General features: G+C 41.8%; 1 protein-coding gene and 1 long non-coding RNA gene across 2 annotated transcripts; both read right to left on the minus strand.

Annotated features, from left to right (window-relative positions):
* Positions 1-20246: 20246 nt before the first annotated feature.
* On the minus strand, positions 20247-22696 carry LOC124266855. Its single transcript, XR_006895874.1, has 3 exons — positions 22622-22696; positions 21209-21333; positions 20247-20619 (listed from the first exon to the last, which is right to left on the minus strand). It is a non-coding gene; the product is annotated as an uncharacterized LOC124266855 (long non-coding RNA).
* A 4-nt stretch (positions 22697-22700) lies between these two features.
* On the minus strand, positions 22701-57235 carry LOC124266858 (sodium-coupled monocarboxylate transporter 1-like; the record flags this gene model as incomplete). The annotated part of the gene is made up of 14 exons (XM_046701668.1): positions 56881-57235; positions 55916-55984; positions 39896-39947; positions 37473-37540; positions 36969-37049; positions 36085-36158; positions 31261-31401; positions 29404-29539; positions 28124-28209; positions 26792-26907; positions 25331-25401; positions 24627-24713; positions 23299-23498; positions 22701-22722 (listed from the first exon to the last, which is right to left on the minus strand). Coding segments are annotated over exons 1-14 (1548 nt in total), but the record flags the coding sequence as incomplete, so codon positions are not given.
* Between the last annotated feature and the right edge of the window lie 14854 nt (positions 57236-72089).

The raw sequence follows: 72089 nt of genomic DNA on the forward strand, positions 1-72089 counted from the left end.
TTACACAGCAGAGGCTACCAGTGGAAAGCGGCGAAGTCAGGTTGACCCTTGGAGGTAGATGGGATGGACTGGTTGGTCAGTACTCGGACCCCCTTGTCCCTGGCTTGCTGATCTGTCCGCGCTCTTCCCGCTGTCTGCCGGTTACCCCACTGTATCTCGTCTTCCCCTGTCCTGCCTGCTTTAAGGACTAACGACGTGTTTAGGTAAGGAATTCTCATTGGCATATTCTGGTTATTTTCAGACAAGTGTACACAACCCAACATCATTCACTTCTGTGTGCATTTTATTTAAGTTCTTTTTCAAACAAGTTGATAGTTATTCTAGGCACCTAACATATTTTCCCAGTTCTATATGGCACAACAATGTTTGAACAAATTCCAAAACAATGTCTAAATACACTTTGGTTACTTTAAGCAAACAGATCAATAAACGAATATTCGGTGATTTCTCTGACTGAAAGAAGCGATACAATTCCAAAACAATTCTCAGTGCAACATGAGGTGCTTGTTGAACGTTTTAAGGATCTGTTTCCGTTGTTGAGGCAGAACTTAATGAATAATTGAGTTTTCGGGAAATCTGTCATTTTAACGCCGATAAACAGTCACACAGTCTCCATAAATAACACTTGATGCCAAACGTTTCCGCCTAAAACCCGAACCACATCCGGCACTGACTCTATAGTTGTGATCTGGGTTGAGCACAGTTCAGTTGAGTGTCTTGCAATATGGCCACAGCTACAATGAAACTAATATTTTGGTGGATCACACTGCGTATGTGTCTGTGTCATCAGCCCCCAAACCCTTTCCTGCGTCATGAAAGAATCTCATTTCAACTGGACAGCCGAACGTCCATTGCCGAGCTGTCAGGTCCTGTCTTCAGCCACGTCAGCAGAGTAAAGTGTACCCTGATATGCTTTGAAAACACCTCCTGCACATCTGTGTTCTACTGGAAGAGTGAGGGGAAGTATAGAACTACTACTCCACCACAAGCACCTGCTGCACAGGGTGGGCATGGCAACGCCACCATACAAGATCCAAAGGTAAACAGACATGATTCAAAGAGCAACGCCACCATACAAGATCCGAAGGTAAACAGACATGATTCAAAGGTCAACAGACCAAATCTTAAGGTCAACAGACAAGATCTCAAAAACAAGGTCACCAAACAGGATCCAAAGAGCAAGGTCTACTATGGCGTTCTAAGAAACGTGAGTAGCATCATTGTCGTTATTCAGAACTAAATGTGGTCAAGGGCGGTGGAATGTTGTTTGTTGTTGTTTGGTGTTCAACACAATATTCCAGCTATTTGGCGGCTGTCTGTAAATAATCCAGTCTGAACCAGACATGCCAGTGTTCAACGGCATGAGAATGGGTCTACGCAATTGGGATACATATGCTAACCAATTCACCCTGACCACCCAATCCCGTCGCTTCTTGCAACAACCATGGGTTACTGAAGACCAATTCTAACCCGGATAAGGGAGAGAGAAACATACAAAACCTTGCATACAAAAGAATAGATGTGAGGTGAGGTGAGGTGAAATTGGCTTTAACGTCGTGCTTGAGACTATTTCGCTCATATGACGACGTGCATGCCTGTGTATGTGTATGTGCGGCTGCTTGTACTAGCCCAGACTGAGGCTGGTTTTATAGCGCTAGCCCACTGAGATACCATGCCGCAGTGAAGCATGAATACCCCACTCAGACACATTATACTAACTCCGAGCCGACCAGTTCTTGTTGTACCCATTAATGCCGAGCGCCAGGCAGTGACCAGCAAGTACCATATTTTAACGTCTTTGGTATGACACGAAAGAATAGACTTGAGCACTGTTGTGTGAGTATTGCGACAAAATGAAGGTCTCATTTGGTCCCTGTTTCTGAATTGTAATCACTTATAAGCGATGCATCCTGACGAGCCGAAGGCAACGAGTATATGATGTTTGCATGTTTTATTTATGTCGCGAGTTGTCCTTGATGCGTGTGGTACCTGCTACAGGCCCGGCCTAGTTCCGCTTGATCGCAGTGAAATTCTAGTTTTAAACTGACTCACAACACATCCTGCTCATACACGTCTATGCAAAACCCGCTCTAGAGTTGATCTTAACAATGGCACAACGTCTATATGGTGTCCTGACTATTGTTTCTGCCAACCACTGACGTTCACTAACAAATTAACATTTCGGTGAGTAATACCTGCGTGAGGTAAACCTGTGTGAGTGAGTGATTAAGAAAGTGAATAAGTGAGTAGGCTTTTACACCGCCTTTAGCAAAAATTCCAGCAATGTCACGGCGCTGGACACCAGTAAAGGTCTTCCAAAACTGTACCCAAGTTGAGAATCGAACCCAGATCTTAGGCATGACGAGCGAACGCTTTATCCACTAGGCATCTCCGCCGCCCGAGATTATGTAATATGCCCTCTGAACCAGTAAACGTACAAGTAGTGATCTAAATATGTTTTGTCAATTTATTTGTTTGTTTAACGCCACACTCAGCAACTGTCGAGTTGAATGACGGCGGTCCGTAAAAAATCCAATTTTCACAGGTAATCCAGTGGCTGACACGTCGATCCACTTACATGAACTATATTTAAATCGATGGTTTTAAAGAATATTTTAAGTGCAAAGGATGTATTCGCATGAGACTAGCTGCATACGAACGAATAGACTTCGCGATGCTGGCCAATGTTTGGAGGAAAGAGCGGCTGGTTGAAAGACGACAAAGTCCTGCCGGGCACTTGGCCTTAAAGGCACAATGTCACACTTTCCGACAATATGTTGGCCTCTATTTTATATATTGGGGTACTCACTTTAGCTTCCTGTTGATGCAGTAAAAAGACTTATTATCCCTTACGACTTGCCTGAAATCGATAACTGAAACTTCGAGGCGAACAGCTTCCAAACAGATAATACTTGCCATATATGGAATGTAAAACGATTACTCCATACATCGATAACTGCCGCAGGCGGTGCTGAGGGTGTTTGCCGAACTGCTTTCAATCCCAAGTTGCGTTATAGTGTTCCAAGAGACATAACTCTATAGGGTTCGCTTGAAATAATGGTCGGCCGGTAGGGGGCGCGAGTGTCGATTTAATGCAACGTTGCATTAATTCATCTCGAACTTTTAAATTTAATATTGTAATCCCTATACGTAATTATGTTTTGAATAAATTATATGGTAGCTTCCCTGAGGGCTAATAGTTAGTATTATTGAGAGAAATGCATAATGTATTTTTTGAGAAATGTGGTGTGACATTGTGCCTCTAAAGGTCTGAACAATCGGAGTCAACTGAGTGTGTCGGGTATCTTTGTTATACTACGGATTGGTATCTCAATGAAATAGCACTACATGACCAGCATTAGTTGGGACTATTTCAAACAAGAAAGCGCACACACACGTGCGCGCACACAAAACATGTAACTGTTGATAAACGCACCAAATATTTGTACTCAGAGGCAAAAGTTATTATGACATGGAATTCTTTCTTCGGTTATTTTGTGAAAGAATTTTTCGATTTGAGTGAAAGTCTGTTTATGGTTGCTTTAAACTCAGTCACTCACTCAACCACAAAGAGTGTTAAAATGGTCAAAGAAACACAACCAAGCATTTTTGTGTTCGAATTGCACGAATAAAAATATATGTTGTTGACAATGCTTCAAACCGGTACCTCTGTCATTGTTCGTCGATTCAACGTGTTAGAAAACACTAGTTGGCACTTATGGCGACATTATTAGCCAAGCAATGAAGGTATCAACCGTCCCCATGGCCGCCTTCCAGTTTCGACACTCTAGGACTCGAACCTCCGGCACAGGTTTCAGCCAGCAACCCTTACAACGCATATCGTACCTGGCAACAGAGGTGTATCTGCGAGAAAAGTTCGACTATATCTACATCTCTACGGCACAAGTGCAAGACGCCCAGTCTGACGCCAGAACTGAATTCTGACGCGAGAACATCAACGTCGAAGTCTCCATTGACGATGGGGAAGGCGTGAGTGGAAAAGAGTTCTCTTTCATCGGGGAATCACGTCTCCTTCTTTACCGAGCCAACGGTAGGACTCAACGTGTTTCAACGTGGTGCCGTGAGAACACAAGCTTCTCAAAGTTTCGAGGATACAGAATCTCACTATACTTTATGTGTCCCATGAATACCGTATCTGTCTCGGGGCATTTTCAGTTCACGATCGTGTGTAGATTTACAAACCATTCTTTTCCATATTATCCAGCCTATGGTGTGGATTTACTTCAAGGAAACTGACTTATACCTGATCTACTACAATGACAAAGAAGCGGTTTCAGGAGGCAGAAGAACCTACCAGGAGACACCTCCCTCTTTCAAGTAGACAGCCAGAAGAAACAAGACATCGCCGTCAGACTAGTGGAACACTCTGGTATTTACCTACAGCACTGAGTGAGTGAGTGGATGAGTGGATGATTGAGTGCGTGATTGGATGGTTCGGTAATTGAATGCGTGATTGGATGGTTCGATAATTGAGTCTGATTGGATGGTTCAGTGATTGAGTGATTGGATGGTTCGGTAATTGAGTGCCTCATTGGATGGTTCGGTAATTGAGTGCGTGATTGGATGGTTCGGTAAATTGAGTGCGTGATTGGATGGTTCAGTGATTGAGTGCGTGATTGGATGGTTCGGTAATTGTGTTCTGGAGAGAAATTTAGTTTCTTTGGTTTTTAGTTATCTGATAGCCAAAACACATCTTTACAAGAACCATGAACGTTGCATCAAAACGCAACCGTAACGCCTCGTGCAGTCACTTTCTGCACGTGCAGAGTCGAGCAGATAGGTTTCTGACGGCTAGGTGAATGGTCGACAATTGTGATCAGTGAGACTCTGGTCGTTAGATTACACAAATAGTTTGCCATATTCGGGCATAGTATAGATACCACAATTTAGAATTATAGTTGTGTATCTTATCAGATAGCTTATTTAGTTCATGTAGTTTAGAAAAAGTATCATATTTAGTTTGGTGGTCGGAGTGGCAAGAAGGTTGTTTATTTACCATTTAGTTAAGCACGTTTTTCACGTCTCACGTTCACAAATTAATTTAGTAATTCCACTGCGTAAACATTTGGTAGCAGAGCGTGGTTACTGCTCTTTATTTCTGAACTGAGTTTATTTATTCAGGTAAGTGTTAGGTGATCTTTCTTTCTCCCAGTGTAGATAGTGTTATTTTTTCAATATTTTTACTTTCATCATGGCCAAACCAGAAGCCGATAGCAAGAGTACCATGCTCAATTTACAAATAATAAAACTTAAACGTGCAAAGACCAGTTCGAAAACGGCACTCACAAAAGCTAAAACCAGTTGTTAGCTTTACTTGATCAAGAACTACCTTCAAGACAGTCAATCAGAGATTATATTAACAAGGTTGCCTCACTACAAAGCAAGCAAGACTGTGGGTGTTATAGTAAGCTTTATTGAAGCTTATCAAGAAATTGATGATCTAGAAAAGTTTCATAAAACTATTCAAGAGATTGAGCCACTTGAAGAAGACAGTGAAACTGCCGTAAACATGGCTTTGGTATACTTGAACAATACTGCTAGTACTTCAGCAGGTAGTCTGAGAGAGGGTATTGACAGGTTGTATGACAATAGGGATCACGATTCTGTTCAAGATGACAAAAGTCGGTTAGAAGTGATCAAGTTTCAAAGCATGGTGATGATGTAAAGCCAATAGAACCGCAGCTACAACAACCAGTTCATGGTAGACAAAAGGTTGTGACAGATAACTCTGAAAATGCTGAAATTGGACGAGACATGTGGAAACAACTGAAAAGAGTTTCAATTCCTGTATTCTCAGGTAAAAGTTCAAAGAATATGAAAGCTGGAGAGCAGCATTTATGGCATGTGTGGACAAAGCCCCGCAACAGGCGAATATAAGTTGCTGCAACTAAAACAATATTTGTCAGGTGAAGCTCTAACATTAGTCAATAGATTGGGCCACAGTGCTTACGCTTACGACATTGGGTTAGAAAAACTTGATATAGGAGATATGGAGGTAAGCGGAGAGATAGCTCTGAAAATAGAGGAAGTTTCAAAATTCAAACCTGTTAGAAACGGAAATGCAAAGGGATTTTGAACAATTCGCCGATTTGTTGGATGTCTTGGTTGTAAGTCTAAGAGACAATGATAAGGTAGAAGAGTTGGGAGACGGCTGTCTTCTCTCTATAAAAAAAACAAAACTGACTGAATCAATGTTAGTTCACTTTCAGAGATGGATGTTCGAATCACAAAGGCAAGAGTCAGTAGAAACTCTGCGTGAATGGGTAGTCAGGAGAATCTGAATTTCAGATGATAGCATCAGAGGTTAAACATGGTGTTTCAGAAAAATATAAGATAAGATCAATCATGTTCACATTACACAGAAAGGTGTTTACTCTTGGTGCAAAGAACAATGAGAAAGAAAACACTCAAGTGTCATGTATGTCAAATGCAAAACCATACAACCTCAAAGTGTATTAATAAACTGAAAGAAACTTGATTGTTTCCAACAGATGGGAAACTGTAATAAAACGCATACAACTTTGTTTTTCGATGGCTTAGACAAAGGCCATATAGGAAACATTGTCAACGAAGTCGGAAAGAGTACAACATTGATGGATGCCAAGGCAACACATAATCATTTTACTTCCTTAGCAGCAAAACACGGTGCAAGTTGATGTTGAGACAAACCTCCAGATAGTACCAGAGCAATTTTCATCTGTTACAATGTCAACTGCTAAACAACAAGCTAAGACCTATGCACTCAGGACTGTACCAGTTGTCTTAAAGAATGGCACTTCTGAAATAAAGGTCAATGCTCATTGGATGACGCCAGTACTCAAACTTACATTAATGAGGACATTGCTAATCAATTAGGTCTTCAAGGTAGATCTCAACAGATCTCTGTTAACGTTTGAATAGCGAAAACTGAGACGTTTAATAGTCGGTGTATTCACTTTGACCTTGAAAGTGTTGATGGTTCAGTACAAATGTCAGTGAAGGCGTTGACGACTACAAAGTGACAGGATCATTGCCTGCTGTGAACTGGCAAAAGATCAGAAAACTGAAACATTTGGAACGTGTAGATTTTTCCTAAGAAACCAGTTTCTCCGCCAATAATAGACATCCCTCATAGGGATGGATTATATCGAAGTTACACAGTTCACAAAAAGAACTGTATGGACTACCCTGGAGAAGCCAGAGTGCAAGACTCACACCGTTAGAGTGTGGACATGTGTGGGATACGATTCAAAAGGTTGTGCATCCCAGAACCAGATGTCACATGTATGCTTTGTTCAGCATGCTGTTTCTGGGTGTGCAGATGAGTTATCTTGATGAACTAGTTCAGAAGTTTTGGGAAACTGAAGAGGTTGCTGTTGCAACACAAGTTGAGTCCTGAAGAGGAAGATGCACTTCAAGCTGTTAAAACGTCCCTTAGCTACACAAATGAGCGATATAAAGTAGGCATTCCTTGGAATTGGATCCTGAAATATTGCCAGACAATTATGAGAGATGGCATTGCTGAAACGTTTGAAAGATACAGAGAAGAAATTGTCAAAAAATGATACCATCTTAGCAGCATATGAAGATGTCATAGCTAAAGATACCCTTGAGAAAAGAATTACATCAGAAAAGTTCCAGGAAGAAATCAGTAAATCAAAGATGGTAGCACCTCATTTCCAGTGGTGAATATGGACAGGTCAACAACAAAAGTCTTGGGTTGGTATTTGACGCATCTGCAAAATGTAGTTAGCATTTCCTTAATGATGTGTTATACACCAGAGTCCCAAGATGCAAAATGATCTGTTTGAGATACTTTTGAGATTTAGAAGGTATCCAGTTGGACTCATCTGTGACGTCGCGGAATGTGTTTGCAAATAGAGATTGCAGGTGTGGCCGTCCATACTTCAGGTTTCTCTGGCGATCAAATGATCAGAGTCAAACCTCCCGTTGTTTATGAATTCTCTCAGTAGTGTTTGGGATAAACTGCTCACCTTTTCTGGCTCAGTACATCACACAGGAGCACACTAAAATTACATGAAACAAGACTTGACTATGGCGTCAACGACAGTTGTTAAAATCAACACATGGACGATAGCATAGATTCAGTTCAAACTGACATTGATGCATTACAACTTTACAACAAGCTGATGAACCTTTGGGGAACAGCAGGTATGCTACGCTCCAGAAAATGGCTATCAAATTCAAAAGAATGTTCTGAATGGGAAATTCCAGCAGAAGACGGGCTGCAGAAATTAGCATATTGACAGATGAGTTGCCATCCAGTCAAAGGAAACAGGACTGAAGTCATGGTGTGCTGAAGCTGACTGGAATTAACTTTGGTTGTAGTTCAAAAACAAATTGCTCACAGTGACAAAGAGATCCTTTCTCAGAGAAGTGCCAAGGTTTTGATCCGTTAGGATTACTAGCACCATTCGTTGTGAGAGCAAAAATCTTACTGCAGCAAATGTGGCTTGCTGGGCTCGGATGGGATGAGAAAATGAATCCCTTATCTTGAAGCTAAAAACATGGAAGTGGTACAATGAAGTACAGCTGATTTCTTCTCTCAGATTTCCGAGAAACATAGGTTTAAATCAAGCTGCAATTGACCAACAGTTGCATGTATTCGTAGACGCTTCTCTCAAGGCATTTGGCGCAGTCATCTACTGTGTAAGTAACCTCCCCAGTCAAAGCAGGTCTAGCACTCTAGTAGCATCCAAAAGCAGAGTTGCTCCGCTAAAGCAAAGAGTATTCCCTAGGTTGGAACTGCTTGCAGCTGTTCTTGGTGTACGACTGACACTAATTGTCACAGAGGCTCTTGCTGTTTCTCCAAAATCAGTAAAGTTTTGGTCAGACAGTGAAAATGTCTTATGTTGGATTAAAAATCAAAGCAGAAACTTTAAACCTTTTGTTGCAAACAGAGTTGGGTTCATACAGGACAATACTCACCCAAGTCAGTTGAAATATGTCCCCAACCAAGCAGAATGCTGCTGATATTCTCACAAGAGGAGCACATGTTGAAACCTTAAATAGAAAGGAATGGCTTCCAAGGTCCAGAGTTTATAAAACAAGATGAGAAAGAGTGGCCAAATCAAAGAACTTGAAAGTTGATGAGAAACTTAGAAAGACACGGAATGTCAGTCAGATATTACAATGGTAACATGTAAAGCTGCTACAGTGATGAACTGGCACTTGGACCCTTCAAGATATTCAGATTAGGAGGAGATTGTGCAGAGTTACTGCCTGGATACTTCGGTTCGTTCACAATGTTTCTTCTGGAGAAACTAGGAAATCTGGTGAGCTTGATGCCGATGAAATTCAAGATGCTGAGACACTAGTTCTTTTGAACACTCAAAAGGAAGCATTTACTGAGGAATATGCAGCTTTGACCAAAGGAAAACAGCTTCCCTAAATCTAGCAAATTATTGGGTTTACATCCATTTTAGACGATTCTGGACTGATCAGATCAGGTGGTAGACTCAGATATGCTGAGGATCTTTCCTATGAATCGCGTTTTCCAGTCATACTTCCTAGAGCTCACTGGGTAACAAAGTTGATCGTGAAACAATTCCATGAAGTCTGTTGTCATATGGGAACCAATTACACATTGGCTGCATTGTCAAGTAGGTTTTGGATTATAGCAGCTCGTGAAGAGATTCGTAGTTGGGAACATGAGTGTGCTTGGTGTAGACGTCAGAAAACCAAGCCTGCTACACAGATAATGGCAGATTTACCAAGTGTCCAGGGTTAGATGTTCCATGAGACCCTTTGCTCAGACAGGTGTAGACTTTGCTGGTCCCTTTCTAACAAAGCAAGGTCGGGGGAAAAGTCGACAGAAACGGTATCTGTGTTTATTCACGTGTCTATCAACTCGAGCGGTACACCTGGAGATAGCTTTTGGTTTAGACACCGACTCTTTCCTGAACGCTTTCTCTCGTATGGCACACAGAAGAGGAATGCCGAATGAAGTCATCTCTGATAACGGCACTAACTTTGTAGGAGCCGTCAAGGAACTTAGACAGCTAATATCGGAACTTGATGGAGACAATCTAAAAGCTTCTCTAGCAAGCAGAAAGGTCGTGTGGAAGTTTAATCCACCACATGCTCCACATTTGGTGGAACTTTCGAATCTTTGATTAAATCAGCCAAAAGAGCAAGCTATGCTGTTCTTAGTTCTGGTGATATATCAGACGAGGAACTGATGACCGCCTTTATAGGGGCAGAGGCTTTGTTAAACTCTCGACCTCTGACATATCAGAGCGCACATCCCAGTGATGTTGTGCCTCTTACACCAAACCATTTCTACATGGTCAATGTGGTGGCCTTGCCCCTGAGGAAGACCTACAAGACATCAATCCTCGTAAACGTTGGAGACGTGTGCAGGAGTTACTGAGGCATATATGGAAAAGGTGGATGAAAGAGTGGTTACCCACTCTCAATGTCCGCAAGAAATGGCAAGCTACAAGTAAGGACTTGAAAATAAATGACGTTGTCATTGTTGTTAGTCCTGAATCTCCACGTGGAATCTGGCCACTAGGTAGAATCACCAAGATATATCCAAGCAAAGATGGACATGTCAGAGTGGTGGATGTTCAAGTGGGGAAATCGGTGTTGACTAGACCTATTACCAAGCTTTGTCCACTGGAGTGGTATCCAGAATAGGACGAACATCGTGTACATTTCAAGTTCAGTACAAGTCTACACAACATTTAGTATAATTAGATGTAAACAGATGTCTCTCTGAAAGACCAGGGTCTTATCAGCAAAGGGGGATATGTTCTGGAGAGAAATTTAGTTTCTTTGGTTTTTAGTTATCTGATAGCCAAAACACATCTTTACAAGAACCATGAACGTTGCATCAAAACGCAACCGTAACGCCTCGTGCAGTCACTTTCTGCACGTGCAGAGTCGAGCAGATAGGTTTCTGACGGCTAGGTGAATGGTCGACAATTGTGATCAGTGAGACTCTGGTCGTTAGATTACACAAATAGTTTGCCATATTCGGGCATAGTATAGATACCACAATTTAGAATTATAGTTGTGTATCTTATCAGATAGCTTATTTAGTTCATGTAGTTTAGCAAAAGTATCATATTTAGTTTGGTGGTCGGAGGTGCAAGAAGGTTGTTTATTTACCATTTTAGTTAAAGCACGTTTTTTCGTCACGTTCACAAATTAATTTAGTAATTCCACTGCGTAAACAAATTGAGTGCCCGATTGGATGGTTCAGTGATTGAGTGCCTGATTGGATGGTTCAGTAATTGAGTGCCTCATTGGATGGTTCGGTAATTGAGTGCGTGATTGGATGGTTCGGTAATTGAGTGCGTGATTGGATGGTTCAGTGATTGAGTGCGTGATTGGATGTTTCTGGTAATTGAGTGCGTGATTGGATGGTTCAGTGATTGAGTGCGTGATTGGATGGTTCGGTAATTGAGTACGTGATTGGATGGTTCGGAAATTGAGTAATAATAATAATAATTATCTACTTCTATAGCGCCGAGTTCCAGCTAGGCTGCTCACAGGCGCTTGTGCAGTTCAATCTATTTCATTTCAAATAGATGTGTCTTTAAATGTTTTCGAAAACTTTGTAGACTTGGGGCGGATTTTAGCGACATAGGGAGGTTGTTCCATAGCATGGGAGCTGCACATTCAAAGCAGCGGTCCCCGTATTTGGTCCTGGGTGTTCTGGTGATAAGCAGATCTTTATCTTGTGATCTAAGAGGTCTTGTTGGTCTATGGTTGTTAAGAAGAGATGACAAGTAAGATGGAGCAGTGTTGGTCTTCAGGCACTTGTAGATAATGGTGAGCAACTTGAATTTTATGCGTCTGGCAACGGGTAGCCAATGCAGTTCTCTTTAACTTGGGGTGATGTGGTCTCTTCGAGGACAACAAGTTATTACCCTGGCGGCTGTGTTTTGTATAACCTGGAGTCGATGAACCAGGGAAGCTGTTATTGGATGGTTCGGTAATTGAGTGCGTGATTGGATGGTTCAGTGATTGCGTGCGTGATTGGATGGTTCGGTAATTGAGTGCTTGATTGGATGGTTCAGTGATTGCGTGCCTGATTGGATGGTTCAGAAATTGAGTGCGTGATTGGGTGGGTCGGTAATTGAGCGCCTGATTGGATGGTTCATTGATTGAGTGCCTGATTGGATGGTTCGGTAATTGCGTGCGTGATTGGACTGTTCAGTTATTGAGTGCCTGATTGGATGGTTCGGTAATCAAGTGCTTGATTGGATGGTTAAGTAATTGAGTGCCTGACTGGATGGTTCAGTGATCGAGTGCGTGATTGGATGGCTCAGTGCTTCCAGTGCGTTATTGGATGGCTCCAGTGATTGAGTGCGCGATTGGATGGCTCAGTGACTGAGTGCGTGATTGGAAAGGCTCAGTGATTGCGTGCGTGATTGGATGCTTTGGTGATTGAGTGCGTGATTGGATGGTTCTGTAATTGAGTGCCTGATTGGATGGTTCGGTAATTGAGTGCGTGATTGGATGGTTCTGTAGTTAAGCAATGCGTGATTGGAGGGTTCAGTGATTGAGTTCCTGATTGGAAGGATCAGTGATATTGTGCGTGATTGGATGGTTCAGTAATTGATTGCATGATTGGATGGGTCTGTAATTAAGTGAGTGATTGGATGGTTCAGTGATTGAGTGCGTGATTGGATGGTTCGGTCATTGAGAGCCTGATTGGATGGTTCGGTAATTGAGTGCAGAAATTGGGTGGTTTGGTAATTGAGTGCGAAATTGGGTGGTTTGGTAATTGAGTGCGTGATTGGAAGGGTTAGGTAATTGAGTACCTGATTGGATGGTTCGGTAATTGAGTGCGTAATTGGGTGGTTTGGTAATTGAGTGCATGATTGGAAGGTTAGGTAATTGAGTACCTGATTGGATGGTTCAGTGATTGAGTGCAGGATTTGATGGTTCAGTGATTGAGTCCGCCTATTGGAGGGTTCTGTAATTAAGTGCGTGATTGGATGGTTCAGTGATTGATTGCGTGATTGGATGGTTCTGTAACTGAGTCCGTGATTGGATGGTTCAGTGATTAAGTGCGTGATTGGATGGTTCGGTGATTGATTGCGTGATTGGATGGTTCTGTAACTGATTCCGTGATTGGATGGTTCAGTGATTAAGTGCGTGGATTGGATGGTTCGGTGATTGATTGCGTGATTGGATGGTTCAGTGATTGAGTGCGTGATTGGATGGTTCAGTGATTGAGTGCGTGATTGGATGGTTCTGGTAACTGATTCCGTGATTGGATGGTTCAGTGATTGAGTGCGTGATTGGATGGTTCAGTGATTGAGTGCGTGATTGGATGGTTCGGTAATTGATTGCGTGATTGGATGGTTCTTTAACTGATTCCGTGATTGGAAGGTTCTGTAACTGATTCCGTGATTGGATGTTTTCGGTAATTGAGTGCGTGATTGGATGGTTCAGTGATTGAGTGAGTAACTGGAGTGAGTTATTGATTGAGTGATTGTGATTGAGTGACTGACTGAGTGAGTGGCAGGATGGGTGAATGCGTAGTAGGGTGGTTGAGTGAGTGAGTGGGTTTAAAATCACCTTTAACAGTATTTCAGTCATATCCTGACATGTCGGATTGATCTGGAATTTGTTTTAATAAGATAAGTCTTAGATACTGACAATATTAGTGATACACACAGATGTGGTCCTTGCACCAAACCTATAGTCGGGGCCCGCGGGAATCGAACCCACAATAACAGGTTAATGGCACGCCTTACAGGATACTGTGCACATATATACAAGTGCGGCGCTTGAGACGTCCCCTGTTCCGGTGCGTGAGAGGATACAGATGAATGATGTAGAAACTGAATTTCATACCAGTACTACATTCTGTACATACTCGCCCGGGGAGGGGGCTGCTTTACTAACGGTTCATCTCCACTATTACAAAATATTTCATTCTTGTTTAAATTATCTTATGTTAAGGTCGTTATGTGATCATAAAAACATATTTCAGTCCAATTTCAAACTTAAGATGTTAAGTATGTCACTGACAAAATGACATTTAACTTTTAGCTCAAGAAAAGATCTTCATCGGCGTGTACTATGACTTTCCTGGTGGCTGGACGTACATGGACGGGTCGTCGGCCAAGTACACCTACTGGGCTCCCGGGAAGGCCAATTTTCCGCAGTTTGCACGGTCAGCGATGCTGGTTAAAAAGAATGGTTACAAGTGGAAGACGACTAGCTTTGAAGAGAAGACAGGTTGGATTTGTCCAAAAAAGCCCCCAAACTAAACTGATGGGGCAAGTGGCAGGAGTGAGTGAGTGAGTGAGTTGGGTTTTACGGCGCTTTTAGCAATATTCCAGCAATATCACGGCGGGGGACACCGGAAATGGGCTTCACACATTGTGCCCATGTGGGGAATCGAACCCGGGTCTTCGGCGTGACAGGCGAACGCTTTAACCACTAGGCTATCCCACCACCACAAGTGGCAGGATTCTGTGGGGATAGTGAGTGAGTGAGTGAGTATGGTTTTACGGCGCTTTTAGCATATTCCAGCAATATCACGGCGGGGGACACCAGAAATAGGCTTCACCTGTGGAGATAGAAAGGTAGACTTGAGAGACCAAGGCGGGGTAATGTTATGTGAGCGAGTGTGGTTTTATTGGTTTAATGTGTTACAGTTTACCAATATCCTAGCAATGTCATGCCCGAAAATGGGCTCACACAATGTACCTGTGTGGGGAATCGAACCCGAGTCTTCGGCGTGACGAGTGAACTCTTTAGCCACTGGGCCGCACCACCGCCATAATTAATAAGTATATTTGTTAGGGAGAACATGCATAGCTTTATGTTGTTTTCTTAATTATATACACGTACTATGGTGAACCCATGTTGATAATATACTCGTGTATACTGTGGCACTTGACGTGCTGCTAATACGACAATAAATTGGGCATAATCCATATGTTGAGTAACGTTGTGGTGTTCAGACGTGACCACGTGTGGCGTCATCACGTTGCCAGATAATCTGTAGTCACTGTTTAATTCATTTGATCAAAATATTACATTTTGGGGTAGTTCTCAGGTATTACAATCAAACATGTCGTTGATAATGGTTGTCTTGAGAATTGACATATGGCATATGAATTCGTGAACACATGATATTAAGACTATTTGATGTGATCCATGGACACGATATCCGTGATGGAATGATATAGTCGGAATCCTGCAATAGACATTCATCTTGGAAGGATTGGTTGGTTGGCTGTTTAACGCCGTACTATTCCAGCTATATGGCGGCGGTCTGTAAATATTCGAGTCTGCACCAGACAATCTAGTGGTCATCAGCACGAGCATCGATCTACGCAATTGGGATATTATGAGATGTGTCAACCAAGTCAGCGCCTGACTACCCGATCCCGTTAGCATGGGTCCAACCTTGAATTGGTTTCCCGTAGACTTAGAAAGGGTTTTATCGCGTTCATACTTTTTTATCGTTCCGTTCCCCAGTCAAAGAAATGAGTTGCATCATTTATGACACAAAACCCCTTGTCAACCTCTTAGGGTTCAGATTTTCGAAGCTCTCATAGCGTTAAGATAGTCGTAAGTGCCATACATTAACATTAACTTACGACTATCTTAACGCTAAGTGAGCTTCGAAAATCTAGACCCTGGTTCATGCACCAGTGTCATGACCCCCATTTTCCAGGGTGAGTGAGTGAATTCACCTTGAACATGACATCTGCGTTATTTCAGCCACATTGCTACGAGACCAATTAGTAAATCATTTGCAATGTTATATCAAAAGTATAATTGTTATACTCATAAAACAATGGTGTGAAATATACAACTGTTGAAAACACGGACAGAAAGATATCAGTTACAAGTGAGTGAGTGAGGTACGCCGCTTACAGCAATATTTCAGCAATATGACTGCTGGGGACACATTCCAGCAGCCAGCAACACGTGAGAGAGTCAGGTTGTACGCCGATTACAGCAATATGACAGCAATATGACTGCTGGGGACACATTCCAACAACCAGCAACACGTGAGAGAGTCAGGTTGTACGCCGATTACAGCAATATGACAGCAATATGACTGCTGGGGACACATTCCAACAACCAGCAACACGTAAAAGAGTCAGGATGTACGCCGATTACAGCAATATGACAGCAATATGACAGCAATATGACAGCGATATGACGGCGTGGGACTCATGCCAGCAACCAATCCTGAGCCACCTACCTGGGATACTGGGGATGTCCTCTCTCTCCTCTCTCCTCTCTCTGTCTCTCTCTCTGTCTGTCCGTCTCTCTGTCTGTCTGTCTGTCTGTCCTCTCTCCTGTCTCTGTCTCTCTGTCCGTCTCTCTCTCCTCTGTCCCTCTCTCTCTCTCTCTGTCTCTCTCTCTCTCCTCTCTCTCTCTCTCTCTATTCCTCTCTCTGTCCTCTCTCCCTGTCTCTCTGTCTCTCCTCTGTCTCCTCCTCCCTCTCTCTCTGTCTCTCTCCTCTGTCCCCTCTCTCTCTGTGTCCTCTCCTCCTCTGTCTCCTCTGTCTCTCTCCTCTCTGTCTCCTCTCTCCATGTCCTCTCCGTCCCCTCTCTCTCCTCTGTCTCTCTTGTCCGTCCTGGTCTCTGTCCCCTCCTCTGTCCTCCCTCTCTCCTCCCTCCTGTCTCCTCCTCCTCCTGTGTCCTCTCCCTCCTCAGGTCTCCTCCCCTCTCTCCCTGTCCCCTCCCTCCTTATAGGTCCTCTCCCTCTCCCCCTCTCTCCCTCCCCGTCCCCTCCGTCCCCCTCCCCTGTCCCTCCTCCCCCTGTCCCCCCCCTGTCCTCCGTCCCCCCTCCCCTCTCCTCCCTCCTCCGTCCCTCCTCCCCCTGTCCCCCTCTCCCTCCTGTCCCCTGTCCTCCCTCCTCCCTGTCCCCTCCCCCCTCCCCTCCCCTCCTGTCTCCCCCTCCCCTCCCTCCTCCTCCCTCCCCCCCTCCCTCCCTCCCCCTGTCCTCTGTCCTGTCCTCTGTCCCCCGTCCCCTCCCCCTGTCCCCTCCCTCCCCGTCCCCCTCCCCCCCTCCTGTCCCCCTCCCTCCCCCCCCTCCAGGTCCCCCCTTTTCCTCTCTCCCCATTCTCCCCTCACCTCTCCTCCCCATTTCTCTCCCCACCACCTCCCTTTCTCCCACCTCCCTCACCCCACCTCCCTCTCGCACCTCCTGTGTCCCTCCCACCCTTTTCTCCCCTCCTCTCTGTTCCTCTCTCTCTTCTCACTCTTTCCTCTCTGTCCCTCCCCTCTTTTTCTTTCTTTCCTCATTTTTCTCACCTCTCTCCATATATATATACATATATATATATATATATATATATACATACATGCATACAGACAGAGAGAGCGAGTGAGAGAGAGAAATTGTTTTATATATATATATATATTATATATATAACCATTATCAAACAGTGATGATACCACAGGGCTTGTATTGCTGAAAATAATATGTCCTGGGTCCTACAAGCGTACACTGATATCCATATACAAAGAAGGAAAGGGATATGTAACGCACACAAACTTGTCAAACATTCCCCCTCGTAAATGAGCGAAATCTGGTGGGAAATTGTGAAATACACAGCCGAGATCTCTACTGAAATAAAGCCAGATGAATTCCCCTTCGATTAAATCCAAAATTATCAAAATCGGTGCACTATTGACCGAGTAACTTTGCTTGGAACTCGGGAAAAGACAACTTTTTCATTTGTACGCCAAAAACCTGCCTACGAAAATCATCGCTTCTCGGCGAAGAAATACTAAGTATTTCAATGGAAAACACGCAATCGGCGAAAAAAGACATAACCTTTCGTAATCGCTAGATATTCCACCATGTTTGTCCTTCACCTTCAATAGACTCGCACCAACGACGAGCTACTCTATTTAGGAAATAAAGTTCGCTCTACCCCAATGTGTTTTGTAATAAAGTATAGTTTTGCCCTTAACTATTATAATTAAAGCACGAGGACGAATTTTATTTCCTAAATATCGCGCCACGAAATAAGAATAATACTGGTATTTTATTTTTAACCAATCAGAGAGTAGCTCGTCGTTGGTGCGAGTCTATTGAAGGTGAAGGACAAACATGGTGGCCTCGATCACTCGATACCGCTAATTTTCCAATAAAGTCGTGTATGGCAGGTAAAATCATCCACTCATTTCATTTGAGATGTTGTAATGCGAAAGCATTTTCAGTAAGAATCTCGGCTGTGTATTTCACAATTTCCCACCCAGATTTCGCCCATTTACGAGAGGGGTGTTTGACAAGTTTGTGCGTTGGCATCCCTTTCCTTCTTTATATGTACATGGATATCAGTGTACGCTTGTAAGACCCAGGACGTATTATTTTCAGCAATACAATCCCCTGTGGATGATACCAGGTGTTCCTGAAATACCTGTCCCGCGGGACAGTAAATTGAAGTCCACCAGGAAATATCCACGGACACGATTGTATTCTTCACCGCACCTGCCAAACTGACTGAACCTCAAACGTGTATAATGTGATAACCAAAGGCTGGGGCTGGAATTCTGCTCGACATAAAACTTAAAAGTGGTAAGTCGTACCCGTTTCCTGCAGTCCTGTTTAGAGTGTTTCCTCTCTGAATCTTTATGCATGGATGTACGTATGACCGAGATGAGGCACAAGAAACATGGATTTGTACCAATTATCGATCCCCTGCCCCCGCCCACCACTCGTACCTTATTCACTTATTCAGTGTGGTATCTGCAATAGTTGTATACCAGCGTCCGCTCGTCACTCCGAAGACCCGGGTTCGATTCCCCACATGGGCCCATTTCTGGTGTCCCACTCTGTGATATTCCTGGAATATTGCTAAAAGCGGCGTACAACTAGACTCACTCACTCACCCAATAGGTGTATACTTCTGTACCTGAAGGATTGACTACGTTAGAAGTGTACCGACTGTGCAATCTTTACCTTTGAATGTAACATCCATCATTGAGAAGACATACCTGTCACTGATATCAGCTGGTACTGATTATTTCATGACAGACCGCAGGTTGCCTAGCAACGAACACATAACTGTTGTTCTTAAACTAACGCCATAAATTCTTCTAAATTGGCAGAGACGTTTCTTTTTTTCAAGAATGTAATAGCACCAAACTAAGGTGTGTTACAATCTCCAAAGGGATTGCGTACACAGTTATTGCATCTAATATATGACACAAGCATACAGTTGACAATACGGAAAATGGGAATGAATATACTTAATAATGAAACAATACAACGAGTCAAACAGTTAAAACTAGGTCGGTTTATTGAATGACCACAAGCTGGTCAAGGGTTACACACATTCATGTCTTTTATTCAATGGAAATATATTACATCGTTTGCGGAAAGATACAGATAAATTGCAGTGTTCATAATTGTTCAGAAAGGTTCAAATGTGTTCAACCTGTACTACCTCCCTTTTAACTTCAACTCTTTACCACCCTTTAAACATTTTTGTTAAACATACGATCGCTTTGTTTTCTATAGATACATGATTAATGGTACTTGTTGTCTTGGACACAGTACGAGTCCTGTCTTGGGAAGGTGGGAGCTTCTGAACGTTTAAGGGTCGGAAGTGCTATCGGATAGGGGAAGTGTCCACGGATTGAATATATCATCCCCATTCGTTCATTGATGGTGGGGTAATCTAGTGGTCAAAGCGTTCGCTCGTCGCGCCGAAGACCCAGGTTCGATTCCCCACATGGCTACAAAGCGTGAAGACCATTTCTGATGTCCCCGCCGTGATATTGCTGGAATATTGTTGAATATTGCTACAAACACACTCACTCTCCATTAGTTCCACCAATCTTTCCAAAGAATCAGATTTACCTGAGAAGGCTTGAGGAATGGCGTATTGGGCATTATTTCAACATTATTTCGATATCATCGTGATCATTCATGGCGGACAGAGGCGGCTCCAGATCTCTACTGCGTGGCAGATGATTAGTAAAACGATATATCAAACGGCATCAGTGTATGCAGTAGGTATGCAGTGTGTGTGTGTGTGTGTGTGTGTGTGTGTGTGTGTGTGTGTGTGTGTGTGTGTGTGTGTGTGTGTGTGTGTGTATGCATGTATGCATGTTTGTGTGTGTATGTCTGCGTGCGTGTATGTGTCTGTGTGCGCACTAAATGGCTTTTTGAAAACAGCTTTTCCTTTGTTATTGTGACCAAATATATAGGTATATATATAAACGTATAACAAACGTATTTCAGATTATTTTGCACAAAATAGGAGTGATAAAATGTTAATATTTAGTAGAAATATATAATAAGCTGATTCATATTTCAGGCGTATATCATAAACAATGATACCCCTATGTCAAGAGGCATATAGCCAAATGGTGACAATATTTATGAGAGATTGAGTATAATAAGAAAACTTTAATCCTCACCGGGATTTGTTAACTGGATCGTTTAATAATCCGGGATGGATATCCCTATGTGTATTTGTGGCTATCGCTTTCTATCCAAATGCTGTGAGAACCAGGGTGTGTTATCCTCACGGTAAACTCTCGGCTCTCAATCAAAGTCTCGTGTCAAGAGAGTTGTGGTCAGCCATCTTGTGTTGAATCTTTTGTTCTACTGACTGTAATTCTTTCGCTTGAGCACACACAGTACCTGCGATGTAAATATAAGGAGAGAGTGTCAACGAGCAGAGCAGCTGTGTAAATAAATAAACTCAGAAATACCTCGGGGCAGCGATCAACTCACTATGTATTTGCATATGTATCTGCTGCTGACACCATTTGCAGTCGTCGTAAATATGTGAGCTGTCTAAACCCTTTTGACAGAATTATCTGTTGGCATCAAGTTTGAATCTAGTTGGAATTTGCTGAAGTTAACTGGTACCAGTCTTATTTTGAGCTGGATTTCGTACCATTTCACCACCATAATTAAACCCGAACCTGAACTCTTGTAACCAGTTTGGTCAGAACTGTTCACGTTCAGTGTAACATATGTTATGTTTGGGATTAAACTTTCTAAATGACATTGTGTATTCATGTTCAAGTTCAAGTTTCCCTTGAGAAACCAAACATGTTTAGGTGACGCCAGGATATGTGGATTCTAGACTGGACAATACGCCATTGTGTCCTTCGTTAGCAATTAAAGGACGCAATCAAGCGGTTGGAATATATGCTTAAAAGGATGGAAATTCAGGCCTACGTCATCAACAACGGTTTCCACAGCAACATCAGTAATGACTTACCTCGGGACTGTCAAACTCCTGATTACACCGGAGGACTCGGCTGATCGATGAAGGGAGACAGCAAATGAGACGGTCGAAGAAAGGCACCATGTACTTGGTGTCCACGTCACCCACACGGTTCATGCCTGTTACCGGTGAAAAAGGAGAAATTACTTTGTGAATTATGGGAGTTTATAGCTACAACTAGTACTGCCACAAGATAGAATTGATCTTCAGCAACCCATGCATGTCGTAAGAGGCGCCTAACAGGATCGAGTGGTCAGGCTCGCTGACTGGGTTGACACATGTCATTGTATCCCGATTGCGTAGATCGATGCTTGTCATTAAACTTATCATTATGCTTACTACTACTATTGCTACTACTACTACTACTACTATTTCTACTACTACATCTACTACTACTACTACCATTACTACTACATCTACTACTACTATCACCATTACTACAACTACTATTTCTACTACTACTACTACTACTTCTACTACTACTACTACTACTACTACTATTTCTACTACTACTGGGGCGGTGGGGTAGTTTAGTGGTTAAAGCGTTGGCTCGTCACGCCGAAGACCCGGGTTCGAATCCCCACATGGGTACAATGAGTGAAGCCCATTTCTGGTGTCCCCCGCTGTGATATTGCTGGAATATTGCTAAAAGCGGCGTAAAACCAAACTCAGTCAGTCAGTCTACTACTACTACTATTTCTACGACTACTACTACTTCTACTCCCAATACTACTACTACTTCTACTACTACTACTACCACCATTACTATTACTACTATTTCTACTACTACTACTACTCCTACTACTACTTCTACTACCACCATTACTACTACTACTATTTCTACTACTACTACTTCTACTCCTACTAGGCCCGTGAAGATCCGGGGTAGAATAGGTCTTCAGCAACCCATGTGCTTGCCATAAGAAGGCGACTATCTTGTCGTAAGAGGCGACTAACGGGTGGTCAGTTTCGCTGACTTGGTTGACACATGTCATCGGTTCCCAATTGCGTAGATCGATCCTCATGCTGTTGATCACTGGATTGTCTGGTCCAGACTCGATTATTTACAGACCGCCGCCATATAGCTGGAATATTGCTGAGTGTGGCGTAAAACTAAACTCACTCACTCACTCTACTCCTACTACTACTTCTACTACTACTACCACCATTACTACTACTACTACTATTTCTACTCCTCCTACTACTACTACTTCTACTACTACTACCACCATTACTACTACTACTATTTCTACTACTACTACTTCTACTCCTACTACTACTACTACTACTACTACGTTTGCTCGAAGTGCTGTAATATCATCCCGATTAGACCGTCAGTGTGATTCGATTTTCCATTCTCACATTCCCCGGCTCCCCGTATCTAAGTGGACAGCGTGAGGTACCCACCTGTAAGAACGCTGACCAACAGCCCTACTATGATGACAGTTGCTGTACCAATAGGTGTGTACCACAGGTAGGAGACAGAGTACAGCACAGTCAGACCGCTCCTGGAATAGATAGCCTAGTGGTTAACGGGTTCGCTTGTCACGCCGAATGTCAAAGCTCAGTTCTCAAAATGGGAAAAGATTGTAAAGACCATTTCTGTTGTCCTCCGCCGTCATATTGCTAAAGGCGGCGTAGAACTATGATCACTCACACCGCACCTGAGTGAATATGGTTTTACGCCGCCTTTACCAATATTCCAACACCATAAATGGGTTTCACACATCGTAACACATGGGTACAATGTATGAAGCCCATTTCTTGTGTCCCCCGCGGTGATATTGCTGGAATATTGCTAAATGCGGAGTCAAACTAAACTCACTCAAGACTACATCACTCGCTCACTTAATCATTAACACACAAATCACATCAACGCTAATTCAGTGGCTTCAATAATACAACACAAGCCCCACCTATTATTTTCTACGCCAGTCAGGAAACGGTATTCCGTTCGTGGGCGTGGCCTATTTGTTATTTGGTTTATTGAAACATAAACCAAAAATATGGTTTGCCAATCAAATGCCACGTACACATAAGCAAAGTATGTATTGTATTGACAACACAGAGCCTGTCCGACTCACGTTGGACTGTCCCTCATTGGTGTGGTAGCATCTGTCATTAAGGTTGTAGCTGCAGTGGATGGGGCGATGGTTGTGATGTTACTGAAGCTGCAGTTGCTGGTAGGGTAGGCTAGGACGGGCGGGCTACCGACCACAGTGTATGCTCCAATGCCTAACCACAATGGAAACGCCAGGCCACAGACACCACCAACGACGGCTCCCTGAAACACCAGAACAATATCGCTTTAACAAAAGTAAAGATTGACACAAAATATTCAAACGAGCGCTGCCGTCCCTTTGCAATACCATACGATGTTAGAACTACTTTCTATTTGTCATGTTCCTACACCGATGTGAGTGAGTGAGTGAGTGAGTGGGTAGGTGGGCTGGTGGGTGGGTGTCTGAGTGAGTGAGTGTACCACACCAATGAGGGACGGTCCAACGTGGCATTTGATTGGCAAACCATATGTTCGGGTTTTGTTCAATAAACCGAATAACAGTGAGTGAGTGAGTGAGTGTAGTTTTACGCCGTTTTTAAGCAATATTCTAGCAATGCCACGGCGGCCGGGGACACCAGAAATGGGCTTCACACATTGTGCCCATGTGGGGAATCGAACGGTGTATTCGGTGTGACGAGCGAACGCTTAAACCACTACTGCTTCTACTACTGTTACCTCTACTACTACAGCTACTACTCCTTCTAGAGCTATTACTATGGCTACAACCGCTACTGCTACTGCTACAACTTCTACTGCTACAACTACTGCTAACGCGTCAAGGGTAGATATATTCTGGGCTACCGGTAGCATTTCCCATTCGTAATGTTTGCATGAAAACGTGTTTGTTCACGGCATACCTTTGATTTTAAGTACTAGAGGAAGGAAGGAAGTTAGCCCGCATTAGGCTTTCATTTATTTATTTGTGTGATTGTTGTTTAACACCACACTCAGCAATATTCACGTTAATTGCTGCGGTCTGTAAAGTATCAGACCAGACAATCCAGTGATTGAAATCAGGAGTATCCAGCATCGCACTTAGGATACCCCGACATGCGTCATTAAGTATGACCACCCGATCCCGTTATTCGCGTCGGGCCAACGTATGAAATCCGACCAGGACGTTGCCAACCATTGTCAACGTCTGAATGCTATCTGGGCTAGCGCTCTTACGACAAACATAGCGACCCCGTATGATAAACATGGGTTATAACGACCAAATCTAACCGGGTTATTCACGGGTCGAGTAGGCTATCTGTGACACGTATCTTCAAGCTTAATTCAATGGCTGTTGGATTCTGGCATGAGTTGTTTATCAAAAGGAATTATTTTCAAAGTGCTTCAGAGACTCACAATCCAGTTGGCCCAGGGGAAGAAGGCGCCGAGGGCAAACATCCCCATCAGAGGCCCAGTAGCAGCTCCAGCAAAACTTAGGGCAGCCTGTATATATAACACAGAAATGTTGTTGAGAATAGTATGTGTGTAGCGACGTATATGTTCATGTGCGTGCGTGTATGTATGTGAGTGAGTGAATGAGTTAAAATTTAAGGTCACATCGGCAGTATTTCAGACATATCGTGACTGTGAAAATACCATATATAAAAGTAAACTTGATCAATATAAATATCTTTAAACGAAGGACAGTAAAATAGCTATACTATCACATATGTACATGTAAAACTAGCATGCAGTCATAAAAATGCTATCACTACAGAGAGCGATATAAAACTGGGCTATAGATCGCCAGTCACTGAAGGCAGATCCCCATACTACAGACTGTAGGGCCCATGGGGACTTACAACACCTCTACTGTGTGTGTGTGAGAGAGAGTGTGTGTAATCTTGTTCAAGTCCGGACTGATGGTGGTGTTAAATGAAGTAAAGTCTGGACCTGATTATCCAGGGATTGACATCATTTGAATCCGCCCACGTAATTGACAGGAATATCTATGTTTCTAACAGTATATGTCCAGAAATGAAAGGTTTCCGCATTAATGGGGGTCACCTTATGAAACTTAAATGTAGCTCACTGGTCCCAAAGGCCCGATGTTAACCAACCTGAAGCACTGTTCCTCCCAGGTTTTTAGCCATAAAAGCCATAGCTGTGCCGGCGCCGCCGAATATTAGTACTAAAACAGTAATGGGGACATACAACACATGCTATATTTTGGATTAAACTTTCTTAGTAAAGTACAGACCACGGTGGCTGAGCGGGTTAGGCGGCTGACTTTGTGTTCTGGCGATTAGGTGCCTGACTCTGAAGGTGTGGGTTCGAATCCCGGATGGGACTCAACCCAACAAAGTACTAGAATCTGTACTTTACTAAGAAAGTGCAATCCCAAATTAGTCCAGGAAGAGGCAGCTGGAAAATTTCAAATCGTAGCCTCCCAGTATTGGATTTTGTTTTGACACTATTTTCACTTAGTATGATGTCTTGGCTCATGAAAGGCCTGTAATACTCTCAGATTGTGGTATCAGGGGTTTTTTTACAGGTCATTATATGTGGTGGGGGTCTGCGAGCATTTTCGTCACATTTGGTTTGCTGCCGGACAACACCTCAAAGTTAATCATTTAAAGTTTTACTACTATCAATCTGATCACTTTCATTTTGACTTCTGTGTAGTGCTAAAGGATGTAGTTATTTGACATAATTTTGAAATGAAAATAAAAATCAAAATGGCCGCCATTTTGTTTTGTCGTGTTTTTCCTTCTCAGCACTTAAATTTACATAAAAATGAACACTGAATGTTTCCATTTACATCCAAAGTTGATACTTTTGATGTGTTTTGACACTTATCTCTCCTAGAGTGGTGGCTTGGGCACAAAACAAGTCATTTTGTATGGTCATAGCATGGTAATTTAATGTTTTACAGCTTATTCTTTCAGACAGGGGTATTTTTGCAATTCTCCGACTTTTCATGGAAATGTGTGAGAGTGATTTATTTAATGGCAGTTAACATTATTTTTGCTACTAAAACAAGTTGTTTCTGTTTTCTCTTTACTTCTAGAGTGACGGCATGTTATTAGGAATGTTAACATATTACCCAGAAGTCAAAATGGCAGCCAAAATTGCCGCCATTGTATAACTACATATACTTAGTGGAGGACAAAATTGGTACTGATATGAAATCCAAACAACTCATATGGTGTCTAATGTTTAATACAGTATAGGAATAGAGCTAAATTTCAATGATAGGGTCAATAAAAGCTTCACACTCCTAAAATATTTGATGAAATAACATTATCAAAAGTGTTTGAAAACTATGCTTCATGGCTGATAGCTACGTCTAAGCTTTGGTATTCAAATTGTTCTATCAGATAACTCTTAATCACTTTTGATACACCCATAAGCTTACAATTACCCTCCTTTTCACTTTCTTTCATTTCATATGTTACTTCATGTCAGAATCGGACCTGTGAAGATCCGGGTTAGAATTGACCTTCAATAACCCACGCTTGTCGTAAGAGGCGACTAACGGGATCTGGATCTTGACTAAAACAGAAATCATGAAAAACAACCTAATATTTTAGCCACTATTGTCTTGTGTCCTTCAGAGAGTCTGTCTTCCAGGAATGGTTTCAGCATGTCCTCCCAGACTACCGCCGTCACGGCACTAAGACACGAGGAGACGGTGCTACAGCAATAAAACAAGAAGTGTACTGGTTTACAGACACATGAGAACACAGTATTACTACAATAAAACAAGAGGTGTACTGGTTTACAGAAACATGGGAACACAGTATTACTACAATAAAACAAGAGGTGTACTGCTTTACAGACAAGAGGTGGGCTTACAGACACATGAGAACACAGTATTACTACAATAAAACAAGAGGTGTACTGCTTTACAGACACATGAGAACACAGTATTACTACAATAAAACAAGAGGTGTATTAGTTTACAGAAACATGAGAACACAGTATTACTACAATAAAACAAGAGGTGTACTGGTTTACAGACACATGAGAACAGTATTTCTACAATAAAACAAGAGGTGTGCTGGTTTACAGAAACATGAGAACACAGTATTACTACAATAAAACAAGAAGTGTACTGGTTCATAGAGACACGAGGACACGGTACTACAGCCATAAAATAAGCAAACAATAGGTGGAATGGTGAATCAGGGCACGAGGGTGTGGTGCTACAATAAGCAACCAATAGGTGGAATGGTGGATCAGGGCACGAGGATGTGGTGCTACAATAAGGAAACAATAGGTGGAATGGTGGATCAGGGCACGAGGATGTGGTGCTACAATAAGCAAACAATAGGTGGAATCCTCGTGGTGCTACAATAAGCAAACAATAGGTGGAATGGTGGATCAGGAGGATGTGGTGGGCACAATAGGTTGAATCCTCGTGGTGCTACAATAAGCAAACAATAGGTGGAATGGTGAATCCTCGTGGTGGTGTACAATAAGCAAACAATAGGTGGAAATAGGTGGAATGGTGGATGGTCAAGGCACGAAGATGGGGTGCTACAATAAGCAAACAATAGGCGGAATGGTGGATCAGGGCACGAAGATTGGGTGCTACAATAAGGAAACAATAGGTGGAATGGTGGATCAGGGCACAAGGATGTGGTGCTACAATAAGCAAACAATAGGTGGAATGGTGGATCAGGGCACGAAGATGGGGTGCTACAAAAGCCAACATGTGTTGACACGTACTGACACGGCAAACTAATATTCACACTAGAATATGTACTTTTAAAATGTACTAGAAGCTGTAATTTACTGAGAAAGTGTACTTCCAAATATAACATATGTTACATTTGACCAGTTTCTAAATAGCATTGAGCATTCGTGTGTTGGATTACTGAGTGTCTACTATATACAGTGCTACATACCTTAGCGTCCCGCTGAACAGACAGGCGATGAACAATCCGGGCACCCCGGGGTAGTCTAGCACCTCCATCACGAAGTACGGCAGAAGCTGGGATCAAACAGGAAATAGAGATATTGTCATCTTTGTTTCGAATCAATTATATCTCTATAGAGATTGGCAAAAAAGGCACCTGCTACACGAGCTGTGTGGGGTCGAGCGTTGTCGCGTTTGAAACAGCTCCCTGGCGGTTAAAAGGTGGAAGGAGGTGAGGTCATAGGATTTGGTCGATGTTGCAGTTTGCTGTAAAATTGCCTTGAACCACCACTAGGTCTCAGCTACCCGTGTAGGACATGGCTCCCCATACCATGATGCTTTTGTCCACCTATCGAACGCAGTTCAGCGCAAAAAGGTCGTGTGGACGTCGATAGACACGTTGTCTCCCATCCCGTTGTTGCATGATCCCCAGTTCCATGCCTGTACTCTGTTGCACCATTGGACACGTCGTTGTCGGTGTAGTCGTGTCAGGAGAGGTCCATCTTTTGGTCGATATGTTCGAATTGCCACTTCTCTCAGACGATTTCTGATGGTTTGGTCGGACATTCTTCGAAGACCAGGCACCTGTCCTGCAGTGTCCGTTGCTGTAGCAAATCAGTGACGAAGGTGAAACACCCGGATGAATCGGTCCGACGATCTTGGGTCGAATTGAAGAGGGTATATCTATGTCATAATTGAGATATGATGCTGTGGTGGACTTTAAAGTGTCTTGCAACAGCAGACTGTTACTCCATTGCCCCCAAACGTCAAATGGCGATATTTCGGTCAGTAGCATTCAATACTTTGTTTACGTCATCAATTTCCGTAATGAAATGATGAATTTGGTTTGTCCTTTTATAGTCGCGCAATACACAACAACCACGATATGATCAACGGGATTCAAACATGGGAATTGTCATAATGACGATTGCTGTAAAAATACATGATTAACTGGGACAACACTATGCATATCGATTGCATTTTAGAAAGATGTTTGTTGTTGTTTGTTTTATGCCGCACTTAGTGATATTTCAGCTAAATGGAGGCCGTTTGCAAAAAATGAGTCTGGGACACACAACCCAGTGATCAACAGCATGAGCATCGATCTATCCAGCTGGGATACGATGACAAGTAGGCGACCCTGAACACCTGTTGGTTGCCTCTTACGGCAAGCATGGGTTACTTAAGATCAATTCTAACCCACGAAAATGGAAGTTGACGTCAGGCTTTGTACCAATTCCGGAATTGAACCCTTTAACCACCACGTACCTGGTTGGAGTTTCCGATGTATTTGGCTGACAGAGGGTCACAGCCCCTAATGGCGTAGTAGGCGAAGATTGTGATTCCTGCCAGGCACAGAATGGTCAGCATTAGCAGCACCCCGGCAGCGTTCATCAGCAGTGATCTGTAGAGATTGTTGATAATAATAATAATAATAATAATAATAACAATAATAATGGATATTTTTAGCGCGCTTTTTTCCACCCACTGATACATGTTCAAGGCGCTACATAAAAGCATACATACAATGCATACAGAGGATTAAAAAGTAAAATAAGTATACACTGAAATTGATGACAGAAAGATTGATTTTAGGGATAGGCTTTGGAAAGAAAGTAAGTCTTCAATTTAATTTTGAAAGTTTCCAATGTGGGAGACTGCTTTATGTGGAGAGGGAGAGAATTCCACAGAGTAGGACCAGCGTACTGGAAAGACCTCTTGCCAAAGGAAGAAAGGAGAACTTTGGGAATGGATAGAAGACATTGGTCTTGAGATCTGAGAGTTCTAGTAGGGGAGTACACAGTGAGAAGTTCAGAGTGATATGAAGGAGCTTGATTATGCAAACATTTATGCACAATCCAAAGAAGTTTGAAGTCTATCCGGAACTTGATTGGAAGCCAGTGTAATGATGAGAGTACAGGGGTGATATGGTCTCGTTTAGTGGTAAGGGATATAATACGTGCTGCTGTATTTTGGACTTTTAGTAGTTTATTGAGATGTCCGTTGGTGAGTCCGTATAGAAGGCTATTACAGTAATCCAATCTGGATGTTACAAGGCATCTCACAAGAGGGATTAGTTTGTCTGGGGCTTAACCACAAGGCTACCCCCACCGGCCCACGTAACTGGGATACGATGACATGTGTCAACCAAGTCAGCTACCCTGACCACCCGATCCCGTTGGTCGCCTCTTACAACAAGCACTGGTTGCTGAAGACCAGTTTTAACCCGGATCTTCACGGGTTTGATCTGAACAGAAGGGGAGAACAGGTCACAGTATAATATGTATCACAAAAAGTACGCACATTCAGGTCACATCTTGACTTCAATATGATTGAGAAGCTTCCAGAGGAGAAGCTTGCAGTAGCATATTGGTACCGGCTATTTTAGTTGTAAACTTGAAACGTTTATTTTAATTAACGTAAATGCAGGAGTGTGTCACTGAAAGTACTGTAAGTGAATTAGCAGGCATGTTGCCTTATATCGACACGGGCGGTGGGGTAGCCTAGTGGTTAAAGCGTTCGCTCCTCACGCCGAAGGCGTGTGTTCGATTCCCCACATGGGTACAATGTGTGAAGCCCATTTCTGGTGTCCCCCGCCGTGATAAGGCTGGAATATTGCCAAAAGCGGCGTAAAACCTAACTCACTCACTCACTCTTGCATCGACACAGATAATACGAGTTTGTATTGTTGCATGAAACCTAACGATGCACCGGTGAAACGGAGTGGCCTTCATCTTGAGTGTTGAGTGTGTGAGGGAGTATGGCTTTACGCTGCTTTCAGCAAGGTCCCAGCCACTGAGGGATCAAATAGTAGGTGTTTTGTGCATTTGTTGCTTCACGACGCGGTCACAGAACACCAGTTATACATCGCAATACATGTAACCAGTCTCGGTCAGACAACGCCTCACTCCGCCAGGGTACGATGACATGCAAACATCATTGATATGACTATCCTTTCCGATGAATCTATACAACAAACAAAAAAATGCCGAGGATATATTCTCACCAGTTACGATCAACAAGTTTTGGAGTTTTCCATTCGCTAGGATGACAGTATATCATACTAAAAGACTTGAGTTTTACATCTTACATTCGATCTTAACTACCCACGATAGCTGTACTTACATCCGGGCTTTCTTCAGTGTAGGCACAGCACAAAAGCGTTGTATGCTGGCCTGGTTGACCCCATAGGTTCCAGTCCATGCTATGGTTCCACCAACAACTAGAGACCAAAACGTATGACGGGTTGTGGGCGAGGGGTCGAAACTAAAGCGATAAAAACACGTGTAAATACACATGAAACAATTATCTGCCGAAACAATCTCCTTCAGACGTGAAAAGCAGCTGTGTCAACAGCGGTGACAATTATAGGAATGGATCACATAAAGTGATAATAATAATAAAGATAATAATAATCATCAGGGAGTCCAATGTCAAAACGGCAAAGGCAATTTTGAGAAAATTGAAATTACAATACAAGACAACAAAAGAAAGGGTACTTCTCCAAATTGTCGATTCCCTTAAGGCCAAAATAAAGGTTTGGACTGAAAGAAAGAAAAAATGGGAAAATAAAAATAAATTCATCAAACCAAATTAAGTTTTTAGAAACAATGAAAAGCACTTCTACAGGCAATTGAAAACAAAGGGTGATGGTGAACATGACAAACGGCCTCCCATGGATGCCAATGAAAGGTTCTACAGTTGCGGTCTGTACCCGGCAACTGTAACCTTGAGGCACCATGGATCCGTGATTATGACCATGCAATGCATGAGAAGGTAACTAGGTCGTTTGTCTGTTACATCTCACCAGATTGCCTGAAAAGGGTTATAAAAAAGTCCAAATCTAATACAGCTCCAGGGCCTGATGGCATTCGAAATCGGTATTGGAAACTGTTCCCCTGTGTCCACAGGTGATGTTCCTCCATGGTTCTGCAAAGGTCGCACAATACTTCTCCCTAAGAATGGAGACTTGACTGATCCCAAAAACTTCCGCCCTATCTCATGTTTGAATACACAATACAAAATATTCACAGGTCATCGTGTCATCTTACTGCTCTTCCAATGATATCATTTACAGAGAGCAGAAGGGAGCAAGAAAGGGATGTTGGGGGTGTAAGGATCAACTTCTTGTACAGAAAATGATTTTGGAAGAGGCTAAAACATATCACTGCAACCTCTCCATGTGCTGGATTGACTACAAAAAAGCATACGACTCTGTCCCTCACGAATGGATTCTGAAGTCTCTTCTTTGTATTGACCTCCTGAGCGACTACTTGATTTACTCAAGTCTTTAATGAGTTGCTGGCCGACTCAACTTCAGATGTACTCGCAAGGGCAGGTGCAGACTTCGGAATCTATTCCAATTAGAAGGGGAATATTTCAGGGGGATTCTTTTAGTCCTTTGCTTTTTTGTCTGTCTTTACATCCTTTGAGCTTTCTGCTCAATAAAGAGGAGGGTTACCATCCCGGACCTCCTCAGCACAGATCCCCAACACCTCTTACTCATCTCCTTTACATGGATGACATCGAGCTCCTTGCCAAAGGAGATTCCAATTGAAAGAGCAGGTTCTCCTTGTCGAGTCCTTTTCTAATGATATTGGCATGACATCTGGACTCGACAAATGTAATACTCTTCATTTGAAACGTGGCAAGGTAGTTAATGATGGACCAGTCAAGTTACAAGGGGGAGGAGTTATTGAGCATCTTGTGGAAGATCAGGCCTACTCCTATCTTGGAACGCAAGTTCGAGACAAGCTCAAGAATGCCCAGATTCAAGACAAACTTTGGGCCGAGTACAAATCTCGTTTAAAGAAAATCTGGAGCTCAGACCTAAATGCTCGAAACAAAGTCAAAGCCACCAATACTTATGCTGTGCCAGTCCTTTCCTATTCCTACGGAGTAGTTGATTGGACAAAACAAGACATCCAGAGTCTTGACCGTCTGACCAGAAGGATCATATCTGATAACAGAGCCCACCACCCTCGTTCCTCTCTTAACCGTTTATACATGCCAATCAATTCTGGAGGTCGGGGTTTGATTAATGTGGAGGCTCTTCATGATAGAATTTTATTGTGTACTTTTGCACATATTTATTTATCGGATGATCCTCTAGTGATGCATGTGAAGAATCATGATGAAAGCAAGGAATTCCACAGCTATTTTAAGCATGCCAAGGTTGTTGGACAGAATCTGAGATTTCAGGTTGATTTTGTTGATGGCGATGTACTGCTGGAGGGTACAGCGATGGGAGTAAACCAGGTGAAGTCCTTCACCAAGTCTGCTCAGAGTCGGTCTTTTGTGGAGAAGCTTTCTGAGAAGCCATTGCATCGTGTGTACATGCAGTGTGTGGAACAGAACAGCAATCCCACCGACTCCTTCGCCTGGATGAAGTCGGCTGGTCTCAAATGTGAAACTGAGGGCTTTCTTTTTGCTGCTCAGGACCAGTCACTTCCCACTCGTAATCGCCTAAATGTGATTCTTAAAGAAAATATCAATATGAAATGTCGACTTTGCAATGAATTCACGGAGACTGTCCGACATCTTGTCAGTGGATGCCCTTCCTTGGCACAAACAGCATATCTTAAACGACATGATGGCATGGCTCGTTGCTTTTACTACCGTCTCAGACAGGCCTGTGGCTTTGACTCCGTGGTCCATCCATGGTACGACCCTGAACATGTCCAGGGCATCATGGAAAATGATGCTTTCAAGCTTCTCTGGAACAGGCCCATATACAGCCTCACAAGAATCCCAGCCAAGAAACCTGATCTTGTCCTTTTTGATAAAGCCAATGAATTTATATATATCATTGAATTTTCTGTTTCTTTCGACACCAATGTGATTGGCAAGATTAAGGAAAAGCATGATAAATATGCGGACCTCGCCTTTGAAATGTCTCGCTTGCATCCCAAGTACACTGTCGTCAGGCTCCCCATTATTCTCGGTGCCCTTGGTTTGGTACCTCCTGATCTCTTGGCACAGATCAGGAGAGTGCCCAGGTTCTCCACCGGGAGTACAGCCCTTCTGACACTCTGAGTAATGCAGAAGGCTGCAGTGTTGGGGAGCATTCATATTCTCCGGAAAGTTCTTGGTGGGTTCGACTAGGCAGAGTTTCCTGGGAGAAGTCCCATTCGCTGTCTTGGCTGTGTGTAGAGGGGGCAAGGACCCTGAGCTGATGATTAGCCTTCCCAGCCTGACTGTGCCAGGATCACCCGAACCCTCTCTGCTGCATACTATCTTAAATCTGTAAAACATAATAATAATAATGTCGACTTTGCAATGAATTCACAGAGACTGTCCAACACCTTGTCAGTGGATGCCCTTCCTTGGCACAAACAGCATATCTTAAACGACATGATGGCATGGCTCGTTGCTTTTACTACCGTCTCAGACAGGCCTGTGGCTTTGACTCCGAGGTCCATCCATGGTACGACCCTGAACATGTCCAGGGCGTCATGGAAAATGATGCTTTCAAACTTCTCTGGAATCGGCCCGTATACAGCCTGAGGAGAATTCCAGCCAACAAACCTGTTCTTGTCCTTTTTGATAAAGCCAATGAATTTATATATATCATTGAATTTTCTGTCCCTTTTGACACCAATGTGATTGGCAAGACTCAGGAAAAGCATACTAAGTATGCAGACCTCGCCTTTGAAATGTCTCGCTTGCATCCCAGGTACACTGTCGGTGCCCTTGGTTTGGTACCTCCTGATCTCTTGGCGCAGATCAGGAGAGTGCCCAGGTTCTCCACCGGGAGTACAGCCCTTCTGACACTCTGGGTAATGCAGAAGGCTGCAGTGTTGGGGAGCATTCATATTCTCCGGAAAGTTCTTGGTGGGTTCGACTAGGCAGCGTTTCCTGGGAGAAGTCCCATTCGCTGTCTGGGCTGCGTGTAGAGGGGGGCAAGGGCCCTGAGCTGATGATGAGCCTTACCAGCCTGACTGTGCCAGGATCACCCGAATCCTCTCTGCTGCATACTATCTTTAATCTGTAAAACATAATAATAACGTGGGTATTTATATAGCGCTACATCCAGGTACTAATACCCGCTCATAGCGCTAATGATTCCGTATGTTCTTCAAAAGGGTAAGCACATCCTGCTCTGGCAGTACCGATCACTCCAGTAAAACACCTGGACAATGAGCAGAAATCCAGACAAACCTGAGGTGATAAACTGATTTTGTTAAGACTTGAAACGAATATAAACTCTGAACTATGTCTGCCGTGTACAAGATTCTGCTGTATGACGAAAGATATCTATGAATTAAATGTTTTATTAAAAACAGTATGGTGTAGCTTTAGAGATATAGAGATATATTTATTCAGTAGTTCGGCCTCACAGCCAAGAATACGATTGTATTTCGATACAACACATGTCACCTGTAACATATGCTATATTGGGGATTACACTTTCTATGTATAGTACAGATATTAGTACTTTTGTTGGGTTGATCCGGGATTCGAACCCACACCCTCAGAGTCAGTCACCGCGGCTTAGGCGGTTGACTTGGTGTGCTGGCGGTTAGGGTCGAGAGAAGGTTAGGGCAGTAAACATCTCATCTCAGTACAACTCTGGTAAGTCCGGGCCCAGAGAGTAGCAATCCAATAAAAAACCAAGTGAAAGTGAAGACCGATAAAGTAGGTATCTTACTGAATAAAACTGGGATAAGTGAAGACGAAGACAGTTAACTCACTGAGAGAACTGAAGCCAGTGAAGATCAAGGTAGTAGCAGTTTAATTACCAAAACTGGTGAAAGTCAACACCCTGAAAGTAGCTACCTCATTGAGAGAACTAAAGCCAGTGAAGATCTAGGCAGTAGCAATCGTGAATGCCGGCAAAGTAGCTATCTCATTAAGTGATACATTAAATGAAGGCCCAGCTAGTTCTAATCACAATCACACAACGAGCTCACCTGAAGGGCAATGTTAGAGCTATTCATTTTCACTTACTCAAAGAAGTTGATTCTTCCCCATTCGTAGTTGATGCGCCAAACGTCACCGATGCTGCCCGTAAGGATTGTGCCCTGTTCGGCACAAATAAGACATTCATGTAGATGTGAACATACAATTTGTGTGTGTGTGTGTGTGAGTGAGAGAGAGAGAGAGAGAGAGAGAGACAGAGATAGAGACACAGAGAGAGGGGAGAGAGAGACTGAGGCAGAGAGAGAGAGAGACAGAGAGAGAGAGAGAGAGTGTGTGTCTGTGTTCGCGAAAACTGTCACTACGTTTATTTATTTAGTTGCAAACGAATATATTTCAGCACAGCACGGATCCATGTTACGTATTATTTTAAAATGAATTCGATTCCCCAGCGTGTCTATTTCTGGTGTCCGTGAAAGTTACTGGAATATTGCTAAAGAGATAGAGACAGACAGGCGTTTGTAAAATTTGGTGCAAAACGTTTGTCAAGATTATGTCACAAATCGCATTGAGTTTTGTCCTACTTCAGTTGTCTTGGGCGCTGCTCGACCTCTGCCCTTTAAGCGAGTGCTCCTGAACTCTTCATCAAATGGCTCCTGAAGTCCAAAAATGTCAAAATGTACTCGACTAATCCCTTTCCCACCCATTTCCACGCTTGTACTGAACAGAAAACTAACACGGAGAGAGAGAGAGAGAGAGAGAGAGAGAGAGAGAGAGAGAGAGAGAGAGAGATGAGAGAGAGATAGAGAGAGAGAGAGAGAGAGAGAGAGAGAGAGAGAGAGAGAGAGAGAGAGAGAGAGAGAGAGATGATCTAACAAAAAGTTCGAAATAGCTCTTTGTTTATGATTTTTTGGGTGTAGGTTGTTCAGTAGAGGCCCTAGACACATTTAACAGAGACGGTTAGTTCTCCTTACCTGAATGACGACAGCGAGTAGACCCGCCACGATGACCAGAGCCTGGAATAGGTCCGTCCACACCACCGCCTTCAGCCCACCCTACAATATAATGTTCATAATGATCATGTTGTTTGACAAACACTATTATTTAGGTCGTTAGAATTGTGAACAGTATTTGTAAAAAATACACGAACTATTTTCTATTTGAGATTACGTGTAAGGAACCTTATGAACACCATGCTCGTAGGAGCCGACAAAATTGGAGGTTCCGGGGTCACAATGTTGGTATGGAAGTCAACGACTGCATCACTAATTTTAAAAAAATCAGCTTAATTCTCTTTTAATTTCAAAATAGCATCTTAATATTGCACCTCAGTATCTCGAAATTTCAAGGAAGAAATGAACATGCAACAACCAGATGTCGTTGCAAGGCATCCGTGATTTAGTGATAACTGGCGAGACTTGGGTAGGTGTAACTCATCACAGTGCTGATCACTGGTGGTCAGTGTATGGAGTACGTACCAGTACCGTATAGAAGCAAGAGACAACGCCCACTGTGACGATAGCTGCCCACACTGGGAATCCCGTCACTGCAAAGTGAGTGAGTGAGTATGGGTTTACGCCGCTTTTGGCAATACTCTAGCAATATCACGGTAGAAACAACGGGAATGGGCTTCACACGTTTTACCCATGTGCATGGGGAATGGAACCAGGGTCTTTGGCGTGATAAGCGAACGCTTTAACCACTAGGCTACCCCACCGTCCCACGTTTGACCGTGTCCCCACTGTATTATTCCAACAATTGAGTCAGAATATCATTTCTGTATGGAATGCCCTTTTCACGGAGATCTCAGGAAAACCATGTTACCAAAATAATCTTTTAGCATCCAATGTTACACAACCCGTGAAGGTCCGGGTTAGAATGAACCTTCAGTAACCCATGCTTGTCGTAAGACTAACGGGATCGGTTGGCGAGGCTCGCTGGCTTGCTTGACACATGTCATCGGTTCCCAATTGCGCAGATCGATGCTCATGTTGTTGATCGCTGGATTGTCTGGTCCAGACTCGATTATTTACAGACCGCCGCCATCTAGCTGGAATATTGCTGAGTGCGGTGTAAAACTAAACTCACTCACTCCATGCTCTACTCTCCACGGACAGCACTAGTAACTGTAGTCGAGAAATATGTATTCCTTGCGTTTAAGAAAATACACAAATGTCTTGCACTGATCCATGAAACACACGCCCTGTGGACTGGGTTATTGAAGTTCAATATTCTAACCCGGTCCTTCATGGGTATTTTTCCAACCAAGTGTAAACGTGGAGAAAAAACCTAGAGCAAAATATTAGGGTAGTGAGCACCTTGGTTTCAGGTGCAAGTGCGTGTGAACGCTGGGTATCAGGCATAATATAATAATAATAAATGCATATTTATAGTGCGCCTATTCCACATCCTGGGGCATGCTCAAAGCGCTATGTACAGATAATTTACACGAGAGTATTTACAGCCGAGATTATAAGTAATATAGTGAGAACAGGTTTTGAACTTTAAAAATGTCAATTGTGTCAGAGCTTTTAATATGTGCCTGAACCTTGTCAATCAGAATAAACAAGGCGTGACGAGGCATCCTCTATAAAGTATGTAGAATCTGTCAGTGGTCTTGAATAACACGCGGCCTGCCTTTAGAATCCCCCACCAAATATGCGCAGTGAAATCAAACATATTTGTATCTTTTGGCTTCAGAACATTGCTCACTTCACGGCTGTCCCTATTCTTAACCATGACGTTGCAATATTGTTGTACAAATGTGTTATACCGACTCGCTCGGTTGTGTTCCCATGACGACAGTGGTCAGACTTGCCTGACATTTGTAAGGCTTCAGTGCAGTGTTTGTTTACATCACAGAAATATACAAATTCATTTCATGGGGGGATTTTAGGGGACGCTCACGGTGAAATGCTCGCTCTTATTTTTTCACATAGAATAGGAAAGCCACCATTTTGGTTTCACTACGATTGATTTTAGCTATCCTAAGTTGGTCATGAGCAACTTAGATTTTGAATCTTGACTTTACGATTGACTTGGGTAAGATTGGTTAGTGGAACGGTATGCCGATCGTAACGTCACGCTAAGATTGGGATTTTAGGGGTTTACGATTGGCATAGGGCTAAGATCGGTTAGTAGAACGGCACCCAGGCCTAACTTAGTGTTGCCGCGCACAGGCGGATCCAAGCTTCACCTTAGCAGCTCTGAAAGGTCTGCAGAGGTTTACAAAGGAGAACGTCTCAGTCACGCTTGCGTTATTCAACGTCGTCAGTTTTGGGGTTGAAGTGTAATGGCAAGAGGTGCACCACAACACAGGAAAGGACACAGCTCATTATTGTTAATGACAACTTGAATGTGTGTTTGTTGTATAACGCGCCACTCCCAATATCCCAGATATATCATGATAATAATAGCGCCATTCCGTGATGAATATTTTGCCAAAAGCGCTATTATTATTACCCCGGATAACCCAAGCTGTCCATGAGGCGCAAGAAGGTTAATAGTCATATGTCTTATCCTACCGGGTATCCATTTTCTGCTGGATTAAAAGAGGCAATTTGCCTATGGTGAGACCACATGTATCACATGCGCTTCGTTGTGCGGCAGTACTGACGTCCTATATGGCGGGACAACATGAAAGGGTTACGCTACTACCTGGCTTCTCTGTAATGGTTGTCACGCCCGATATTAACATTGTTAATATTGGAACACAATCCCTGTTTTCGGCTGCCGCTATATACCCCGTACATGTCACAGACATATGATGACCTCTGTATAATAAATGACCAATAAACTGAAAAAATCTACACATTATTCCGTATATTAGACAAAAGAAGAGATATTGATTGTACCAACAATATAGAGAGACAATTGACAGCGAATAAATGCAGTCAGTTACCTGCTTCCAGGGCCGTGGAAGGGGCGTACGAGGCAATCCCCATGTAGATTATCTGAAATCGGAAGAACAAACTTTACTTTTTCAATCCAATCTTTTTAAGGAGGGTTGGTCAAAAATAGCCGTTATTCACGTCTCGCAAGGTATAATTATTGGTGACGCGTAAATCCTCGACATTTTGGCCAAAAAATCTCATATCTCTGCACATTTTCTTTCTCGTTTATTCATAAATGCCACGTAAATTGTAATAAAAACGCAAATTGTAATACTTGCAACAAATTGTAATAAACTTGACGTAAATTGTAATAAAAACGTAAATTTTAATAAAAATTGACGTAAATTGTAATAATTTTCGTTGCGGTAAAATGTAATAAATATTTACGTAAATTGTAATAACATTACAATTTCTAACGGGTATATCTAACACACTTCCATGCATGTAGAGTCGGAGAGGTGGGTGGGTGTTCTAACGGGTATAACTACGAGGGACGTTCAAACAGAAGTCAGCCTCACCTAGAATATGATTCAAATGCAGCTGTTTTTTTATGTTTTATTTTTCTACATATTATCTGTCAGCCACAAGCAAATTGGTTTTGCTATGTTGCAGCCTCCCATTTGGTGAGACTGATTATCTTGGCTTGGTACTCCCACAAAACGTAAAATCTGCAATAAAATGCATCACAAACTTCAGGAAACAAAATATGCTATGTTTGAGATTGGTAGAAGTCGGCTATAATCAAACTTAGATATTAAACTGCACAAAAAGCAATTTCAAAACTACAATCGCTTGTTCAAATTAATCCCCCTTCGGTTTACTGAAAGAACTCGAGAAAGAAAGGATGGATTTTGTTCAGATTTGGTACCAAGGTTTATTGACTGGAAATTGGAGATTTACCGACACCGCTTGAATTTAGTAACCTTGAGGTCATTTTAAAGGTCAAAGCGAAGTAACAGTTTTGCACATGCCAAGCCTGGTAGCTGCGAACTCAGGAAAGTATTAATAGATTTTGATCCAATTGTCTATCAAGGTGCATTGGCGGGGTTCCCCCAACACCAATTGATTGGGAAACTTGTGCTCATTCTAAATTCACAGTGAAAAGTGTTTTGCACATGTCTAACTTTTTAGTGCGAAAATACAAGACAGAATTAATATGTTTTGCTTAAAGGTAGTACAAAGATGCGTTGGGAGTATTGTCTAACGCCAGTCGAATTCAGGGACCTTCGGATTATTTTCAAGGTCACAGCGAGTATTCTTGCGATATCTCCAAACCTAATGGATGGAATTTGTTCGCATTTTGTATCAAGGCATCAGATGACAGTTTCGGTAACGTTTACAGGGTCAGACAGAGGATAATTGCGACATTCAGATATCGACATGTGGCGGGGGTAATAGCTATGTTTGTGAGAAACGCTTTGTCATAACTGATATGGTTTCTATAATTGTGTGCCATGAAACTGTACCCCCTGGCCACACTATAATGGAATCGCCTGACCTACTTATTTTCCTGGAAGTAGACAGTTACGCAACAGTTTGAAATGGCGGACGAGGCCAGTGTTTACATTTTGCGAAAGGTTGAAATTTGAAGTGACAGTGGGTAATACATGACTGACTGTCGAATCTGAACCCTGCAGAATCGAAGGAATAGATCCTTTCTGACAATCAACCTACGACCTGTAGCTCATCAAAGACTGTTGATTTTTATGACCGGCCGATCATGATTTCACGTACTGCCTCAACCCCGGCATGCGACAAAGGGGGTGACAGTGCTGCTGCTTAGTGTACATGCGACTAACTTGTGATTCCTTGGAACTTTGTTTTTCTTCGTTTGGGACTGGACTGTGTCCAAGCTTTTCAAAGTAGATGAACATAACAGTGACAACCTTGCGGGAAACTGTCAGAGGCAGAATTATTCTGTGAACGATGCAACGGGATATGATGGAGTAATTTCATGTTAATTCTACCAACTGTGAAATTATTCGCGACACGTCTTAAATAAGCCAGAGATTATTTGTGTATGTTTCGAAAATTTAAGTTAATTGTTTTTCATTATGGAGTTATTTTCGATGTTGACGCAAGGACATATTTTACGAGCAATAGCTTTCAATAATTAGGGCTCCTTGCCACTAGGCAGGAGACCTATTGGAATCGTTAATGGTTTTATTATTTATTATTCCGCCGTATTTTGAGCCAGTCCTACAAAAGCACCGCTGGACAGAATCGCTTTAAAAAAATCACCACGTGCCGACAGTGCTGAAGTTGTTTCTGTAAAAATCTCAAGGCTCTAGGCCCAATAGCAAAGGGGAGATAATTCAAAATTAATTCAAAATTTTCCATTTCCAAAGCAATAATCTCCGAAACTACAAGTCCGATGACTACCAAATTTCTGGAGCAGGTCTGGAATCCGATTACCTTCAATTTCAACTGAAGATCCATGGGGCTACGAGGCACCGTCTGGCCGCCATATTGGATTTAAGGAAATTTCACGTTTTTGACGGGTAGGCATATCCGCAATCCATAACTCTGCATGTATGATGTCAAGAACTTTGCACATTTGCACATATAGAGTATGTACCTCAAATATGAATATCCTCGAGCTATGTTGCGATATCTTGATTAGTTACAGATATCTAGATTTTGGGTTTTGTTGTTTATTTTTTACACAAATGTATTTTTAAAGAATCGCAGCGTCATTACAATTTCAACTACGCAGCTAGAATCTGGCAGCATGCAGTAACTTGATGAACAGTTTTTGTTCTTTGGTGCATGCCAAATTGTGAATCGTTTGGTGGCCATATTGGATTTCGGCACATTCTGGTTTCACTACTCTAGAAACGGCTTAGTTCCTCAGTGAGACGTGAAAATCGGTACAATGCATCACCATTATACTCTTGACATTTTGTGTTCTTACATGCTTATCAAACTATGCGTCGCTTGGCGGCCATATTTGATTGAAAACTGCACAAATGCAATATTGACTACCAAACTTCTGGAGCAGGTCCGCATGTCATGTGTTTGTGTATCTGATAGCTAAAGTCCTGGCGATTCCAGAACACTAACTGTTTTAACTGTAGACCGAAGGACGTCGGAGCTACAGCCTGCCAAAGAGGGAACTCTTTCTTCTCCGGAACTTCCTACATGACCCTTCGGCATCGGCTGTATTTGGAAGATGCGCTCGCCTGTCAAAAACGTGATCTAGCTCTGTTTTGGACGATTTAAAGCCCTCAAAATACGTTTCAAACACCCCTAACTCTGAAACCAACCGTCCGATTTCGACTTAAAATTACCTGTACATGTAGGCTGTTCTGATCATATCTGCCGATTTCAGTTATGTATCTCCAAACACAACAGAGGGACAAATGATTATATTTTCCACACTACAGTTGCTATCGCTGCACGATGAAAGTTAGCAGTATGTGTCCCAAACGTTTGCTGATGTTCTATGGTGCATGTGGATAGTAACAACGTATGGTACATATGTTGTTCATGCTTGTTCGAGGTAAATGAAATAGCATGTATCAAATGTACAGTAAATAATAACAAGAACAATAAGTTAATTGGAAAGTACAGAAACAATGTGATGATAAAGGCTTACATGTAGAAGCCAGTGACAATGGATTACATTTAAAAGCCAGTGGGATGTACAGAGCAGGAGAGGTTTGACATGTTTATAGAAGTTATCCAGGCAGTTAGGGTTGGTTGATGAGTTCGTCATATGCTGAGGGGATGAAATAATCTTGATCTCTGTTGATCAGGGGTCGGTGTCGTTTGATGTGGATGGCATAAGTTAATATCCGTTTGGTAAAGTCAGATTGTTTGCCAGGATTGTGTATTCTGTCCAGTTGATTTGGTGATTGAGGTTGGTCTGAATGTCTTCTGAGATAGCTGATTTGTTGTCGAATTTGTTTGTTGATGCCTGGTGCTCTTTCACTCTGGTGTTTACTGGCCTAGATGTTTTGCCAATGTAAGAATCTACATCGAAAGTGTCATTATCCACACCATACTACACAATCCTTTGAATCTAACCCTGGCCCATATGAATTCAAAGTTAAATAATGACGAATTTCCCATTACTGGCAGTGATATGATCCCTATTAAAAGTTGCCATTACTACTTTCAACATCTACATTCTACATCACATGTACAAGTGGCTTGGCTGTATCAAACCCAAGGAGCCCTAAATCCCTGCTCGCAACTATACTATATTATTTGTTTCTTGTCCCATTTTTGTCCAAATGGTTATCTTTACATACACCTTTAAGGAATATGTCGTCATTGACAAGTGAATCTTGCAATTTCGGAAGGATAATGCGATAGCTCATTTAAATGTCGATTGAAGCTGTTGAACTGACGGTTAGCATAAAGGTATCCCACGAGTGTTGTAAGTTAGCTTAACCAGGATATGGCACCAATCCCTGGAAATGCTCAAATAAATTCTACTCTGTCAGGATACCCACCACCACATAGAGGCGTACACCATCACAATTATGTTATTACATAATTATTAAGATAAAAATGTAGCAGAGAGTTCGTATGGTCCTGACACAGCCTGGCTCATCATCAGCTCGACTCAGGGCCCTTGCCCCTCTACACGCAGCCCAGACAGCGAATGTGACTTTTTTAGTCGAACCCACGAAGAACTTTAAGGAGAATATGAAGGCTCCCCCACAGGGGCTTGTATTGCTTAAAATAATACGTCCTGGGTCCTACAAGCGTACACTGATATCCATGTACAGATAAAGAAGGAAAGGGATGTAACGCACACAAACTTGTCAAACACCCCCCTCTCGTAAATAGGCGAAATCTGGGTGGGAAATTCTGAAATACACAGCCGGGATTCTTACTGAAATAAAGCCAGATGAATTCCCTTTCGATTAAAACCACAATTATCAAAATCGGTGCACTATTGACCGAGTAACTTACTTGGAACGGGGAAAAGACAACTTTTTCATTTGTACGCCAAAAACCTGCCTATGAAAATCATCGCCTCTCGGCGAAGAAATACTAAGTATTTCAATGGAAAACACGCAATCGGCGAAAAGACATAACCTTTTCGTAATCGCTAGATATTCCGCTTTCGCATTACAACATCTCAAATGAAATGAGTTACTGATTTTACCTGCCATACACGACTTTATTGGAAAATTAGCGGTATCGAGTGATCGAGGCCACCATGTTTGTCCTTCACCTTCAATAGACTCGAACCAACGACGAGCTACTCTCTTATTGGTTAATATAAAATACCATTATTATTTTTATTTCGCGGTGCGATATTTAGGAAATAAGGTTCGTCCTCGTGCTTTAATTATAATAGTTAAGGGCAAAGCTATACTTTATTACAAAACAAATTGGGGTAGAGCGAACTTTATTTCCTAAATAGAGTAGCTCGTCGATGGTGCGAGTCTATTGAAGGTGAAGGACAAACATGGTGGCCTCGATCACTCGATACCGCTAATTTTCCAATAAAGTCGTGTATGGCAGGTAAAATCAGTAACTCATTTCATTTGAGATGTTGTAATACGAAAGCGGAATATCTAGCGATTACGAAAAGGTTATGTCTTTTCGCCGATTGCGTGTTTTCCATTGAAATACTTAGTATTTCTTCGCCGAGAGGTGATCGATTTTCGTAGGCAGGTTTTTGGCGTACAAATGAAAAAGTTGTCTTTTCCCCGAGTTCCAAGTAAGTTACTCGGTCAATAGTGCACCGATTTTGATAATTGTGGATTTAATCGAAAGGGAATTCATCTGGCTTTATTTCAGTAAGAATCCCGGCTGTGTATTTCACAATTTCCCACCAGATTTCGCCCATTTACGAGAGGGGGGTGTTTGACAAGTTTGTGTGCGTTACATCCCTTTCCTTCTTTATATGTATATGGATATCAGTGTACGCTTGTAGGACCCAGGACGTATTATTTTCAGCAATACAAGCCCCTGTAGGCTCCCCAACGGTGAAGCCTTCTGCAATACCCAAAGTGTCAGAAGGGCTGTGCCCCCGGTGGAGAACTTGGGCACTCTCCTGATCTGCGCCAAGAGATCAGGAGGTACCAAACCAGGGGCACCGAGAACAACGAGGAGCCCCACGACAGTGTATTTGGGATGCAAGCGAGACATCTCAAAGGCTGGGTCCTCATATATAGCATGCTTTTCCTGAATCTTGCCAGTCTTTGCTGTCAAAAGGGACAGGAAATCCTAGTGACCAGCATACATAAATGTATTAACGATTAGTGTTGAACCGCCACTATCAAATCATCATATTGTCAATTGTGTACACAGCGTCGAAAATAGATTAAACCTCGCTGATCACATGTCATGTTTGTCAGTAAGTCACGATCCGCTTTGAACTTCCTTGTTGGGCGTTTTCGTGTCTGGCGACGTCGAAACGAACGGCAAGCAATCGTGAACCTGGCACCACATGGCAGATTTGACGGTTGATAAATGTATGCCTTCCAAACAAGGAAGCGGGGGAAAGGAAGGAATGGGATCCTGTTGTTCGGTATTGAGATAAAAGGGTGTTAACTTCCGACCTTCCACTTAGAGAAGGCGGTGGTCGCACTTACCCGTCTAGTTTAATGTTATTTCTATGACATTTTGAAGTTATTCATAGCATATCCCAAAATAACAGGATATTGTTTGTCTACGCTTTGAAATGAACGTTTCTTTTTCTTCATTTTCGAATTATTTCAATGTTGACGCAATGACATATTTGAAGTTAATTAAATGTTTTTATCATATGTGATTAATTATGATTTATGTTTCGATCATACATTCCATATATTGCGTTGTCATAGTTTAACCTGGTTCGTATTGCTTCTTCATCATATTACTACATATTATTGTACTTTTATGAGAAGGAATTTTAAGTTACATTAGCTAAGGATATCATTAATCGCTGGTTATTCCTTGCCACATAGCAGTCAATCTGTCTACTCATTTGTTGTATTTGATTGATGCATTTAATATGATATTGAATTGCATCATTTGCTTCAAGGGATTGATCAGATGTGCTCGTTATCAAAGTAAAGTCAAAACTTCTTTCTGTAAGGTATACAGTGGAAGTTGACACCTTAATTGCTATGGGTAGACTAAAGAAATCATTTATTTAGTTTCAACGCTCAAAATACAACAAAGAATTCAACGGGAGGCCTCAAAGAATAATCATAGCAATGCTTATAACCTATAGCTACGAGGGCAAACATACCTGGGATAATTTGTTTCAATGCGATATGCACCGGGTAAAATATCACTTTGTCATGGTGACATGACATCATGAACAGTGTTATGACGTCACGTTGCTTCTGAGAAGCCGCCTTCTAAATACAACGATGACGGGGAGCCTGCCTTTGTTGGAAAGTAGATTATCGCGTAATTTCCGCAATTAAAGACTTCGGTAATAAATAGAAAATTATATTCGTGACCATAATATGCTAGGTTAACGACCTAAATATCGGCATATCCCTTCTCTGGTTCCGAAAATACCAAGATTTAGGCAGTTGTATTGTAAACTGATATTTATCTTCTTTAAAGTCGGCTGTATTCAAACCATGAGAAATGTCGTCAAATAATGTCTGATGACAGTTACCAACGTCCCAATAGTGTCCATATATTTTAGAAATCTATAACAATATAGCACAACCTCCTACTTTTTTTATAAATGACAAAGGATTAATCAACCATATTAAAAGGTTGTCAGGCTTGAAGGACGAAGCTCATTAAAATCTATTGCCAGCTCCCTTTTAGAGACTGATGAAAGGTTCGAAAATGTGGGACATAAATGCATGAAGGTTTTTATTGTTGTTCATACCCGTTAGGCCTCCCGCCTCTACATGTATTTGAGATATAACCGTTAGAACCACCACCACCCCCTCTATGTCTTAAAGTATGCAAGATATAACCGTTAGAACACACCACACCACTTTTCTGCCCATTTATTCAATTGGGCTAAATCATAGTTGAGAGTTGCTTCTATGGATTTTACATATTTTCCCGCAACACCGATTGATGTGTCCTCTGCCAACATTGTTGTGTTATTTTGTAAATTTCCAGGTAAATCATTGACATATACAAGGAACACAAATTAACTAAGGGCAGATCCTTGAGGAACCCCTTCTGTAAATATTATTCAAACAAACACTTTCAAAGAATATAACACGTACACCCTATACCCACGTATGATATGATATTGATCAAGGCTAAATATAGATAATTAAATTAGTTTCATGAAAAAATATCCGAACGATTACATTATGATACTGAAAGTGTAATCGGCGGGATATGGTGATTGTGTATACTCTTATTCTACCGACCTTCACCTCAGAGAAATTGCCAAATACACTCCATTTTAAGAAAGAGAAGAAGCCAGAAATGCCGATTATTACCGTTGTCGTTCTGCGTGATTTTGCGTCAGTCATGGCGTCACGCAGCACAGAAACTTGACAGTTTCGTGTAAACACATCACATTCCTGTATTGTATCTATTTTTAATTTCCTATTTCTTGCTTCTATGCTCTTTCCATGAAAATGGGTGTCTGAAAATTTGAGAAAATGCTACACAGTGTAAAGTCTGAAATTTTCTTTGTTTACACTTTCAAACAGGTGTTGTCTTTCGAGCACAGCAGTTGTTTCCACCCCAATATCTTTCGTTTCACTTTATCTAGACACTTGGTATTGGTGCCCAAAAGACCAGTTGTAATTAGATTCTAAAATGTATCAGGAATTCACTGGTAGGGCTTGGACGAGTAGGAAACAATGGAATCGAGTACCCGCATGTACGTACCCGAATCGGAATCGAGTACCCGGAAATGTAAGAAATACATTCGGGCCAACTTTCTGAATATTCAATCACGATTTGACAGAGATTATTGTAGAAAACTTGAACATTTGGTAATAAGAAACTGACCTCAAGTTATTTAAGGAATTCACTGGTAGGGCTGGGACGAGTAGGAAACAATGGAATCGAGTACCCGTATGTACGTACCCGAATCGGAATCGAGTACCCGGAAATGTAAGAAATACATTCGGGCCAACTTTCTGAATATTCAATCACGATTTGACAGAGATTATTGTAGAAAACTTGAACATTTGGTAATAAGAAACTGACCTCAAGTTATTTAATTTACGTCTGTTTAACCAATATAGAGAGAAACACCATTACTTACATTCCTCGTTATAACAACGAACGTTTTGTTCCTGCTGCTACTGTAACTTAACTACTCACTGCTCATGCACAGATAAATTACAGTCATTAAAACTATGCTCCATTAATCGGACAATACCAATGATGTAAAAACCCGTGAATTTCCGGGTTAGAATATGGATCTTCAGTAACCCATGCTTGTCGTATGAGGCGACTAACGGGATCGGGAGGTCAGACTCGCTGACTTGGTTGACATATGTCATCGGCTCCCAATTGCGCACATCTATGCTCATGTTGTTGATCACTGGATTGTCTGGTCCAGACTCGATTATTTACAGACCTCCGCCATATAGCCGGAATATTGCTGAGTGCGACGTAAAACTAAACTCACTCACTCACTCACTCAATGATGTAAATGTATGTTACGTCAAAAATTAAAAAGACAAGCTATTGTCTGCCCTTGTCATTAACAGAGCTCGCTCCCTTTCCGGATAATCGATTCCTAGAAATAGGACTCGATTCCAGCTGTACCCGACCCGGGTTCGAGTACCCGAGTACCCGTCCCAGCCTTAGAATGCAGTGATTCATTTGTCGCCGCCGAATATGAAATACAAGTGATGTAATTGGCGTTTCAATATCGGCCTTCGCGAAACGTGATTTTGTAATCCAATAGGGCGCAAAGTGCACTAGGGCGTTTGTGTGAGTGTATTTATGAAAACATCTGAACACGATTCCAGGCTTATCGGCAACGTTTCAGAATTATTAGTGATTTTAATAAAAATGATATTATTGTTAATTAATATACTATTTTTGAAAGTCTATACTGCAAGTAATTATCCGAATTTGTTTGGATATGTCCGTCTGGCATCCCTTCCCATAAATGGATTTTAATTATATTTTTACTAATCATTTCAGCAATAGGCCTAATTTCGTTTTCATTCTTCGAATGTTTTAATTGAAGCAAATCATCTTTTAAAAATGCTGTATTAATTGATGAAAACTTAGTTAGCATAAATTTGCTCTCGCAACTGATGTGTAGGAAAATAAACATAACATTATTATGTATCTATTTCTGTTGTGAGTGATATGCATGCCTACTTCGTAGTCACTTTGATTAAATGTTATATTTGAATATCGAAACCTTCTTGTCACAGCGAACATAACACTATCTCTTGTCATATTACACGATAATATTTGGAATTTTTAACTTATTTTATAACAATATCTGAATGCTAATGTCATACACTGAGAGGTTCATATAAGGAATACTATGGCGCAATAGTATTTCTCTGCCGAATCGTTGCAGCGTTCTATAATACACTTATGAAATATAATACATGTTTTCCGTCCTTGAAGACATTGAAAAGAACAATCTATGCATTAAATGGAGGTTAACCTCATTAATGAGCATCAAAGAAATTATGTTTATCTACTACAGCGTTCTATAATGCACTTATGAAATATGATATATGTTTTCCGACCGTGAAGTCATTAACAAGAATTATGCATTTTCTGCAGTCACTTGTGAATTGAACTAAATGAGGGTTCGTCTGATTAATGAGTATCGAGGGAATTATGTTCATCTATAAATTAGACGCAGCTTCATGTTTTTCAAGACATCTTTTCGGAATATGCGTCTGTGAATGGCGTTCAGATAATGACGATATTGCACAGTATTATTCATAAGATTCCTGTCAAAAGTAAGGCCGGATAATAGATCGATTATATTCAGCAGTGTTGGCCCTGGGGCCTATAGTACAATTACAGTTTGATTACTTGCACGTGGTGCTAGTAACATATTAAGTTTCTATTGGTATTGAATGCATATTTCAGATAAAAGCTATCGTATTAATTGCACAACATCTATATTTTTTTATGTTAAAAGATTTGGCAATGTGTGTTCATACATTACAGTTTTTGACAGACTTGACAAATAATTAATGAATGATATTGATAGCATCTTCACGGCTTGGCCATACAGTCATGACAATTTAAGGAGTGAAAAGTAAGCGATAGGTCTTGTGGGAATTCAAAGATTCATTAAGACTGTAGTCGTCTAAGCGTAACTCTGTGTAATATTTATACATTTTCTATCCACGGACAACATGCTTCTAATATTAATATTATTTTCATGGATTCATCATATTTTATCTATAGCTGTGCTATCGTTTTCATTAAAATGTCTTTTCTGTTTGGAATTGAAGTAAGTCCCACACAGACCTGGGATCATATGTCTTTGAAATATATATTATGCAAACGGCTGGATCCTTATTTTCCAATACAAAACGTTCGTAACGCTACGACATTCGCATGTCTATGATAAACTATAGAGTTGGCCTCAACCATTGACTAGATTACATTCTCATCGTCAGCAGAGAAATTTCGACTTCTCTTTTTCCTTGGGGTGCAGGCGACATTTTGCGTTTCCATTTTTGGTAAACCGGAAGTAAACAGAAAACGGAACTATGGGATATATGGAAGCTAACCAGTGACGTTAACAACACTGTTAAACTTTGACGGCGACGTTAGCTAACGGCATGACTAACCATGTTTTGAACAACGCATATTTAACGTTCGGTTACCTAACGGCCGGTAAAGAATTTAACCGTCCGTTAGGAGTTAACCGGCGTTTAAGATAACCGAGTATTGAACAACCGGGCCCAGATAGATAGTTAGTTAACCAACTAAGTACGTTTCCAAGAATACCATCATATTCTAATTTGAGCAATAAACCTTTATGCCATGCCCTGTAAAAAGCTTTTGAAATATCACAAAACAGCATACAGTAAAGGTGGTGATTATCTAGGACTGAGCATATATTATGATAAATGTCTATGTTGAGATGTAGTAGAATGACTAGCAGTAAAACCTGACTGGAATTTACTTAAAATGTTATGTTCATGGAAATGGTCGTGCACATGCTTTACCATTATTCTTTCAAGGATTTTCCCAAGGATAGGTAATAAACTAATAGGTCTGTAATTAGTTGGGAGGAATGCACCTCCTTCTTTCAAAATAGGAGTAACATTACCCGTTTTCCACAATGTAGGAAATACAGTCACTCAGTGATATATTATACAACAAACAAAGAGGTTCAGCTACAGATGTACAAATTCGTTTTAACACTCTCATGCTAATGCCATCAGGTCCACTAGGTTTGTTTGCTGGTACGGTCTTATCAGATACCTCCTTTTCGGTTACAATGACATTTGTTATACTGATACCACAGCGATGGCTAACAGGTGGCAAGGTCTTGCCGCCATCAGTAACATTTGAAACATATACAAAATATTCATTTAATGTTTGAGCTTTATCCAAATCTGTAAAAACTGAAGGTATCCCAGAATCATCAGTGACAAGAAGGGGAATGGGTCCCGATGAAGTAGTCACCACCTGATTGAGTAGACTGAGGTGATAAAAAATAGATTAAAAGTTTCCCTTTGCTATTCTTTTTAGATTATTTACTTATTCCTTTGCTTTTTGTATTTAAATAGCTCAGAAGTATTCAGAGATCGAAATGCTTTTTTCCTTAGACGCTCTCTTTTCTTTTAAGTATGTTACGAGGGGCGTTGAAAAAGTAGTCAAACTGACTATATTCTCGATGTCCAATGTTTGAAGAAAAGCTTCCATTTTATTTTGAAGGAGTCATTAGCAAAGTCATATCCAAAATTTCATGTGGGTAATGTGGTTAACGAGATATTAGTCATCACAACATTGGGGTATTATGTTTCTTACAAATTTGCAGACAATGGAAAACGATCTCCCATTTGGTATCTAGTAATAGTAATAGTCCGTTTATATGGCGCTCACATCCAGGCACATTGCCTGATCACGGCGCTACGTACATTACTTTCCCCGACCATAGGACACTATCGTAGTTTCAGATACTTTTTCAACTCCCTGGGGACTGTATAGCCATGCTGCCTGTTAGGCGCAATGAACTAAACACTCACATTGCCAGCACATACTCACGGGTACCCATTTTACAGCTGGGTGAACTGAGACAATGTGGATCTAAGTATGTTGTCCAAGGATACTACGCAAATGTGCCCATCTCGGGACCCGAACCTGGGTGCCTCCTCGAAACCGGGCCTTCAGCGTGATAGGCAGACGCCTTACAACTGCACTATTGCGCCATCTCTTGGATAAAGGTATACCCTCAGATAGTATCACATAAAATATGTTCAGCATAGCATTGGATGACTTCCCATCATCAACATTCAAAGATTTGGATTGCTCGATTTACATTTAGACGGGGACTGTTTTTTTTTTTAAGACACCCTCATTTTAAATTTTCAAAAACATTGTGTCCAGATATACAACATATTGAGAGCTGACACTTGTGTGACCATTCAGTATTTAGTTTAAACCCTTGACACCATGTATGAATAAGTGAAAACTTTAGGATGAGTTATATCCTTATGATGACGTCAACTAAAAGGGGGTGGGTAGTGTCTCCAAAACAAGTATTTTCAGTAATCACATGAAGGGGGAGTCACTTGAACAAGCGATTATAGCTTAAAATTGCTTTTTTGTTCTTTTTTTTTAAGTTCGCGGCTACCAAGCTTGGCATGTGCAAAACTGTTACACCTTCCCTGTGACCTTTAAAATGACCCCAGGGTCACTAAATTCAAGTGGTGTCGGTAAATCTCGTCAATAAACCTTCGTACCAAATTTGAACAAAATCCATCATTTCTTTCTCGAGTTCTTTCAGTAAACCGAAGGGGAAGTCATTTGAACAAGCGATTGTGGTTTTGAAATTGCCTTTTTGTGCAGTTTAATATCTAAGTTCGATTCTAGCCGACCTCTACCAATCTCAAACATACAAAAATGTTTCTTGCATATTTTGTTTCCTGAAGTTTAATTTGTGATGCATTTTATTGCTAGTCAGCTAGGCTATTCCATTTGTCCGAACCACAACATACGGAGACAGATTATTTAGCAGACCGGGTGCTGTACTCTGGAATTGATTACCTGAAAATGTCAGAAAATCGGAAAATATCAACAGTTTCCGATCTTGTCTCAAAACCATCCTCTTCAAACGAGCATTCGACTAAGCGCACATTAGCAGGACTCTGGATATGCAACGCTATACGAATGTCTATTTTGAATTTATTTGATTTGAAATACCCGTTAGAAACCCACCCCCACCCCACCCCACTCTATATTTATACATATCAAAACCTCACAAGATATTTGCGAAAAGACATGATACAGAGGACAGTTTATATCGATTATATATCAGGACGAATATCATTTTCGTCATATGGCTAAGATTTGTCAATTCTTTCTTGGGTTATCGCGCTGACAATCTTTATATTGGCAAAACCCTCAGATTTTTTCTGTGACCTTGAAAATTATCTCAAGGTTACTCCATTTCACTTGTGTCGGTGAATCTCGCCAATATACATTGGTACCAAATTTGAACAAAATCCGTCATTTCTTTCTTGAGTTATCGCCCTAACAAGCTTATTTGATGTATGAAATGCAACGAAAAACAAACACCCGCGTATTTACGAGTGATTAAAACTGTTATTACAATTTACGTATATATTTATTACATTTTACCGGAACGAAAATTTTTACAATTTACGTCAATTTTTATTACAATTTGCGTATTACAATTTACGTCAATTTTTATTACAATTTGCGTTTTTATTACAATTTACGTCAAGTTTATTACAATTTGCTGCAAGTATTACAATTTGCGTTTTTATTACAATTTACGTCGTAACAGCCACACTCAGCAATAGGACTAAGCTGGAGGTATACTTGATCGAGGTCGTGCAACGTACATTGACTCAGGATCCCGAGCTTCAAGATAAACAATTCCCACTTGGCAATAGGAGAAGAGCAAACGCTTCGCCTGGCGGTAACATATACTAGGTGTAGTTCAATCGCTCCGGAAGAGAGTTTCATGTAAACTCAGTGTTTTCAAAATGATCTAACGCTGGTCAAATATGTGAGGATATTCATCACAGGTCAGTCACTGGATTGTCTGGTATAGACTCGACTATCTACACATTTACAGATGGCCGTCATATAGCTATGCCGCAGGACGGATTCTATCTATCTTCCGTCTTTCTCTCACTTTGATAGGATAAACATTTGAATAAAAACGTACATAGCCTTTGGGAAGTGTTGTCATACATTGAGGCCAGCTATTAGCCGTTCAAATATGTTCTTATGTTCAGTTTTCCAATTTTGAAAAGAAAATTTTGAATGTTCGAAATATTTGACAAGTGTAACCGGAATGGGCGTCGTTAGTCTGAAACTAGTGACGCACAGCTCGGCCAGAAAGCTCTCCTGTAGTGAGTGAGTGAGTTTAGTTTAACGCCGTTTTTAGCAATGTTCCAACAATGTCATGCTTGAAAACGACATAAGTATCTATACCAAAACGTCGCTGTTATACAATAAAGAAGCTGATCATCCATAAAGGCCTGTCATTCGTAATATCACAGGAGACACCAGAGATGGGCTTCACACATTATACAAGCGTGGAAAGTCGAACCCGGGTCTTCGGCGTGACGAGCGAACGCTTTAACCACGAGGCTACCCCACCGCCCCCTGTCTCCCGTAGGCCACCGGTGTGAATCACACGTGGGGCTCGGAAGAAGAGAGAAAACAGTACAACTTGCAGCGTAAGGTGTATTCTTGACAATAATGTTTGTTTGTTGATCAACCCAGCAATCTGCAATATACCAGCTATATGTCGGCGGCCTGTAAACAATCGAGTCTGGACCAGACAATCCAGTGATCAACATCGCGAACATCGATCTACACATTTGGGATGTCTTGACATGTGTCAACCAAACATGTGTCGACAAGCATGGGTTGTTGAAGATCACTTCTGACCCGTATCTTCATGGGTCTTGACTATAGTGAACACATACCTGTTGGAATATAGTTATAGCAGTGCCGGTTAGTTTGGCCGCTCTGGAGTTGAACCGTTTCTCCAAATACTGCAATGAAAATCAAATCCTAATTAAGAAGTAAGGTGATGCTTCACAGTAGAATTACTGCTTTAACATCTTGTGTCGATCGTCCAGTATATTGTATAACGCTAACAGGGGGATGTTAACGCATGGGTTGTGCCATACACCGCTATACAACTCCTGGAAATAAGCGAATCTGGACCAGACAGACCAGTGATTGATATTATAAGCAAACCTATCTTGAAACGATTACGCGCATTCGTCCACGTCACCGAGCCTGACAAAACAAAGATTAAAGTTGCTCCTCAGCGTGAAACAACATGCTTCCGTACGTAAAAATGAAACAACATGCTTCCGTACGTAAAAGTGAAACAACATGCTTCTGTACGTAAAAGTGAAACAACATGCTTCTGTACGTAAAAGTGAAACAACATGCTTCCGTACGTAAAAGTGAAACAACATGCTTCCGTACGTAAAAGTGAAACAACATGCTTCTGTACGTAAAAGTGAAACAACATGCTTCCGTACGTAAAAGTGAAACAACATGCTTCTGTACGTAAAAGTGAAACAACATGCTTCCGTACGTAAAACAATCTATATACTACGCACTAAAACATTCCATGCGAGCGTCAACATTTGTGTTGTTATCTTGCTGTGTAACGCCACACTCAGCAATATTCCAGCTATATGGGGGTGGTCTGTAAATAATCGAGTCTGAACCAGACAATCCAGTGATCAACAGCATGAGGATCGATCTACACACTTGAGCAAAGATGGCATGTGTCAACCAAGTACGCCAGCCTGACCACCGGATCCCGTTTGTCTCTTACGACAAGCATTGGTTGCTGAAGACTATTCTAACCCGGATCTACACCGGTCCAACCGTCAACGAAATAGTGTAAGATGATGATTTAATCTCAAACCTCGAAGGAACTTGTAAAGCCGTGGGGATAGAACAAAGGGATGTATAGCACAGTTGCCAGGATGATGCCAAAGACCATTCCAAAGACGTACAGAAAGTACTCTGTTCCATTTGTGTACATCTCAGCCACAGTGCCGAGGATGGTAATCGCCGAGAGGAAGGACACCAGAATTGACAGCGACACCGGCAGTATTTGCAGATCTCTGTTTCCCATCAGGAATTCCCCCGTAGTTTTCTGTCGTCCCCCTTTACAGGCATAAAATATTCCCACAACAGCTGACAAAACCAGGGATGTAATAAACACAGCATAATCCGCTGAGCCGAACGATCTGTTCACAGCCGCCATTGTAGAAAAACATTCATCACGTCCCCACGTGAACACCCTTGACCTTGCGGAGTGCAAGCGTAGTCGTTGTATTCATACAGCTATATATAGCTGAACCTCAACCGGATGTCATGACATGAAATCTAAATCGTCCCTTTTAGCACAATTTCGATGTGTTTAACATCAACAGCACAGCGGAACTGGAAGACACGTTAATACACCACACATGTAAATGGTAGTGGTATCATGTCAAAATGTAACGAAGTCTGATAATGATGTGTTACAACTTACACGTACTCAGCATTATATGGAAGGTTAGTGTACTCGGTATATAGTCATTTCAGGATGTTTGAAAAGTTGTGATTGTGTATTGTTTCAACTCAAGTAGTATCACCTTCCAGAGTTATTCAGTTAAATCTATGTGTGTCGTCAAGTACGGGTGAACGGAATGACAGGTCCCGGAGTTTGTTGTGTTGTGAAAGCCCCATTTGCTGACTGGCTTGCTTTGAAATGCTAGTCGAGAAGCAAAGGCCATGTAAATATGTTTGTGTATTGTTTGTTGTTTAACTCCGCAATCAGCAATATTCCAGCTATATATTCATGAGTATCGATCTACATGTAATTGGGTGAGTGAATGAATTTAGTTTTACACCGCACTCAGCAATATTCCAGCTATATGGCGGCGAGTCTGGACCGGACAATCCAGTGATCAACATCATGAGTATCGATCTACATGTAATTGGGTGAGTGTGAGTGAGTGAATTTAGTTTTACACCGCACTCAGCAATATTCCAGCTATATGGCGGCGAGTCTGGACCGGACAATCCAGTGATCAACATCATGAGTATCGATCTACATGTAATTGGGTGAGTGTGAGTGAGTGAATTTAGTTTTACACCGCACTCAGCAATATTCCAGCTATATGGCGGCGAGTCTGGACCGGACAATCCAGTGATCAACATCATGAGTATCGATCTACATGTAATTGGGTGAGTGAGTGAATTTAGTTTTACACCGCACTCAGCAATATTCCAGCTATATGGCGGCGAGTCTGGACCGGACAATCCAGTGATCATCATCATGAGTATCGATCTACATGTAATTGGGTGAGTGTGAGTGAGTGAATTTAGTTTTACACCGCACTCAGCAATATTCCAGCTATATGGCGGCGAGTCTGGACCGGACAATCCAGTGATCAACATCATGAGTATCGATCTACATGTAATTGGGTGAGTGTGAGTGAGTGAATTTAGTTTTACACCGCACTCAGCAATATTCCAGCTATATGGCGGCGAGTCTGGACCGGACAATCCAGTGATCAACATCATGAGTATCGATCTACATGTAATTGGGTGAGTGTGAGTGAGTGAATTTAGTTTTACACCGCACTCAGCAATATTCCAGCTATATGGCGGCAGTCTGTAAATAATCGAGCCTGGAACAGACAATCCAGTGATCAACAGCATGAGCATCGATCTACGCAATTGGGATATGATCACATGTGTCAACCAAATCTGCGAGCCAAGCCACACGATCCCGTTTGTCGCCTCTTATGACAAACATAGGTTGCTTAAGGCCAATTCTAACCCGGATTTTCACGGGTCTCTACACACAAACAAAAAGAAAGGCATAACCTGCTGGGTATATTCATATAAACAGAACGGCAACTTTTCGTTCTTGAGATTGATCTACCAAATCTGGGGCACTACAGTTGACAGACTGCGTGGCTTCCAAACGTTTGGAGGCGGTGGGGTAACCTGATGGTTAAAACGTCTGCTCGTCACGCTGAAGGCCCGGGTTCGATTCCCCACATGGGTACAATGTGTGGAGCTCATTTCTGCCGCGATATTGCTATAATATTGCTAAAAGCGGCATAAAACCATATTCACTTACTCCCTCCAAACTCTTGACTGCAACGTTCTTGATTTGTCTCAACTTATATGTGCCCTTATTCCCGAAACGTTCGTAGCCCTAAGAATTCTTAAGTTTGATCGTAGCCAACGTTTTAAGAATGGGCGTAAGAAGTTCGTAGGGCTACGAACGTTTCGAGAATAGCTAGCCAGTTTCTTGACGCTCTAACCTGATCTTCGGGAGAAAGGGACGGCAGCCACACGTATGGCTTGTTGCATGCCCAGAACAGTTTGGGTGCCAGGTGGAAAGTGCTGCCTTGAAATGCTGGAAATGTTGGAGAAGAACAAATTTACATCTCTAATACTGCTTGATGTGGGTACAGATGGCGAATCTTCCAAGATGCAGAACACAATATTCATGTCATCCTAAAAGGTAACTGACTGCCTCCAGATGAATGAAATAGTCCAAGACATTCTGACATGAGATGTATACATACATTGGTTTCGTTAGAGGATGCTGGACACATTGACTTCAGGATGCAATATGTGGGAGCTGCCCCAGTTAGTGATGCATTTGAAGAAATTTGAATTAAAACCAAGAATATGACCTGTTGACTTCAAATCAGATAGTAAATGGGTTAATTAATCATTATTTTATTACTTATTTATATATTAGAGGCATTGGGGTACTAGTGGTAAATGCGTCAGCTCGTCACGCCGAAGAAGCGGGTTCGATGGGTGTACTGTGTGAAGCCCGTTTCTGGTGTCCCCCGCCTTGATATTGCTGGAATATTGGTAAAAGCGGCGTAAAATTAAACTCAGTCACTCACTAATTATATATTCATAATATATCATTAAAACGATCTTCTTTGACTGCTTTGATATAGGAGACGTCCATGTGTGGTATTGGTGAGAAGCTACATGAAGTAGTGTGTATGGTGTACTGCTGCTAGGGTATTCAGAAGTGCGACATTTCATGCGATTATGTTGTAACAGTTAACATGGCTAGGTAGCTAATTTGATTCTTATAAGAAAGTCAACAGGTAGTCCAGTCTTGGGGGTTGATGAGTGGTTATACGTTTCATGCTGTCAAGTTTCAAGGGTACTAAAAGAAACCTAAAAGAATATGTACACGACAAAACCATTGAATGACATATTGTTTTGGTTTTAAGTAGAGTCCTCTTTTCAAGTCAAGATAGCCTGTATGTTTCAATTACTTTGTTTGTAATATTGTTGAACCGATAGTGGCGTGTCTCGCTTAGAAGCAGCGTTGGAAAAACATATACGTGTATAGATCCAACCCTATTACTATATAAAAGGAAAGGGATGTAACGACGAACCCCTCCTCAATCAAAGTTAGATTTCACCACATAAAATAGTTTTAAGGCCCCGCTGAGGCGGATCGAAAGCTAGATGATTTGCCTGCAAAAGGAGCTATAAATGGTCACAATCGGATCATTATTTTAAAAGTTATACGCCACGACTCACCGAAAACAGCTACCTCAGCAATTCCAAGCCAAAATCATGGATCAGCCAAGACAGCGAAAACTAACATGGATATATCTGATGATTAAATGAAGTTAAACTGGCCAAATTACCTTGTTCTGATTTTCGGATAGGAATTTAGAGAGAAAAGACGATGCGATTGATACATTTAGGGAACACATGCAGAAGGTATTGGTCCCCTTCATGCTGACTGACTGGAGAGTATATGCCACAGTGTTATATGCCATATCAACTGCACCTACAATAGGAGAATTATAGCCACAGTAGTAGATGGTGCCTTTATAATGGTTTTCTCAAGACAAGTATGGCGGTAACTGACCCTACGCGAGGTTTGACCGACCAATGAAGTGGTTCTCAAGTCAACAATCAGAACGCAGCTTTCTTGAGACATACGGCGCTTGTTTCAAACCATCGCAAACAATACTTTAAATATTGTACTGCCAAAGTTCTTGATTCAAAATTTGAAAACTGAACAAAACAGATGTTTTGGGATGTCTAATTCTCAAGTATATTCCGTCCATATGTTTATCCTTTGGAAGCGAGCGGCGGACGAAGAGTCTGACGGATACAGTCCAGCGGTCCCTAACTGTCCTACGGCGTCTTCTGCCTCAAGGATGATAACGAGCGCCAGGGTCATTGCTGGTTACCCGCATGGAGTAGCCAGCTCGTGCACCAGTCTTCAACCTATCGAACACGTGTGAAACAAACGACACATTGCCCTCTCACGACGTCCTGTCTTTCGGGCAACTCTACAGGCAGTCGCCAGTGCTCTTACTGAAGAGGGGAACAATCTTTTCTTGGCAACCACCCAAACACTTATTGTGAGCAAGGGACGGTACTGCCAGGGTGCGATCGCATACCGTTGACAAAACACTCTGTACTGTGAACTGTTCGGATTTTGGAAGGTGAATTTGTCCCCCGCCGTGATATTGCTGGAATATTGCTAAAAGCGGCGTAAAACTAAAGCCACTCACTCACTCACATTCATGGAAGAAAAATAATGAACAACATGGTTACATGTAGATTTTATGCATTTCACGGCTCTTAAGTATACAGGTAACCTAGCTTTACATTAACTACACAGAATGTTAATACCATGTCGAAAATATCAAAATAATAGACATTGGTGGAGTACAGTGTTTTGGGAATGGGATTCCCATCCTAATTAAAGACACACCTACACAGGTCTATAAAGGCAATATTGGGGTGTGTACACTTAAGCGGTGTTTGGCATCAATATACATATTCTTGCACATATTTCAGACATTGAAGCTAGTAAGCCAGCATAAAGTTGGCACCTAAATATTTAACGTCAATACAAAATATTAACGAGTCTTGACAATTCTTAGAAACAGATTCCATTTGGCTGAAAAGCAAACTAGCGGAGACATTTATATCAACGGATCATTGAAAATCAGTAATGGCCTCATTGAATGAATGAATGCCACCGGCCCATTATACAACAATGCTCTTTTCATTCTCTATACATTATACTCTTTCTGACGGGAGCGCCAGTCGAACATTCTACACTAATATGAATATAAGGCACAGTCTTCACGGTGTGTTTTTCAGTGCAAGACGTGTGTCTTTTCTCTACGCAAGGAATATATACTTCCCTCCTACAGTCACTAGTGATACATTGTCCGTGGAGAGTAGAGCATGGAACGTATAACGCTGGATGACGATAAAAATGTTTTGGCAACACGGTTTTCCTGAGATCTTAATAATGACTCCATGAAAATCACGTGACACAATATGAATAGATTAACCCTCGCAACGTCGTGGTAAACAAATAAAGAAGTTGTTATCCATACGATTTGTCTTGTATCGTTCCTATCTTGTGGGGCATGTAAATGTGTGCGTAAGAAAGTTTATTACCCACGTGGTCCACGTCTGGGTAGGTGCATACTAATCTCGTACGTCACACGAGCGTCGTAACGACTTGACCTGAGATTCGAACGATTTGATTGGATAACCGATGACCTATCGAGCTCAATTAGGTCACGTTGTGACGGAACTACGTTTTCATTCATAACAAACACGTGAATTCATTCATTGTACAAGTTATTCGTGTTGGGAATTGGTTAAAAGTGTTCCAGAATTGTTTGTGTTCGATTATGAGAAAAGATGATCGATTGTTTGGTCGTTTTGTCACTGCGACCAATCTTCAATTATTTCAATCAATAGGACCAACACTACAAGCATTGTGGGAATGTAAACATTGCGAACGTTGCGTATCGCGGTTTAATTGTGAGTCGAACTGAGACATTATATCCGTCGAAAAACATAAACGCAATGTTTCCACCAGTGATGTTAGCCGAGCGAAGCAACTGCAAACTAAGAAACGGGGTAGTTTAATGTTGGAGGCTGTACGAGCCGATGATAGCTGACATGCATCGTGACGTCGGTTACTATGGGAGCAGACAAGCAAGGCGTAGTGACGTCATTACATTGTGACGCCATGCAAAATGTGTACTACAGAACAAAATTCTTCCGCAACCTCTTTATGAAACCTCTTTCGTTTTGAAACCATAACAATAACAAAACTACGCTATTTTGTCAATTTAATGCAAGTAAGAAGTGAGTAATGAATAAAATACCACACTCGGTCTCATAACATACGAATTATACGAAACTCGTGACTTTCCTATGGTTTCTGACCTCGCATTTGATCGATCAGATACCATAGGAAGGACGCTCGTTTCGTATAATGCGTATGTAATGAGACCTCGTGTAGTATTCTCTATTTTTTACCCACCTGGTCAACGTATGGGTAGGTGCATACTAATCTCGTACGTCACACGAGTGTCGTATCGCGTTGACCTGTGTCGTAACGACTTGACCTCAGATTCTAACGATTTGATTGGATAACCGATTACCTCTCAGTTAGGTCACGTTGTGACGGAACTACTGGTACATTCATAACAAATACGTGAATTCATTCATTCTACAACTTGGATGTAGATGCTTTCGGAAGGAGATACCATAGGAGAACACTCGTTTCGTATAATTCGTATGTAATGAGACCTCGTGTAGTATTCTCTATGTATAGACTGCCATGCAGATATAGAAGATTTAGGCTGGATATAATGTGTTGTGTGTGATATAAGAAATTCACGCTCCTTCAGATCGTAATAAATCTTGATTAGGTACTCTTCCCATGGAGACTAACTAAACCAGGATTGTTAAGACGGGTCCGTTTATACCAAAACTACTAAGCCGATGCTCCATCTAATAACCAGGCATTTGGAATAGCCTCAACTCTAATCGCATCAACAAATTGTGGTTTCAAAACGAATGCTATGATAGGCGTAAAAATCCTTCCAAAACCATCGGTTGACATATAAAATAAATAAATCATTAATCGTACAATGGTTCTTCCGACTCAGCTACAGAATGATCAGATTCAGGACAGTTTACATCCGTTAGGTTTTCTTATCACACAAATAAGAATCACATGACATTCCCCTATTTCTGTTGTCCCAGAAACAAAGACGAGCAAAAATAAACATAAAACATCATGTAAACTGATTGGTTAATTGGCTCTGTATCCAGAGATAAATTTGAAGATGTCTAAATACAGTTATTCAAACATTTCAACTTACATAGACTGGGCTGTAGTCTCTGTTAAATTATTTTCATGTCAGTTTAGGTTAAGCTTCTTGTCAATAAATTATAAATGATGTGTATCGGAGGGACAGGATCAATAGACGGTTCGATTATCCATTGATATCGTTCTCAGCAACCAGATTATGGGACGCGTGAGAAGGGTTATGGGTGAAATAATAACCGCCAAGCTAGTGGTTCGCTGTGATAACCACCTCGAGGGAACCGAGAGGTGGTTATCGAAGCGAACCAGGAGCTTAAGGTTGCTATTTCGCATATAGCACAAGGTCAAAAACATTCTTATTTTTGATGATTTGTTTCGGTAAGTCCATACCGAAAGGTATCAGAATCTGCAAAGTTGTGTTTTACGTTGCATGTGACCTTTAAGCAAGTTAAATTCACAGATAATGAAGTAATCTAAATTAAATTGAATGGCTTGTAATGTATTGATGTGTCTTATATGTAGATGACTACCTCGTACCACTGTCCTATTCTTCTGATTAACGCTGAGGGAGCTTTCATAATTTGGGTGTGGGTGTGGGTGTTATGGGGATGCATGTAAAATGTGAATGCTCCCCCCTAAACTATATCGGAAAGATTTCCTCCCGTAACCCCCGTATTCTTTTTTAATCATCCTATGCCTAAGAACATTTTTATGAAAAGAAACCTTTCCCTAAACCCTAATCCTAATCTTAAACCCTACCCAGTCGAAATATACACTTATAGAATACATTTCAAGGGTGGGTTACGGGTTAAAAAGATAACACTTTATATACTACTCAAAACAAGTTAAGGGTCATGCGATGTCATAATATAATGTTATTGATGAGGCTGGTTGCATTATACATTAATGAAATGTTACATTCCGTGTATGGTAGTTTATTCAAGGCTGCAGAAAATCGAGGTGCCAATAGTCATCATGTGGTAGGGTGTTAAAACATGAACAAATTGAAACATCGAGTGCTTCACAGAAGCGCCACCACTGTGCTTATGGAAGATGATGTTTCATCATGAACAACATTTGCTCATGTTCTTCGTGGGATTAGTGCTGTGCATGCTTATTTTCCCTATAAAACTTGGAATTGTCGCATTGCTATTGCCACTTGAAATTCAACAATGACAAGACGTCAACTGAACATAACAGACAGAAGAAGAGCCCTAGCTTTGCTTCCAGATGGTGAACCTCAACGCAGTGTGGCCCGGAGACTAGATATGAGTCAGAGTGTCATAGGAAGGTTATGGCAACGGTTTCGTGTCATTGCAACACTGAATAATCGACCACGTTCTGGCAGGCCTCCATCAACAACTCCTAGAGAAGACCGATACCTGACAAATATGGTCCTCCGACAACGCAGAGTAACTGCAAGACAACTCCGTGACCAACTGAGAGTTTCCACGGGTACCCTGGTATCTGATCAGACTATCAGGAACCGACTGAGGAGGAACATTCTTCGGGCACTGCGACCAGCAGTACGACCACCGCTCCTTCAGCGACACACGACGGCAAGACATGACTGGTGTAGACGCCATGTTCGTTGGCAACATGCTCAGTGGGCATCAGTTCTTTTCTCCGACGAGTCAAGGTTTACTCCACAGTTCAATGATGGTAGAACTTGTGTGTATCGGCGTCCAGGAGAGAGGTTTGCTGACGTTAACGTCAACCAACGTTTGCCATTTGGAGGCGGGTGTATCATGGTTTGGGGTGCGTTTTTCGTTCATCAAAGGACACCTCTCTGTGTCATTAATGGTAACCTGACCAGAAATCGCTATCTACGGGAGATTATCAGACCCCTTGTTTTGCCACGTTTACAACGTATCGGCGTTGGATCCATATTCCAAGATGACAATGCCCTAACACACCGTGCCCCTGTCGTGACGGACTTAGACAGTGCAATGTTCAGCACATGGAATACCCGGCATATTCAGCAGATTTAGCCCTTATGGAACACGCTTGGGACGAGTTAGGACGTCGGCTTCGTAACATCCACGCCCCTCCAAACAACCGTGCAGACCTGGTCCAGTATCTCATTGCAGAATAGCAGGCAATACCCCAAGCCTTCTTCCAACGTCTGAAGAGTATGAGACAGAGGTGCACTGCTTGTCTTACTGCTTGAGGTGGTTACATCCGTTATTAGTCCGATGTTGGCATTTGAATTTTCACATCTGACAGTAGGTCACTTTGACCTTATTGATCAGCAATAACTGACATTCCTGCTGTTTTTGTCTCCCGTTATGGTTATCATGAAATGTTGGCTCGAGTTGTTATATGATCGCTACATTTTACTGTTATTTATATTTGTAGTTATGGCCATTAAAAGTTTTGAGTAGTATATATACTCACCCCTCCCCACCCCCCACATCCGCCTGCTTGTCATGTACAAAATTGCTGACCACGCCCACCCACCCCAACCCGTAGTGCATGTGTACAAAAATGATGACACGCACACGCACGCACACGTAAGCACACACAACAAACCTCCCCAGAACAAAACGGGTGACACGCAACACACACACACACACACACACACACACACACACAAAAATCTTAATGAAATTAAACGTTATTGGTCAGGGGAAAATGCACTGCCCTTAGGCCACAGTGGCCCACCGACCGAACTCTCATTCCATTGGTCCAGAGTTTGGTCTAACCCCAAGTGTATTGGTATTTGAGATTTTCATGAACAATATGCTTGATACTGATAACTGTAATTTGTTGGTAAACGTCATGTTCACGTTCTAGGAATGTATCATCAAATTAATCATTGTTGTAACTCCAATTATTCATTACAAAACTATCCATGAGGATCCTGTGTAAACATCTATTTCAATTTTTTAGATGATTCAAGTGACCTTGAGGAGAATGGAAAAGGGGGAAGGAGGTCCCGCCGGTTCCAATTTATTAACTGCAGTGTGCAGATATTGTAAATAATAAATCATTTTGAATGATTCTGTATTTATTTATTTATTGAAGATGTTTCCAACAAAGACATTGAGGTAGAGGCATAGGGTTGTCAGACCCAATCTGCCAAGGGAAAAGATCTTCTCGAGGTGCGGAATCGCACCGAGAGTTGGTCAGATATAACTGCCGTAGGGGGTTATATGGTAACCAACCTCTGGGGAAGGATGGTTATCTGATAACCAACCCCTTGAGAGCTCGTTCACAAAAATGTATAACCCCAGATATTGACCCGATAATCTATTGATAACGTCACGTGTTGGGGTTTAAGAACTCATTAATCAAACTCATCATTTTATGTAGGTCACACCTGTCAAAGTAGCTCCATATGCACTCACTTTAGCTTCCTGTTGATGCAATAAAGACTTATCCCTTATGACTTGCCTGAAACCGATAACTGAAACTTCGAGGCGAACAGCTTCCAAACCGATAACACTTGCTATATATAGAATGTAAAACAATTGCCATGTACATCGAAAACAGTCGCACGCGATATTGTCGTTGTTTGCCGAACTGGTTTCAATCACAAGTCGTGCGTAGGATATTCGTAAAAGGCGCTCGAAGGGTCAAATAAAGCTCTGTGGGGTTGCAATAATTCATTCGAACGTTTTAATTTAATGTTCTAGTTTAAATACATATTTTTTTAGAACAAATTATATTGTAGCTGCCCTGAGGGCTGATAGTTAGTATCTTTGAGGGAAATGCACTATTTATTCTTAGAAGTGTGGTGTGATATAGTGCCTTTAAATTATCTCTGTCCACGTTACACCCTAAAAAACCCTCTCTTCCAAAGAAAACCAATCACCAAAACGTCACTGGAACACTGCACAGGCACTTGGGTTGAGTGAGTGAGTTGGGTTTTACGCCGCTTTTAGCAATATTCCAGCAATATCACTGCGAGGGACACCAGAATTGGGCCTCACACATTGTACCCATGTGGGTAATCAAACCTGGGTCTTCGGCGTGACGAGACAACGCTGGAACCACAAGGCTACCCCAGCGCCTCCCAGGCACTTGGAACAACAGTTTAATACATATCATCACACGATGGTCAAGTTCAGGACACAACGCAGATTTAAGCAAAACATCCCCGAACCACAGTTTCAGGATGGCACAGGTAACACCTCCCTCACATCCTGGCGCCGAGTGCTGTGGAACTGACAGGTTACGTCAATTTAGATTTTCTTACGCCAAATATTGCCCACTTAAACACGATGATATCCAGTCCAACTTCAGGGTGGTTCCATTGGCAATCACGTTCTACCAGCAGGCTCACTCACAGTGAGTCTACTTGTTACTGTTGAACAGTGAATATGTTTAGTTTTACGGCGCTTTTAGCAATATTCAGCAATATCACGGCTGGGGTCACCAGATATGTGCTTCACACGCTGTACCCATGTGGGGAATCGAACCCGGGTCTTCAGGTTGACGAGCTAACGCCTTAATCACAAGGCTAAAGCATTGCCCCTTATGTTGAATATCGTACATCGTGGTTAGTATCTGGCTTTATACAAGAGAGTCAACAGCTACTTGAAAGTTATTGGCATAAGTGACGCTTACCCGCAGTTTGGGGCATGAATGTCTTTTCGTCCGCCACTTTCAGGATTATTCAGGAATATCACGGTGGGGAAACACCAGCGTGAGCTTCACGATTTGCAGCCATATGGGGAACGCAATGAGTCTTCGGCCTTGTATTCACTAGGTCACTTGTTAAAGTTGAAATAAACTGTCTTATCAACCTACATTATGTATAACGGGTCATCTCAGACAGTCTTTTCAAAATCGTATCATATGGTTAGACTATATAATAAGAGATGTGTATTGTAAATCCCCGGGATGTGAAATCTAAATCCCCAGGATGTGAATTGTAAAGTGGGTTCCCAGACCTCTGCTGTGACTTTGCACTGATCATTTCTAAACCTAGGATATTATTCATGATTGATACATCTTTGTCTGGCTGATCGTAAATATCACATCATTGAAAACTTCCAACATATAGTGGCGATAATTGGTTTCGAAGCTGCAACCCTTCGCTCTCTAACTTGGCGATTGTATCCACTAGGCTACGAAGGATCGCTGTGAAAGAATGAGATTGTTTGTCAGTATGAAACGTGTGTTCATCACAAGACGGGTACTGCGGGCAGCGCACGTGCAAGACACTGGTAGCACGTGTATTACGCGTGCAAGGCAAGTTGTTGGCTGCCAGTGGCATCCCAATTGACACCGTCTGTTCCATCATTTGCGGGCTGTCCCATCAGTGTCGTTCTGCTCGGGGCGTATTGATGTCGATCGTTATATATTATTTTGAAATATTTTTCGCAAAAACGGATGATAGTCCGAGAAACCCCTCCTACTCGGGTTTAGTAGAGATTGTGAACCCTGAGAGTTCGGGTCCTCGGGATGTTCCCTCCTCTCAGGGTTCACAATCTCTAGTTAACCCGGGTGGGAGTCGTTTCTCCTATACATAGATCTTGATTACAAGTTCGACGTCTCGTAAGGATTTGATACACACTGAGTAGATGTTTGATGGGCATTTAGAAGTTACAAGGAAACATAACCACGGATGGTATAGATTTACAGTTTCTTTATTACTTACAACCCCACTTTCTGGGCTACGTCATTCTCCTTCACCTGATGAAGAGGCAAGAATTAGCCCAGAAACGCCTTGTTGTAGATGATAAAAAAGTTGTAAATCCATATCATACGTGGTTATGACACACGTACTAAAAGAAAAAAAATATCACTGCCACTTAAAATTAAGTCCTCGGTCAAGTAGATAGTGTGGCTACCCGGAGACTGAATCTGTGGTCTGGTGGATAGAGAAGAGTGCCTGCCCAGAGAGCGCCTCCTTGGTCAAGTGGATGGAGTAGAGGGTCTGCCCAGAGAGAGCCTCCTTGGTCAAGTGGATGGAGTACAGTGCCTGCCCCGAGAGCGCCACCTTGGTCAAGTTGTCAGATTGATGAGGAACTAATGGTATTGATAAAACACTATAAAGACGATTTTGCTTTGCATTCAGCCTGATACACGGTGTACAAAATGCAAAGGATTTGCTTCTTTTCGGGGAGATTCCATACGGAATGCCAGAAAGGTCGACATCGTGAAATATATACGGTCAAAATGCTGAATGTGTAATGATGCTCCAGTGCATCTGCAGTTGCAAACCGATCGACTTTTCGTTCCGACCGACCCAGGTGTCTGACAAGTCACTCCAAGTCTTATGAGGAGGTTCGATCAGTTCATATCTGAAGTGAAGGCGAAGCAACCAGGGCCTAGATTGTCGAAGCTCTCTTAGCGCTAAGATAGTCGTAAGTTAATGTTAGTGTATGGCTCTCTTAGAGCTAAGAGAGCTTCGACAATCTAGGCCCAGATCATCTGAAATATTAGGTACTCAATTTGTTCTGAACATACATTGTGAAAATGAGCTAAGATCACAAAAGGGGTGGGTCGGGCATATATGTTAATATCACCATTTGATATGTTTCAGTAGCACTTGATTAGCCTTGTTGGTGGGGTTGTATGGTAAAATTAGCATTCGTCGTGTATCCATGGTAAATGTAATACTGACAACATAAGGCTGTCTTATAAGCCTTTTCAAACGTGAGTGTACACAATGGAATCATGTTATGGAATAGTTATTTTCTTACAAAAGGCTTATATTAACGTTTAGTAGAATGCATGAGAGATGTATTTATGGCGGAAGTGAATTTACCCTTTAAACGTGATCCTCTTGGTTTCATTCTTGAATGTAAAGTGTTGTAATATAAGTGTACCTGTTAATGATCGTACATTAAGTATTTATATAGTTTTACTCAAAATACATACATCGAATATGGTTATAACGAGCTAAATTCGACACGTGACCACTGTGACGAACGCTCATTTAATCCGAACCTCTGGCCGTGCTCAACTGCTGTTACCGCTGTTGAAACTCTAGAATAGTAAGTATGTACATACGGGTTTAAGTGATATTGGCGAATGTTACCTGCTGATTCCCAGGTGGGAACTGGAATCAGTCCGTAAAAGAACTTGGTGTTAAGCCAACAAAGAAATGTTCTGTAATTAGCGATTGTTTCTAAAATTAACTAGGTTCACAAATCAAAACAAATAACAAATGTATCACTATGGCAGAACACAAAGGAGTGGAGTACACACCCACAAGCAGCATAATTCAAGACCAGAGACTAAAGCAGTAGAGCCAGAGGTGCTTATATTTACCTCTAAGCAAGAGTTATCCAGTATAAGGCAAAATATTATGGATGTCAACTTTTTGTTTATTTCATACACAACGTTTCTGGGCTGTTCCTTGCCCCCTTCGTCAGGTGAATATCACACTTTACACGTTGTGTATAAACTAAACAAGAAGTTGACATCCATAATATTTTGTCTTCTACTTTAATACCAACTTCTATATGCCTCTTAAGAACCTCAAGAGTTATCCAACTTGCAAGAAAGGCCTAGGCACAATGCTGGTCTTCTTGAGATGCGCACGTTACACTACACCAGAGACAACCGAGATATCGAGTTATCAGACTGCTCGACTGTATGTTCAAGCAGTTGACATTTTGTGCTGAACTGGGGGAAATGTTTGGTTTTGTGTAACCTGTAGTGAGATGAGAGACAGAAGAGGCTCGGTAATGCTAACTGCATATGATTCCGTAGAAAGGCGGAACACACCGAACAAAAACACCGGGCAGCTGAGTGCCAGGAAAAGTGTCTTTGAAATGAGGCCCTGGGGGAGGAAAGCCTGTTTCGGTTCTCTTCAACCTTACTTTTATCTCGCTACTGTGTATCGGGGGGAACATTGGACACTGTCAGTTATGATCTAGCTAAGCTATGTCGTTCTGACTGGGTCCACATGCGGTCTTCGTTGAAGGATTCGGTTGTCTTCAGTAACCGTGCTGTAATGCAGAAGAATACAAGTATTGCATTTGATGAAGTTTAATCTTCTTAACACACAGTCTACACTA

Source organism: Haliotis rubra, unplaced genomic scaffold, assembly GCF_003918875.1.
Source record: "Haliotis rubra isolate DU_JTF1 unplaced genomic scaffold, ASM391887v1 Scf1283, whole genome shotgun sequence".
Classification (NCBI taxonomy): Eukaryota; Metazoa; Mollusca; class Gastropoda; order Lepetellida; family Haliotidae; genus Haliotis; species Haliotis rubra.